Source organism: Oncorhynchus mykiss, chromosome 22 (assembly GCF_013265735.2).
Source record: "Oncorhynchus mykiss isolate Arlee chromosome 22, USDA_OmykA_1.1, whole genome shotgun sequence".
Classification (NCBI taxonomy): Eukaryota; Metazoa; Chordata; class Actinopteri; order Salmoniformes; family Salmonidae; genus Oncorhynchus; species Oncorhynchus mykiss.
The window spans coordinates 12,402,561-12,474,649 of NC_048586.1; the positions used below are offsets into that span (position 1 = coordinate 12,402,561).

Below are 72,089 nucleotides of genomic sequence, written 5' to 3' on the forward strand. Positions count from 1 at the left end.
AACCCTTTTGGGTTCCATGTACTGTAGAACCCTTTCCACAGAGGGTTCGACATGGAACCCAAAATAGTTCTACTGGAACCCAAAAGGGTTCTACCTCAAACCAAAAAGGGTTCTCCTATGGGACAACCCCAAAAACTTTTTGGAACCCTGTTTTCTGAGAGTGTAGCCCAGGGGTCCCCAATTACATTCAGCCATGGGCCGATTTTTCCTTGAGCGGATGGTTGGCGGCTGGAACATAGTTATAAATAATTTGTACACTGCAAATTGACCACAAGAATCCCAAACAGAATCCCCAAAACCAAATAATTTCAACATTTATTACATTGGGAGATGATCACATACTGTATGCGTCTCTATTTATGTGTGGAAATACTTGGGAACAGGTTCCCAAATTAAAATCACTTGGAACTGATTTCCTAGTGATTTTACAGTGTTTTATGTCCAACAACCAAAATGACAAAAATACAAAATATATTGTTATCTTGCTCAGAAAACCTGTGGTGGGGGGCAAATATAAAAATCCCCTGTGGGCCACCTATTAAGGAACCCTGCCGTGGCCTCTCAAGACGGACACTTGTTTCAATCACAAAGATCATCATAGGATTCACACACTGGCACAAATACTGGGTCCCTGAAAGCCTTTTATCATTTCTGTTTTTGAAATGGGATTTATAATGGTAGAACCATAGAATTAGAAATGAAAATGCTATTTTAAAAGGATCTCTATGGGTAGAACCCCCATTGGATTTAGAGCACAGCTCTATCCTGTGTGGAGTGTGATCTAAGCCGAGGACAAGATTTCAGTGTATGAGGAGTAATTGTGGTGACAGATTGATGACTAACCTTGCCAATAAAATTTTGGTCTAAAAAACCTTCATCTGCCTTAGCTGTGTGAGTTAGGCCACAGACTGCTGCTTGTTTAGGCTACAATTGGCTGTCTGATTGTGGAGAACAATTTGATGCTGGATTGATTAGTAAACTGACATATTTCAATGTTATCTATATTTTCACAGACAATCATTCATGCTTCTTGTTGCAATCAAATAGACTTCATACCAATTTGATTTGTTTTTGGTATCTCTCCAGGTTCTAATGTGTCAAGTAATGGTTTACATTCTCATTTGCAGATTGCTGCCTGAGGATAAATTGCCGGTCTTTTTGAAGAAATCATCTACAGTGGAAATTGTAGCTTTGTAGTTCTGTCTCTGCTGCTCGTCAATGGAATGGTTTTAATAATCAGTGCAGCGACCAAAGATCAGAATCCACAACCAGCTCCTACTATTCAACTCTTTGAAACATCCTCTCCACAAATCCAATAGCTTCATTCCCTTATTCAAAATGCCAGGACAAAACACCCCACCCCATCATATGTGCTTAGTGTCAACTGGAATCAGAGACACATTCAAATACATCAATACTGTGATGTCTGCTCTTGTATTCATCATTGGAATAGTTGGTAATTCAGCACTGTTGAGAATCAAATATGAAAACAAAAGGACCTAACATTCTTCTTATCTTCTTATTGCCAGTTGCTTTGGGGGACATGCTGCATAGCATGATAGACTTTCCAATCAACGCTTACAGGGTGAGTTATTTGCAATTTGGTGTACAGTTACTGTCTATCCTGACATAAAATATAGATTTCGATTTGATTATCAAAATCGTCAACATCTGATTGTTTTATAAAAGCGTTTTTTTTTGTGTTTGTGTTGATTACAAATTATTTTTCCTGACCTAAATGTTGACATGTCTTTGCAGCTCATGGCTGAGGACTGGTCATTTGGTTTGGTGCTCTGTAAACTAGTTCCCTTCGTCCAGAAAACATCTGTTGGAATTACAGTGCTGAGTTTATGTGCCTTGAGCATTGACAGGTAAGAGGATTGATTGCACATTCAAGTCACATTTCTGTTCCAAGTTACACTATATACGAGTATACAAAGGTATCTGGAAACCCGTTCAAATTAGTGGATTCGGCTAGTTCAGCCACACCCATTGCTGGCAGATGTATAAAATTGAGCACACAGCCATGTAATCTCCATAGACAAACATTGGCAGTAGAATGCCGTTACTGAAGATCTCAGTGACTTTCAACGTGGCACAGACATAGGATGCCACCTTTCTAACAAGTCAGTTCGTCAAATTTCTGCCCTGCTAGAGCTGCCCTGATCAACTGTAAGTGTTATTGTGAAGTGGAAACTTCTCGGAGTAACAACGGCTCAGCCGCAAAGTGGTAGGCCACACAAGCTCATAGAACTGGACCGCCAAGTGCTGAAGCACGTAACGCGTAAAAATCGCCTGTCCTCGGTTGCAACACACACTACTGATTTCCAAACTGCCTCTGGAAGCAACGTCAGCACAATAACTGTTCGTGCCAACTGTAAAGTTTGGTGGAGGAGGAATAATGGTCTGGGGCTATTTTTCAGGGTTCGGGCTAGGCCCCTTAGTTCCAGTGAAGTGAAATCACAGCATACAATGACATTCTAGACAATTCTGTGCTTCCGACTTTGTGGCAACAGTTTGGGGAAGGTATTTCCTGTTTCAGCATCCTGTTTTTGCACAAAGCAATGTCCATACAGAAATGGTTTGTCGAGATCGGTGGGCAAAAACTTCACGGCACAGAGCCGTGACCACAACTCCATCAAACACCTTTGGGATGAATTGGAATGCCGACTTCGAGCCAGGTCTAATCGCCCAACAGTGTCGTAAGTAACAAGAACATTTTCTAGGATATAAACATATCTGATATTGGCAGAAAGTTTAAATTCTTGTTAATCTAACTGCACTGTCCAAGTTACAGTAGCTAATACAGTGAAAGAATACCATGTGATTGTTTGAGGAGAGTGCACAGTTATGAACTTGAAAATGTATTAATAAATCAATTAGGCACATTTGGGCAGTCTCGATACAAAAGTTTGAACAGAAATGCAATGGTTCATTGGATCAGTCTAAAACTTTGCATTATGGCCTTTCTCTTGCATTTCAAAGATAAATTTGTATTTAAAAAAACAAACAACTAAACACTTGTTTTGTATCACATTTTACTAGATCCAATGTTATCCTAATTTTCTCCAACATTAATTTAACATTTCCACAAACTTCAAAGTGTTTCAGTTCAAATGGTATCAAGAATATGCATAGCCTTGCTTCAGGCATTTTTTAGGCAAAAAATTATAAAAGGGGCAGATCATGATTTTGGAATGAGATGTTCGACTAGCAGGCGTCCACATACTTTTGGTCATGTAGTGTAGTTGGAAATAACTGTATTACTTCCATTTAACATGCCAAAACCAGAGAATGAATACAATTGTTATATGAAGAGTAATATTGTGAAAGTTGGCTGATATCTACATGTCAAAAGTTAATTATCTTCGTAGTAGGCCTTGAAATTCCCTTTCGTTGTAATATGTTCTTTAATTGTTCTTTAGTTTACAATTGGCTCATTCATCCCCCTCCTCTCCCCTGTAACTATTCCCCAGGTCGTTGCTGTAAATGAGAACGTGTTCTCAGTCAACTTACCTGGTAAAACAACGAATAAATAAAAAATACAAAAAAAATGAACAAAACACTCCCCAGCCACATCATTTCCCTATTGATTTCCTAGGTATCGAGCTGTTGCATCCTGGAATCGAATCAAAGACATTGGGGTTTCAACGTGCACAGCAGTAGAAATAACTTTGATATGGGTGATATCAACAATCCTGGCTGTGCCTGAAGTTGTCGGCTTTGATACAATAATAATGGACCATAGAGGACAGCATCTGACAATATGCCTCCTTCATCCCAACAACAAAAATCAGTTCTTGCAGGTAATTTGTGAATCCAGACAAAATTGAGTAATATAGAAAATAAGGTCAATAATATGTTTGATCTTGTTTTCTTTTGATAATAAATGAAAATGACACTGATTATATAATGAAGCCAGTGATGTGTGCTTATCGTCACATTCCAGTAGTTAGATCAAATCTGAAACAGCAACACTAATACTGTTCTTTATTGTGTTTTCATAACAGTTTTATAAATCAGCAAAAGACTGGTGGCTTTTCCGGCTTCTACTTCAGCATGCCGCTGGCTTGCACGGCTGTCTTCTACACTCTGATGACCTGGAAGATTCTGAGGAGGAATGAGAATGCACTGAGCACCTACACCGAACAGGTGAGTACAGACCAGAAATCTCCAGCTCTAGAACTGGAGTGCTATTAGATGTGTAGTTTTCTGCTTGGGCGACGTGCTCGACAACTAAACAAATGGCACGCCCAAATAAACCGGGTCACAGGCTAGGTGAGCAATTATTACAAGAAGGAAAGGAGCACAATCTGATGAGTAAAGTATTTTGCTAAACTATTTTGCTAACCAATGTTTGTATCTGTTTGGCAACGATTATTCGGCTCCATCCAGGCTCAGTCTCTTATTGAACAGTGCAAACTGTGCTCTTCTTCAGACCAAAGTCCTGACAAAGTTCACTTGAGCACCCCTCCTCTTCTGCCGATGCCAAAATAGTCCTAATCACCCGCACACAAGTCTTCAGCCGAGGCCAGAAACACAGTCTGTGTGAAATGATTATGTTGCTCCTAATCTTCAGCCGAATGCCAAACGCTGTCATCCCTCGCACACTCCCATCTTCGGGATAAGTCAGGCTAAGCTATGTTAGCTCGATACTCTTCGGCCTAATGCCCAACACTCAGTCTCTGCATCTATACACCCATTGTTCTTCAGGCTCTGTCCAAGCTACATTCTAAGAAAAAAAAGTGGTAAGTAGAACCATACAGGATTCTTCGGATTGTCACATTAGGGGGAACTATTTTTGTTGCTGGGTAAAACCCCGTATCTAGGGTTCCTCAAAGAAAAGAGTGTATATGGTTCTACCTAGAACCCTCTAGGAAGGGTTCTACAAATAACTATTTATCATCTAAAGGTACTTCCTAGAACTTCCTATGAGAACCCTTCTACTGAGAATACTTTTATCTTTGCAGGGTTCTTCCTAGAACCCCCTATGAACTGTTCCACCAGCCTTATTAGAATTTAAAATGGCATTATTTATGACAATACAATACTTAAATCACAAGGCCTTTCTTTGAGGGCCTAGTTATACACTAACACAGTGGTGTTAGGAATTGCCTGGTTTACAGGCCACATCAGGCCTGAAAATTACATTATGCTGGCTGGCAAAGTGATGTGTATTGGAATCCAGCCAGAGTTAGGATAGACAACAAGTGGGATTATTAATCACCCTCAACCTGCATTCAGAATGACTGCCAGGGTAGGGAACGTTGACTACTGAGACAACCTGGAACAACCTCTAAGTAGCGGGTGCAATATATCCAACAGATTGGATTAGTTTAGAAAAATGTGTTATTTATTTTCGTGTAGCATAAAATGTAGTGACCAATCAAAGTAAATGCAAAACCACAGATATTACATTAAAACAAACAATTCTGAAAATCTCACTGCAATAGAGCATTCTGGGAAATATTATATGTGGTTCTAAGAATCATCAAATAACTCTTTCTTCCAAAAACGGTTTTTAGGATGTTAAATGTTCTAGGTAGAAGAACCCTTTGATTTACAAAGAACGCTTTTCTTACAAAAATGATTATTCTGATCAAAACAGTTCTTGGTAGAAACCTATCCCTAGGCAAAGAACCAACTCATGCCATAGCTTTACCAAAACAAAGGAGTTCTCACCGCCATTCCTCGCCTGGCGAACTCATGCCGTATCCTCAACGCAATTGCTCCCCAACACCAGAGAATGGGGTTTCCTACCCAGTCCTCAATACAGAGTCCTTGCACACAGGCGAATTAATCAATGTGTGGCCATACAGTATGTCTACAAACTCCATTTATCACAGTACAAAACTCGCAACCCCCCCCCACGCACACACATGCACGCTGTGCAAATGTAGCCTGTCATTACAGCCATAAACGATGATGCATTTTCAAAAACAAGATAGGCTACAGAAATAAACTGCGGTTTGCACCTTCATTTGAAGCTGAAAGTAATTCATGTTAACAGCCAATATAAACTAGGCAGACAGTGCATTCAGAAAGTATTTAGTATTTTTCCACATTTTGTTACATTACAGCCTTATTATAAAATTGACTCAATAGTTTTTTTCCCTCATCAATTTACACAAAATAGCCCATAATGACAAAGCTAAAACAGGTTTTTACAAATGTATTGACATTCGTATTCAGACCCTTTGCTATGATACTCAATGTATATGAAATGCTTCAGTCTGGTTTTAGACCCCATCATAGCACTGAGACTGCACTTGTGAAGGTGGTAAATGACCTTTTAATATATATATACATATATATTGTTATCAAAAGCAATCACTTCTGCATGGGAAACCTTAATACTGCAAATTACTACATGTGCTTAATTACATCACTTTTGTTTTGAGCCGACTTCGCCATCTGACAGAGCAGGGCAGGCACCTGGCTCACGCCTGGAAGGTAGCCCAGTTCCAAAACAAATGCAATCAATTTACACCCGGTGCAAAAGGCTAGATTAATCAAATCCCCTCATAGAGTCTGGATCTGAGTACCTCCCCAACGATTTCTGAAAGCCAAAATACATTCTAACTGTGCCGATTGGTCCAAGAAACCGATGGGATGGCCCAGAGCCAGAACACGTGGGTAAGTGGCGCTTTGAAAATTCGTCATTGGCTTTAATATTCTGATTGGTTAGAGATGATCCAATCGCTGATGACTTTGTTTGGTACAACACCCCTCATATTGATGTCACAACAAATGATTTCAATGACGGCAGTCCCACAGATGATTTTAACAACGGCAGTCCCACAGATGATTTTAACAACAGCAGTCTCAGACTGAAGTATTTAGAGAACATAGAGCAGCAGAATAATTACATTTGAGTCATCAGGCAAAGGTAGCCCTGTTCTTCCTGACAAATATTTGTATAAATTCGCTAGAGTGATATTGAAACCACTACGATGTTACTGTTGCTTATCTTTAGATGGCTCCCAAACTAGGCCTGAAATATGAAAATTATGAATCAGAGATGAGTCAGTTGTAGATTGCTGAAGTGTATTTTATATGGATGATAAACGTAGGCCTACTCTGTTTTTGGCAAAATTGGAGGAAATTAAACAAGTTGTTTATGGCTTTAATCGATGTGCGCGCGCCTTTGCGTGCCAATGCTGATGACTGGTCATTGATCAATAATCAAGACTTGCAACTTTTTGGTTCTGAAGCATAGATGAGAAGTTAATGAAATGGGAACTGTAGTACTACTGAAATGGGAACTTTGGAGACTGGAAGGGCAAATGGGCACGTGTTCTGCACATGTAGAGCCGTATCTGTGCATGTGCCTGCCAGAAGTAACACACCTGGTTCAACTAATCCATTGTCCAGCCCATGATTAGTTGATTATTTGAAGCAGGTGTCTTAGTGCTGGGGTGGAATAAAAGCCTGCACATCCAGTAGCTCTCCAAGACAGGATTTAGCGACCCATGGTGTAGACAAGTGCGCTACCTCCATAATATATTTATTTATATGATGACATTAAAATGTCTGACATAAATCTCATCTGTTTTCACAGAGACGAGAAGTGGCCAAGGCAGTGTTTTGCTTAGTGCTTGTGTTTGCCCTCTGGTGGTTACCGCTGTACCTGAGCAGAGTCTTAAAACTCACCATTTATGATGAGAAGGATCCCAAAAGGTGTCAGCTACTGAGGTAAGGTAAAAGGATACATACGATTGTCACTGCTGTTTTTAATTGTGGTATGTGTTACTTACTTGATCCACTCATCCTTTTTAGTGTATTTCTTGTCCTGTACTATTGGCATTAATATAGCATAGCTGAACTCCTGTATCAACCCTATTGCTCTGTACATGGTCAGCAAACTATTGGAAACCTGTTTTTAAGGTAAGATACAATATAATGTTCCTCATTATTTGCTATTTCAGTTCTTACATATGAGACAGAAGAGGTATAGGCTGACAGTGGGACGGATGCTGTATGGACTCTGTTCAAGGTCATTCCTCCCTTACTGACTGACACCACTACATTTGTGAGGGCAATGACTTGAGGAGGTGATAGTTGAAGAATACAGTCCTGGAAAACAGTGACCAAAGCTGAACTAGATATTAGACAGTTGAACAGGTCAATGCGGAATCATCGTACACTCATAGCAAAGGTTTAATCTAAGGGCATTCACAGTGCTAGTTTGCATGTTAATAAGAACATTTACAGCAAAGTAAATCTTGGAAATGTGAGTCTGTTGATAGTAATTTCTGCAACCCAGAACCCAAATCTCCAGCCAGCTATATTAAGTCTGTCCACAACATATTAATTGATAGTTTGGTGGTTGACTGTATGTCTTTTTGTCTATGTCCCTTAGAAATGCCTATGTTGTTGGTGCATACAGAGTTCTGTCTTACTATCCAGGTCTGTACCAAAACATTTCAAGCTTCTACTTTTAAAAATCCACCTTTCCAGAAACAAGACTCTGAACATTGTCGCTTGCTATAGACCACCCTCTGCCCCCAGCTGTGACCTGGACACCATATGTGAATTGATTACACCCCATCTATCTTCAGAACTCGTGCTGCTAGGTGACCTAAACTGTGACATGCTTAACACCCCGGTCATCCTACAATCTAAGCTTGATAACCTCAATCTCACACAAATTATCAATGAACCTACCAGGTACAACCCCAAATCCGTAAACATGGGCACCCTCATAGATATCATCCTAACCTACTTGCCCTCCAAATACAACTCTGCTGTCTTCAACCAAGATCTCAGCAATCACTGCCTCATTGCCTGCATCCGTAATGGGTCTGCGGTCAAATGACCACCCCTCATCACTGTCAAACACTCCCTAAAACACTTCAGCGAGCAAGCCTTTCTAATCGACCTGGCCCGGGTATCCTGGAAGGATATTGACCTCAGCCTGTCAGTAGAGGATGCCAGGTTATTCTTTAAAAGTGCCTTCCTCACCATCTTAAAAAAGCATGCCCCATTCAAAAAAAATGGAACCAGAAACAGATATAGCCCTTGGTTCACTCCAGACCTGACGCACTAGACCAGCACAAAAACATCCTGTGGCATACTGCATTAGCATCCAATAGCACCCATGATATGCAACTTTTCAGGGAAGTTAAGAACCAATACACACAGGCAGTTAGGAAAACTAAGACTAGCTTTTTCAAACATAAATTTGCATCCTGTAGCACAAACTCAAAAATGTTCTGTAAAGTCCACGGAGAATAAGAGCACCTCCTGCCAGCTGCCCACTGCACTGAGGCTAGGAAACACTGTCACCACCGATAAATCCACTATAATTGAACATTTCATATTGCATTTTTCCACGGCAGGCCATGCTTTTCACCTGGCTACCCCTACCCCGGTCAACAGCCCTGCACCCCCCACAGCAACTTGCCCAAGCCCCCCCATTTCTCCTTCACCCAAATCCAGATAGCTGATGTTCTGAAAGAGCTGCAAAATCTGGACCCCTACAAATCAGCCGGGCTAAACAATCTGGACCCTCTCTTTCTAAAATTATCTGCCGAAATTGTTGCAACCCCTATTACTAGCCTGTTCAACCTCTCTTTCGTATCATCTGAGATTCACAAAGATTGGAAAGCTTCCACGGTCATCCCCCTCTTCAAAGGGGAACCACTCAAGACCCAAACTGCTACAGCCCTATATCTATCCAACCCTGCCTTTCTAAGGTCTTCGAAAGCCAAGTTAGCAATCAGATTACCGACCATTTCGAATCCCACCTGTGCAATGTAATCTGGTTTCAGAGCTGGTCATGGGTGCACCTCAGCCACGCTCAAGGTCCTAAACGATATCATAACCGCCATCGATAAGAGACAATACTGTGCAGCCGTATTCATCAACCTGCCAAGGCTTTCGACTCTGTCAATCACCACATTCTTATCGGCAGACTCGACAGCCTTGGTTTCTCAAATGACTGCCTCGCCTGGTTCACCAACTACTTCTCAGATAGAGTTCAGTGTGTCAAATCGAAGGGTCTGTTGTCCGGACCTCTGGCAGTCTCTATCGGGGTGCCACAGGGTTCAATTCTCGGGCCGACTCTTCTCTGTATACATCAATGATGTTGCTCTTGCTGCTGGTCATTCTCTGATCCACCTCTACGCAGACGACACCATTCTGTATACTTCTGGCCCTTCTATGGACACTGTGTTAACTAACCTCCAAACAAGCTTCAATGCCATACAACTATCCTTAGTGGCCTCCAACTGCTCTTAAATGCAAGTGAAACTAAATGCATGCTCTTCAACCGATCGCTGCCTACACCTGCCTGCCTGTCCAGCATCACTACTCTGGAAGGTTCTGACTTAGAATATGTGGATAACTACAAATACCTAGGTGTCTGGTTAGACTGCAAACTCTCCTTCCAGACTCACATTAAGCATCTGCAATCCAGAATTAAATCTAGAATTGGCTTCCTATTTCACAACAAAGCATCCTTCACTCATGCTGCCAAACATACCCTCGTAAAACTGACCATCCTACCGATCCTCGACTTCGGCGATGTCCTTTACAAAATAGCCTCCAACACTCTACTCAGCAAATTAGATGTAGTCTATCACAGTGCCATCCGTTTTGTCACCAAAGCACCATTATACTACCCACCACTGTGACCTGTACTCTCTCGTTGGCTGGGCCTCGCTTCGTACTCGTCGCCCCCAAAGATGATTCCAGGTCATCTACTAGTCTTTGCTAGGTAAAGCCCCACCTTATCTCAGTTTACTGGTCACCATAGCAGCACCCACCCGTAGCACGCGCTCCAGCAGGTATATTTCACTGTTCACCCCCAAAGCCAATTCCTCCTTTGGCCGCCTTTCCTTCCAGTTCTCTGCTGCCAATGACTGGAACAGACTGCAAAAATCACTGAAGCTGTAGAATCATATCTCCCTCACTAACTTTAAGCACCAGCTTTCAGAGCAGCTCACGGATCACTGCACCTGTACATATCCCATCTGTAAATAGCCCATCCAACTACCTCATCCCCATACTGTATTTATTTATTTATCTTGCTCCTTTGCACCCCAGTGTCTCTACTTGCACAATCATCTTCTGCACATCTATCACTCCAGTGTTTAATTGCTATATTGTAATTACTTCGCCACCATGGCCTAATTATTGCCTTACCTCCCCCTTTGCACACACTGCATATAGACTTTTTCTACTGTATTATTGACTGTATGCTTTTTTATTCCATGTGTAACTCTGTTGCATGTGTCAAACTGCTTTATCTTGGCCAGGTCGCAGTTGTAAATGAGAACTTGTTCTCAACTAGCCTACCTGGTTAAATAAAGGTGAAATTAAAAAAATTCTGCCTCAAGTATTGCCACTTTAAGAGGTGCAGACTATATTGAATCAAAGTTACAGGAGCAAGCTGAGCAACATTAGAGCTGAAAGCCCACCTCCACTTGAGTAAGAGGACACTTGGCAACTTAACACAATAAATTACTTTGACAAATTACTTTGACACATGTACGTTTTTTTCTTGCGTTGTATTTTGTTATGTTCTTGTTTTTCTGTCTCTCTGTCTATGGACGTTTGCCTGTAATTACAGTGCCTTGTAAAAGTATTCATCCCCATTGGCGTTTTGCCTATTTTGTTGCATTACAACCTGTAATTTAAATTTATGTTTATGTGGATTTCATGTAATGGACATATACAAAATAGTGAAAAAAATAACTTGTTTCAAAAAATTCAAAATGGAAAATTGGTGTGTGCATATGTATTCACCCCCTTTGCTATGGAGCCCAAAAATAAGATCTGGTGCAACCAATTACCTTCAAAAGTCACATAATTAGTTAGACTGCACACTGGTAGACTTTAAGTGTCACGTGATCTCAGTATCTCTACACCTGTTCTGAAAGGCCCCAGAGTCTGCAACACCACTAAGCAAGGGGCACCACCAAGCAAGTGGCACCATGGAGACCAAGGAGTTCTCCAAACAGGTCAGGGACAAAGTTGTGGAGAAGTACAGATCAGGATTGGGTTATAAAAAATATCTGAATCTTTGAACATCCCACAGAGCACCATTAAATCCATTATTAAAAATGGAAAGAATATGGCACCACAACAAACCTGCCAAGAGATGGCCGCCCACCAAAACTCACAGACCAGGCAAGGAGTGCATTAATTAGAGAGGCAAAGAAGAGGCCAAAGATAACCCCGACAGAGCTGCAAAGCTCCACAGCGGAGATTGGAGTATCTGTCCATAGGACCACTTTAAGCCGTACACTCCACAGAGCTGGGCTTTACGGAAGAGTGGCCAGAAAATGTTACAAAAAATAAGCTAACACGTTTGGTGTTCGCCAAAAAGCATGTGGGAGACTCACCAAACATATGGAAGAAGGTACTCTGGCCAGATGAGATTAAAATTTAGCTTTTTGGCCATCAAGGCAGGGACTGGGAAACTGGTCAGAATTGAAGGAATGATGGTGCTAAATACAGGGAAATTATTGAGGGAAACCTGTTTCAGTCTTCCAGAGATTTGAGACTGGGACAAAGGTACACCTTCCAGCAATGACCCTAAGCATACTGTTAAAGCGTCATTTGAGTGGTTTAAGGGGAAACATTTAAATGTCTTGGAATGGCCTAGTCAAAGCCCAGACCTCAATCCAATTGAGAATCTATGGTATGACTTAAATATTGCTGTTCACCAGCGAAAACCCATCCAACTTGAAGGAGCTGGAGCAGTTTTGCCTTGAAGAATGGGCAAAAATCCCAGTGGCTAGATGTGCCAAGCTTATAGAGACATACCCCAAGAGACTTGCAGCTGTAATTGCTGCAAAAGGTGGCTCTACAAAGTATTGACTTTGGGAGGGTGAATAGTTATGCACGCTCAAGTTTTCATTTTTTTTTTGTCTTATTTCTTGTTTGTTTCACAATAAATATTTTGCATCTTCCAAGTGCATGTTGTGTAAATCAAATGATACAACACCCCAGAATAGGGAAAATGCCAAAGGGGGTGAATACTTTCGCAAGCTGCTGTGTTGCCAAGATGTCCGATTCAGTGTTGTTCTATGAATGTAATTCCAAGACTGATTTATTTTGATCTGTGATGAAATGCCTTTTACAGTAACAAGAGGTCCTCTTTTTATCTTATTTTTGATGATGACTAGAGTTATGTCTGCGTTTCTGTAAATGACAAATAGCTTATGGCTGTTCCTCATTGACTTTATTGGTTCTGCACGCTCAGTCTCACGTCTGACTCTAGGCGTCACATTTACTGTTGTTAGTGGTATACTGCTGTTTTAGTAACAAAACCTGTGGCACTGTCTGTTGTGAGATGGTCATCAGTTGAACATCTTCTTTTTGGCACGTGACACTCCGACAGAGAGAGTGAGACCTCAGACCTTGGCTCACTCCCGACCATCACACCATGTTTCACCGACAACCTACATCATACACACTATAGGTTGATATGCCTAAGCCCGTAAAATGACTGTATTGTTTCAGATGTTTACCTGGAAAACCTGGCCTTAAGGCAGTTAGTGTTGGCACATATCCAGCATTACACGCTCTTACCACCAGGAAAGAGATTACCCAGATACATAGAGAATAGTGCTCAGTTTCTACAAATGCTGCTGTACCTCAGCAATGTACTGAGGATTTAATGACAATTTTGAAAGAGCTTATAGCCAAATTAGTTCTCCTATTTAATATCAAGACTGTGTCAGAGAGGGCATGACAAATTATTAGGACACAAATGTATATTTCCGTCGCTCAGAGAGTCTGAGAGAAAGCCTTCCTCTCACATCGACTTAAACGTTTGTGTTGCTCCTTTTACATCCCAATCCTAGAGAAACCTATCAAATCTGAGACACCGGTGGGTTCTGCCTTCCCTGCTGAATGACTGATGGTGGCCTATTTTTAATGCATTGTTAAATGTGTAATGCATGGAGACACTTATAAAAGACCTGCGAGTGGAAAAGAAGGAAAACGGAGGTGGCAGAATGGGGTCAGAAAGGGGGAGGGGGGTTGAACACCTGATGGGTCCACAGGACAAGGCAAGCGCAGATAGGAAGGATTTCTTCTATTCAATACCTTATCAATCTACTGAACTATTTCAGTAGGAATGCTATTGCTTCCCATAGTGTATGGAAAGTTTCACTTCTGGAGCGAGAAGCTGACTTTCAACCTGTTGTGAAAAGATCGTAATTAGCTGTCAGGGCCAGATCATTTTAATGCAATATAATAATGTTCTGAACGAGAGTTTCTGTACTCCAACGTTACATCCTGTACCTGGCAGACTGCAAAGTATGTGTGTGTTATTTATAAAGATGTCAATAGTTGCATTTTTTTTATGTTTTGGGAGATACAATGATTTATGCCCAGACATATTAAATAGCATCCATGAATCAAATCATGGATAAAATTGTGATTTGTGTAAGATATTGCTCAAAGTCACTCTTATGGCCCCATGTAGGTTCTTGGTTTTTCTTTTGATCTTCAATTCATGTAAATGTCAAACACATTCCTGTTTATGTATGATTGTAATCCCCTTTTCCTTTTCCAGTGTCAGAATACAACATTGTTTACCTCCTTTGTCTGCTTCTCTGCCCATTTCACATTTCACCAGTAGGCTGCGCTAAAGATTTAACGGAATCAATCTCAAAGGAGTGACTTTCAAGTGCCAAAATGAAATGGACCAGATATATTCTCCTCCAACGTTAGTACGAACTCATAATCATAATCCCCTAAATGATATAATCACGACGCATGTACAGACAAACGCTATCATAATCATGCAATTACAGGCTCATTTGAACAACCATCCTATTCAATCTGTGCATGATATTTCTTCTAAAATATGTTCCTTCATAGTGAATATAGGGCGGAGGGGTGGGGGGGAAAGCGTGCTTTCCAACCCACACTGCTTTGATACCTGCTGTGTTACAGACACTCATGCACTTCATCTTCCGGAGCTGCTCTAGTGCTTTGACAGCCTGGCACACACAGTGATGCTGTGGCACAGACACTGGGGTCATGGAACACTCCTTTACAACACAACCAATTTGTGTTGTTTTGATCTAGGAGACGATCTGGTATAGCAACTCATCCGAGCGGAATATCACAGGGAACATCTCAAATAACCGGCTATACTTAGACAATGCACAGTGTGAAATGGTTCGTCTTTCTATACCTTTTTTAGAATCATCACCTCTTTTTTTTTTTAGCTAAGAAATCTTCCTTGTCTTGTTAACTTTGTGTTTTCTTTCTGATCCCCACTTTTCTCTCATATTCTCTTATTGTCAATTATTGCTGGACCTTTTCCTGTCACAGCAAATGAATGCCAATTCACACAGAAACAAATTGTGTGTGCTGTCCTGTTTCCCTGCAGTTGTGCCATGACTGGCAGATGACATTGAGACAATCATGGTCTTACGTCCCCAGAGACTGTGACGTCGGTGTCAACTTCTGCGAGAGAGGGAGAGAGAGAAGTTGTCTGAGACCTTCCCGAAGTAATCTCTGTGCACACAAGACCCAGATACGGTTTCCCATGGTGGCACCGAGACTCCCCAGACTGTGGATTTAATTAAACAGTGTGAAGTGAATTAAACAGTGGGGCGGCAGGTAAAGGGACTTCTCACTGGAACTGCTCACACAACCCAGACAAGCATTTCATGTGTACTGACAGTTATTAATTTGCTGTATGTTTTATTATAGTGTGTGAATATATATATATATATGGAGATCCGAAGAAAAGCAGGGGAGATTAAAAATACATGAAATAAAGTATATCAAAATAACAACTCTCCAAAAATCAAAGTATGAACCTTTGTTTGATCTGTTCTATAAATTAATGTAAAAAAAAATACTTCTGTATAATAATTTGCTGCAAATTAGATGGAAATTAGATTTAAAAAAAATATAATTTAGTCATCTGGGGAATCTGCCTGGAGAGCTTTTTATTCTTCCGTCTGGCTCAAAATGCTGTCCATATGGTAATTATGTACAGTAGTGTTGCAGGAGTATTGGTCTGATGCCTACTGGCAGAAGGAGTCTGCCTGTGACAAACTGCTGCTAGGATCTGATGTGAGTGGAGGGAGATAATGAGGCTGTTGTAAGCCTTAAGTATAGAGCCTGCCCCAGGGATGGCATATCTAAGCGCTCAGGCTCTCATTGTTGCACGTGCTGCAGAGGATTAAAAACACATTTACTTTCTTCTTCATAAACTTTGTCAGTACTCCCAGCAACACTTTTGGACAACTTGCTCTTTCATGTTGTAAGCCTCTTGACATTTGTGCGGAGGAGCTACTAACTTTACAATTTGCAAATGTGAAGTCTTGATTTGTGCCTTGAGGTATCTATAGCTCTGCTAAAGCCCGTCTAGAATAGGAGTACAAAACCAGTGGAAAGGTTTCTGCAAAACACATCGGGAAAGCCTGGGAAACAATCCCGTTGTATTACATAGACTTTAGTACTGCCTTAATCTCAAAGCATTTACTAACAAGGTAAAAGTACAGTAGGTGGTCTGGAAGCAGAATGTCTTAGTCCTTAGGGGTAGTAAACCTTTCTCAAAGCAAGTCTATACAATCCCTCTCTGTACTATAAAGATAACCCACCTCCATCATTGTGGCTTTCTCTGTAGTCAGATGCAATATGGAAACGCCCACCATACTAACCATCTCTTTTGAACCAAGAACCAATCATACAGTCCCTTATAATGGCCAGTTTACACCTACACTCCACCTACACACAGGTTTGAAATTCAAGTAAAAGAAGGCAACTGTGTGCAATACATGGAGAGGCAAAGTAGACAGTGAACACTGCATGTAGAGAGATGCTGGTGCCTAGGAGAATTTCAACATTTCATTAAGTACTAGCGTTTCGTTAGATGCAAACAGATCTAAATAAGCAATTTACAGTTTGAACGTACTGGAATAAACAGGGCAAGCCTTTTTGTACAGAACCAGCAGGCATTTAATTAATGGGCATTTGGGGCTTGCATACTAAATAAGTGAGAGGGAAGGCTGCCACTACAGCCTAAGGCAGTATAACTTCAGAGAGACCTGCTAACAGAAGGGGGGAGTCAGACCACTGGGCTAGTGGTCACTCAACCATGGGATTAAAAAGCTTTTAATCCATGTTCCAAAATCATTCTCACCATACAAGGGGAAAATAAAAGAAACATGTTGGTGGCTGTGTTGATATTTCCATGGGAGAAAAAAATCAAGTCATGTTACGCGCTCTTTTCTGAAAATGCCACTAACAATGAAAGCATTTCAGTGTTCTCTTGCGGAAAAACATAATGAGCAGGTCTAAAAGGTTTTCTGTGTACTGGGTTAGATGCAAAACGGACTGTCACTACCGCTTATTCTATTAATGTCTGAATGTAATGGAAAACATGCAATCAAATGCAGGGAATGCCTGCCAGTGTGGCTCGCACTACTAATGTGTTAGAGGCAACAACAAGCCTTTTCCAACAGACCAACTCATGTATTCACGGCATATTCCAGAAAGTGCAAAAGCTTGATTAGTAAGCCCCCATGTATCAAATAAAATCGTTACTAGTTACAAGTGTCTACATTGTATTACATTGAGGTATGCAGGTGCCTGTGAAAGAAAGAAAATAACCTTTTGAGCTTGCGTTCTTGCAGTTTCACACAGCTGCAGTCAGAACCCTGCCAGCCTGTCCTTGTTTTGATGGACGATGATGAAAAGCCTGGCACTCCCCCGCCCTGGGCTGTAGTGGGCTGAGTTGGACTCTGTGTCTATGGTTTCCCATTAGCAAGGGAGTTCAGGTTTGCAGTCTGGCTGCTGGGCACAGCGGGTCAGTGCTCACAAAGGCCTGTTTGTTCCCTGGCCTGAAGGGCTCCCTGGGTAAGCATGGCTCCAGAGGGGAGACAAACACACTGGGGCTGCTGCTCCTCCAACACATTTGTCTCTTCCACCCTCTACAGGGGAACATTTCTCTTCTAGGGAGGGATGGCGAAAGGAAACACATTTTTTAGAATGTGGCCCGGGGATACGATAACTTCTGTTGTTCTGGGCAATGGAATTCTCTCAGTGTAAATAGTTTTTTTTGGCTTTGCTTTGTGGTGATTGAGATTTTTTTCTTGGCTTTGAGTTTTTCCCTCTTTCCTGGTTGTCTGTAGAGTCAGAATGTTTTCCTTAGTTGTTTCTTTAACCATGATATATCCACGCTGTGCAAAAAGGATGACGTAGTGGCCTTCACTATACTCTATCTTCTTAATTGACCTTCAATTACATAAATGACATATAGTGTCTGACTTAGTTAAACTGAAGTTCATACTACTTCTGAAACCCAATGGGGTCAATATGATCAATTAATTATTTTATGCTACCTCTCATATTCACACGCACTGTCAGGCTGTCATTTCTAAGAGACAAAATAAATGGCAGCCTAGTCTACTCTTGCTCTTACTGCTGTCAGGTCAGAGATACAATACAGCGCTGCAATCTACAGTCCAAGTATAACTCCATTATTGAGAGGACTTTAAATTGGGAGCTATGTGACACACTGCGGGTTGATTTAGTTTAATGACCATGACAGTGACAGCGCAGTGATGGAAATTGGACTCCCCCCTGCAAATTTACATCACTTCAGGGTACTTGGGGCTCTTTTAGCGGTTGCACTTCAGAGCACGAGCCATCAGGAGGTCCTGGATATGTCATGCTTGTCACCTTCCTTTAAGTGCATCTGTAGACGTGGGAGGGGGATTAATATTATATAGCCTACGGAGGCAAACGTACTGTCTTATCAGCACTGCAGATGTGATAAGCACCTCGACCCCGTGAAAAACCAGGAAAGATCTCTGCATCAACACAAGCATCTCTTTGTGTTTCGCCATTCACACTGCTACATGCTTTCAATGGCGCTTCACAGACAAAACGGGTGCAATTTCACATTTGTTGTAATTTGACGAGCAGGGATCATTCCATGTGAAATCGACTCGATCTCAGCGTGACCCTTTTCAATGATTTAGGAAGTTGCAATATGGCTTTAGATATGCTGATCTGATTTCCTTTGACTTGTAGATGGGGGGGGGGGGGGATTTACACTTAAACTCCAATCTAGGTTTTGGTGGAAAATGGGTTGGCAGGACATTGTGATCATGTTATGTGGCTGCTTAACCTCCCTCCACACCTGTCTCATTGCTTTTTACTGAAGTGTCACTTTTACTGAAATGAAATGTCAGTTTCCCTGACACTCATTTCACATTAGATCACATTAGTTCACCTCAAGGAAGATGTGATTAGCACTGTCATTAGTTTCAGGGGAAACCTACACCATACCGTCATAGAAACTGTACATTATCTTTATTAAGCATTTATAATGATCACTGTATACATTTCCATACATTCCATCAAAGACAGCGTAGTGCAAATAAAGCATTGGTAGGCTATAGTATGTTTACTGAAAAGATATGTTGAAAAGAAAAGACAGATATTAGGTTATGTTTATTCCCTAAATCAAAAGCTACTGCTGTGCTTCATTTGTTTTGGCCTTTTTTGTTTTTTCAAGTGTTGCCTGCAGAGAAGGTGTACGTGCTGTATATGCTAAATGTTGCCACGAGGGTCCAGGTGGAAATGTGTCTTGCCTGGCCTTTTCTTACTAAATCATGCGGCTGAGGTCCCTGTTTCATCCTAGCAAGCATCGCTCACCTGCTGCGATCAGGTATTTACAACCAAATTAAAAGTTACAAAATAAATATCTGCATAGAAATGACAATATTGCTTACAGAACATGACCTTTCAGACGTTTGGTGTATTTGGCATAATTGGTATATTTGGCTTGAGAAAATGGGTGTCCTACTTACACTATACCTAATATGCGGGCCACCCACCAGCGGCAAGGCAGAATCACTCGACAAGCTACCTGACAGCCTCTGTAGTTGTAGGGCCAAGGCCAGTGGCCGCCCAACGGTTCGCAAATCCTCTGACAGTGGGTGTAGCTGCGTCGGCACTCTGAGCAGCAGATCCCCTGGTGGTCTAGCATTGGGTCAAAGGTCATGGTGCCCTCCTCTCCCTCCTGATTGCGCTGTGGAGTGGGAGGTAAATGATTCATGTTTCTGTTCAATGTTTTCAAATTAACTTCATATGCAGCACACCATTTCTTTTCAGTTTTCCAACTGTCCCCCTTTCGGCAGAGCCTACGGTTCTAACAAGCTGAATCAACGTGCAGTGGCAAAGGCGGTAATGATTTTCACTTCCGTTTGTGAAACGCAGGGCCATAAACACGGGGTGTAAAGTTATCACCTACTGCTAGTGACCTTAGATGGCAGCTGTTCATCTAACACCTACCCACCCATGGCACTTTCCAACTAATCTAGTGAGCATTGAGTGTGGGTTTGCACAGATCCCCCCCCCCCCCCCCCCACTGTAGAACTCCTTGTCAAGGATGTTATGACATGTTTTGCCCTAACACAGACTTGGAAGCTCACCGTTCAGTGAAGTATCTTACAAAGGAATCCTGGGGTGCCAAAATAAAATCAAAGCTTGAAGAAAACAACTCCTCTTTAAAGTGTACCGACTTCTCAGTACTCACATGGTAGGGGTTTTCTGGGTTGTAGGCAGAGCCGGTGGCTGCTGAGCCCGTGGCCTCCGCCTCCTCCTCTGTGGCTCTCTTGGAGGTGCTATTCTCTGCACGGCTCACTGTGTTCCTCTCCTCAGCAGCTGCCTCAAACTCCTCCATGTCAAACTGACGCTTGGCTCTCTGGGTGTCTCTCTTTCTCCTCTCTCCATCTGTTCCATGAAGCCACAGGAGGCATAGGTATTGGGTCAATAACCACAAGGCACACCACAAATGTCCTCCGAGCGAAATTCTTACATCTACTCGGTCTCTCTGTCGTGTTGAATAATTTAATTAGTTACAGTGATATCAAGGATTCCTTGCATATTTCAAGATCATTCTTTTTTAATGTAAGACAATAGGGGACTCTTGTTTAAGTCTCCAAATAATGTACATCCTGAGAATGTTCAGGTTGTCTTGCTCACTTTTGAAAGACAAATCAGAATGGTTAAAGCATGTAAATTACGTTTACAGATGAAGGGCCACTGACTGGTCTGTGTTTATTATTGGGTGGAGGACAGTTCTACTGTAAATTGGGAAAACCAGTTCTACGTCTCCTGTTTTATGGTTTACAGTCTATCACTTATCATTCTATAACAACTTTATCTATTTTGCAATCTATAATCTCGTTCTATAACAATGACATATCTCATTATAGAACAGCCAATACCTATTCTACACTTAACTTTGTGTTTCTCATTCTATCACCAAGCCATGTGATAAGCAAGAGCCATGACAGAGGAACCTTTAGGATAGGTGGGGTGGAGCCAGAAGATGGGCAGGTCTCCACAGAGGTCCAGGATCTTGGTGCTGAGGAAGCTGCTGTCCTTCAGGGGCTGGTCAGCAGCCACCCACATCAGAGACTCCTCATCAAACTTCACTGGCATGATCTCATCTTCCTGACAGGGTGAAAGACACCTCATGAGGCCATTATTAATAAAAGTATGTCCACAGGCTTATCACCATTTATAATGCATTTTACATCCATGTCACTCCATTAAAAAAATGTATGTAAACAAATTAATTTGTTCATGTAAAGCTGTAATGAATCATTGACATATCTTTGAGTAATATAAATGAAAATCTAGAACAGAAGGGGGTGTCTATATTTTCACATAAAGTTAGTGTAATACGGTCAGTTATAGCATTATGGCTAGTTATGTTTAGTATATAAACTCTTAGAAAAAAAGGTTTCCAAAATGGTTCTTCTTACGCTGTCCCCATAGGAGAACCCTTTTTGGTTTCAGGGAGAACCCTTTCCGGTTCTACATAGAACCCTTTTGGGTTCCATGTAGAACCGTCTGTGGAAAGGGTCCTACATGGAACCCAAAAGGGTTCGACCTGCAACCAAAAGGGTTCTTCAAAGAATTATCCTATGGGGACAGCCGGAGAACCCTTTTAGGTTCTAGATAGCACCTTTTTTTTTCTAAGAGTGTAGCTTACTGTACCAGATCAAACATCAATGACTCCTTGTTGAGTGTCTCCACCTCTGGAAGGTTGGCCTTGATTTGCGATTTAATATAACACTTCTCCCCTCCAGAGAACCGGATTCCTGTAATTCCCTGAAGCAGGAGTCACAGGGATGGGATATTTACACTCACATCTTTGCTACTTTCCTAAGCACCTGCCAACTCTCCTTGGAACTACTTCGGAGAGAAAATAAGTACAACTCACAATGTGAAAGTCATGAATCTCCAACGCCTCGTCATTTCCACTCCCAGTTCGGAACATTTCCAGATTATTATCGGAATCGATTTCCATGGAACCCTCCTCCACCTTTCCATTGATGCTCATACTGTAGTGTACATTGTACACCTAATGAGATTTTAAAATGTAAAGTTTAAAGATATTCAAGGTCATGCATAATACATACAGTAAACAATCATAATAATTGTTGAAATATTTAACTTGCCAGCTATGAGCTACAAGTGCTCATTAGAATGTTATAAAGCTCTATGTGTAGTACCCAAACCTACAATTATAATAGCCAGAGATAGGCCAGCAAGCTTTCTAACAATAGCCTTTACTGCAAAATCCTACCATGACACAATGCTTCAAAATACCTCCCCTCCTTGGATTCTCATGTGCAACACTTAAAATACTGTGTGATGTGTCGTCCAATCACACAGCTGATTTGAATATAATGTCTCAGAGGAGGGCAGCAGGGCCTTGACATGGATCTATCTTGAGATGTTTGCCCTATAGGTGAGCCCATTATAACACAAATAAATATTGAAGTATCTCTAATGAGACAGTCACCACCACCAAGCCTTAGTTACATGCCCAAAATATTCACATGAACGCTATGTGATTCTAATGTGAAATTGGAAAGGTTGATATAGAATTAATTACATTATTTAACAGACATTTAATAAGATTTCGACCAGCAAATCCAAATGCCGTTTTCAATGCCCACCATCCACTGGTAATATAGTAGATGGTTGTTTTATGATGAATGATTGATTATGTGCAGAGATTTGTTTACCAAAATAACACATTTTTTCATTTAACAAATGTGACATGGTTAAGGGTGGCAGACGATTCAGCCTACATTTCTCGTTCCCAGGGTTACAGGTAGACCATCTCCCACAAGTTGAAGGTAGATTTACCTGTCTCGTCCACATTAAGTTACATCATGACCCATATGGAATCAAACGACAAATGAAGGCTTACATTTTTGTCACTGGCTTTCCAGAGGTAGAAAGCTCCAATAGATCCGCAAAGCATCAGCACTGCCCCGGCAATGAGAGCCGCAGCCCCAAATCTCAAGAGTCGACCAACAGCAACGGGGGTCTTCGTGGCCGACGTACTGTATGCCTTTAGAAAGGTCAGAATGCTAAGTGAGCAGCAATGCACACAGTCAATGTCAAAGCATAGCGCCACGAGGAAGCCATATTTCATTTGCAATTCAAACGTTGCACACTAAAGACAATATAATAGGCTAGGCCTACAGCTCCCGAGAATATGCATTTGAATTATTGAATTTAGGCTACTTACAGGTGGTAGGCATTGTTCAAAGTCCTCTGCAATTGGGACTTTCTCCGAAGTCTCTCCCATGATGGCGCACGTCTGTATGGTGATGGCGCACGTCTGTATGGCCACCGGTGTGGATTCTTTTGGTCGAAATGTCCAGTTTCAGTACTTCAGTGTGAATGACGTGCCACTGACGGAGGGCACACGGAATTCCAGTGGTCGCCAAAATGGAATTTAGCATGTTTTTTTTAAGACTGGTTTTAGTCCATTTTTACCATTATAACATTTATTTACACTCCATAGTTCCACGTTGGAGGTTGGTGAAAATGGAGCATGTCTAAAATAGCTAGGCTATAGGCTACTAAACTAGTTTCATATTTTGTTTGTTAAGGTTGGAATGTACATTTTAATTGGTTTTCTGCACTAACTAATTTCTCAGTGAGAAATTTGGATTTTGTTACTTTTACAGGTGTTCATGGAATAGATTCACAAGAAGTCCAGGTTCATTGGTTGAACACAGGAGGTAATAACTTTGCTTTGTTACAACCAGATAGCTGGTTCAAGCAGCCCTAGCTGGCCTCTCATCATTACATTGTAGTTAAATGATTGGGGTTACCGAAATGCTGTCAGAGATTGGTCTTCATTTGGCCTTCTAATCAGACATGGCTTATTGTGATTCAGAAGAATGTGTCAGTCTCCAAAATCGTAGATTGGAAGTTCATGTGATTAGATGACTGGCCAGTCCCTATGGCCATTCTGCTCCCTCGGAGGTGATAACTAGAGCCATCATCTCCTTGTCTGTGTGCTCCTAATCATGACTAAGTGAGAAAGTGGACCTGAGACCTCGAGGGATTTGGATGTGAACGGCCACAGTTGCTTAGAAACAGGTAGTGGCTGGCTCACGCAATCTCTTATAGGACGATTGGTAAGCCAATAGCCAATCAGAGAGGTGAAGTGATTTTGACTGTCCCATTAGCAATGCATAATGGATATGCAAATATGATGTAGTCTTGTACATGATTTACTTGCTTGAAACACTATTTGGCCTATGTCACTGTTTCAAGTATGATCCTGGGCTGAGCGTATGCATTAGCCCTCAAGGGTAACTTTAGGGAAGCACTGAGCTGGCTAATTGAGGTTATTCTGTGTGCTTTATAAATATTTTCTGACGAGGATAGGCTACACAATGCCTCTGAGACTTATAAAGCAAGGTGCAATACCATGCAGCAGGCATGTCATGTTGGAAATTTAGCTTTTCATGTAGCCACCTCTGATGAAATCCTGCCTTTTCTATTTTGGATAAAGTTAAGCAACATAATATAGTTATAAAAAATTAGTAAATGTTTCTAAAATGTTGCTATCAGGCATGATGTTGCCTTTTGTGCTAGGCTATATGAGCAAAGTTCTCGCTCAATAAAAAAAAGGATGTATGGAACCACACTGTATTTAAGTTTGTTCTGTATGTGGAAAAAAAACACATCATTTGATTTTTAATATTTATTTCTGCAACGTAGTGACAAAATCTACTACAAACATGGTCATATTTGATACGGATTGTTTTCCACTTGATCAAGGGCCTGTTTAGCCAAAAGGTCCAATGGTCATGCCCCTTTAAATATTAAAATGTCAAACATGCTCTTCAAAGTTCATAATAAAATTGTAGTTTACATTGAATCATTATGAAAAATATATTCTTAATGTACAAAATCTTGCATATTACACATAATACAATAAACAGTCATACAGCATATAAGGAGACTGAAGACACTAAACACTTACTTTAACACTCTAACATCGCAACATTTGGCTATACAGTATATAAAGATGCATAATACTCATTAGATGGGTCGTTCCACGAAATGTGTGTCTTTTGTGTCCCTCTGATATTTTAAGTAGAAATTGTGTCAATTTTAAAAGCCTGGTTATATTAAAATGAAGTGCACTTTAATTTAGTCCACATGGAAAATCAAATAAATCAGATTTTTTTTTATATGAAAAAAAATCTGCATTTTGACATGTCCCTCTAAGCATCCTCTGTGACTTCTAGTGAAATTTTAACCAACTTAACACCAACATTTCTCCAGGTTTTCACCATCATTGTAAAGCCCTAGTTATTTTGTTGCTTATACAAAGTCATTTCTGAAGATTATTATTTATTTCATGTGAATAGCGATTCATTTTAAGATTTAAAAAAAAAAGTCAACCCTGTTACGTGATTTTGTTTTAAGTATATTGAACATCTTATAGTCAAATGAAAGTGTAAAGGCAGGTGAGCTGGTTTTACTCTTTTTGGCAATTTTCTGGTGTTTTGTGGTGGAAAACTGAGCGGGTCGAGCATAACACGTCAACCCTGTTACCCATAGATAGATAGGCTAGCCATTTTTTTATAATTACATTTTGTTTGTGAAGCTTGCATTCAATTGCCCCTTCTGTTGCACACAACAAGCATCCATTCCCCATCACAAGGGGATTTATAGCTAATTTAAGATGAAATTGTCAACCATTTTACAGTCAACCCTGTTAATTTATTTGGCACTTAATAGGCACTTACTGTAGTATTTTTTTTATAATTCAATCTCTTGAGACGGGTAAATGTGTTTTTTTAAATTAAGTTAAACATGTGCTCTTTATGACAGAATGTAAGAATAAGGTGAAATCAAAAGTTTTCCACAACTCAAAAGGCACCTAAATGGTGGAACGACCCAGATGAGCTTTGATTATTGTTCATTGTCCAGATCTTTTAGGACTGTCCATACTCTGGGAGGGATATCTCATCAGTCTCTAGTATCCTGGCTGGTGTTGGTGGACATACCAGAATATAATCCAATTCTTGGTGCTGGACTTTTTCATAGACACTTTGCAGACCATTGATTTTGGGTAGGTGAGCCTGTTGGTAGTAGGAGTCTCTTTGCAGAGTGTTTCGCGGCAGAGAGGCTGTCTTGGAGAAGGTTGAGAGGTGTGGTCCATGGGAGAGGCTGGTATTGGCTCTAGTGGCAGAGGGGCTCCAGCATCGGTCTGAGTGGCCTAGGATTTTACACTCACTGGTGCAGGCCCAGAGACCTGTGGAAACAACACACCAGCCAAAACAGTTAGACCTTGATGAACCATGCTGCAAATGTTGGGGGTATTATAGCCTTCATTTTATGATACACCATTATCATTTAATATCTTGCCATAAAGACCTTGAGAACATCACAGAGAATAATGCCTTTCATTGAATTTTTAATAATGTGTCATCATTGTGACATATCATTGTGTCTGAAATCACATTAACATCCTGTGATTGATTAGTAGTCCTTACTGTTTATCGGTGGGGAGTCTTTTTTGTGGCCATCTCCACTGATGTCAGAGTCGCTGTCGTTAAAGTCACTGTCTCCTTTCCCACTGTCCTTTCCACTGAACTGAGGATCTCGCGCGGAGATGGTTGTGAATGAATTACCCTTCCATATGGTTATGGGTCTGAGGGTTTCTTTCCTATAGCCAGGCAGTGTCGAATAACCCTGTGAAGAAGCAAACACAATACACACACACACATATTAGTTGTGATGGAAAAGCCAACAGCAAAACAATTGACAGCCATTCCATACAGCGAGCCAAAATGACTTACCTCCGAATGACCCTCCATTATTCTGTTGTCAAAGACACACTCTTTTACTTGTCTTCCATCATCAGGGGCTGTTTTTATTGTGTTGCTTGAGGCCAACGGTGCTTTCTCAGGGAAAGGGTGCACATCAAACACATTGCTTTTGTGGTTGGTGATCAATGAATCAATTTGTCTGCTCTCCCCCTTCTCCACATGTGGCATGTCTTCATTTTCACTGTATCCCGCCTCTCTCTTAACCCGTTTGCGTCGACTGCAGGTGGTAGTGATTAAGATGATTGCTAGCAAGAGGAGGGAGCAGCTCCCTGATAGGACTATGATAATGGCTATGTCCCATTCAAAGACCTCAACACTGCCGTTTTGGACCCTACCAGGAACACTGGGAGGAGTGCCTTCGATGAGAGTGAGGTGTATAGTGGCTGTGGAGGTCAGAGAAGGTGTCCCATTGTCATTGACAGCCACTAGGACTCTCAGTGTTTCAGACGGATCATAGTTCAGCTCATGAGTCACATGTATCTTCCCAGTAACCTTATTGATAGAGAAACCCAAGTGTCCCCCCTCCGTGATTTTGTAGGACATCTGCGCGTTAATGCCTTCTTCGGCATCTGTGGCCTTTATCTGGGTGACAACATAGCCTGCAGGTGCGTCTTTGGGCAGGAAAATCTCAGCTGATCCCTTATTAAGGATGGGCTCTATGATAGACGGAGCGTTGTCATTCTGATCCAATATTTTTAGATTGATGATGGCACTGCTCTGAAGCTGGGGTGACCCCTCATCGCTTGCCTGGATGTGTACCTCCAGATGTTTCATGACTTCATAGTTGAAGCTTCTCAGTGCATATATTGAACCAGAGATTGCATTCAGAGATACAAACGTGTTGACAGGTGATCCCATTATAACACTGTCTAAAAGTCTGTATGTAATTTTGCCATTAGTCCCCAAGTCTGCATCTCTGGCTTCAACCGTGGTTATATATGCCCCAGGTGCATTATTTTCCACCACAGAAACTTCATAGATAGGCTTAGTAAAGTGCGGGGCGTTGTCATTCTCGTCGCTTAGCCTGATGGTGTATTGTGTGATTTTTCTCAATGGAGGTGACCCAAAATCTTCAGCCATCACTGTTAAATTGTACTCACTAATCTTCTCCCTGTCTAGGAATGCGGCGGTGACAATCATGTAGCTGTCCTCATAAGCCTGTTGAAGTTTGAAATGATCGTGCCCATATAAAGTACAGTGGACCTGGCTATTGACGCCCGAGTCCCTGTCCGAGGTGCTGATCAGCGCCACTAGGCTGTCCTTGTCTGCTGTCTCGCTGATATATGCGATGCCTGTTGAGATGGAGGTCATTGGCGTAATACTGATTTCTGGGGCATTGTCATTAACGTCTTTGATATGAATTATTATTTTACAGACGGCGGGGGTCGGGTTGGATCCTAGATCAGTCGCCTGAACGTCTAATTCATATGTTTTCTTGGTCTCAAAATCCACTGGGTTCTTAAGTCTCACGCGCCCGGATTTACTGTCCACTTCGAAAAGTTCTCTGATTTCTGCAGAAACCTGTTTTCCGAACCCATAGCCCACCTCTCCATTTAAACCCTCATCTGGATCAACTGCATTTAAGTTCAATAAAACGAATCCAACCTGTGCGTTCTCGGGCAAAGTTACCGAGAAATTATTCTGGTCAAAAACAGGACGGTTGTCATTAAAGTCTGTCACTTTTATTGTTATTTTCGTTGAACCCGACCTATAAGGGTTTCCTCCGTCTGTGGCAATAAGCTCCACCGCATAAGATGACTGAGTCTCCCTGTCTAGCTCTTTCATTAGCACCAACTCCGCATATTTAACCCCATCTGCTCTCAAAAGCACATCAATTGAAAAATGACTGTTGACAGAAATCTGATAGCTTTGGATGTAGTTTGAACCGACATCTGCGTCCTCGGCTGGGTCCAAATGAATACGGAACCCCACGTCGGCATTTTCAGAGATCTCAACTGTAGATTCCTTGTTTGGAAACTCCGGAGAGTTATCATTGATGTCTTTTACCTCCACCTCGACATGGATCAATTTGTACCTCTCTTTTGAAAAACTGACAACATCAAAAGTGATGAGACACTGTAAAGTGTGCCTACATATTCTCTCTCTGTCAATCCTCTCCCCGACAGAAAGCTCCCCGTCGCTTTCTCTCACCCGGATAAAAGAATCGTTGAATTGTTTCATCATCCTGAAATTAGTATTGGAGCCGAAAGAGGGACTCAAGGACATGTCCTTGGCCAGGTTACCGATCACTGTTCCTGGACTTCCCTCTTCATTGGTCTGGTATTTCAGAGTATTTCCCTCAGACTCGGCTAGTGAAAAAAATAACATTTGTAATCCAAAAATCCACCCATGCCAACCTGTTAAAATGCCACACATCATGTTCAAGGCCGCGGTGGGTTTGTTAGTTAACAGAGCCAAGCCGTTTCACTTTCACTCAACCGATTTGACCACTTCACCTGGTGAAAATGCCTGCCGTCTACAGCAACAACAGCACCTTCTCTGAACTGTGCTGAAAGTCCGTTGTTCATTGCGCGCTGCAGCCAGTCAAGCAGGCGCGCTTGTTGCCTGCCGCCTTCCACACAGCTCCAAATCCTGCAGTGGCGAGGAGGTTTATACAGCTACGCATGCTAATGAGACGAAGTGTGACCAATCCTCCGCTTTAGAATTAAAAATAGCCCTCATGAAAGACCTCTAAGCCTGTTTTCAATGTACATAGCGCTAAAGCAGCAAAATAAAAAGGATATGCTCTGCTTGGAGTCAAGCCTCATGCATGGGTTTGTATCATCTGATTGCAACTGTCTTTGGTTGATATTGTGTTTGTTTGTTATATGTTTATTACGATAAAATTGCATTGCTAATGATTTATGTTGTTGTTGTCATCTATTGTACACGTTCCTCTAATAGGTTTTGTAGGTAAAAACAAAAGGTTAAATAAAAGTAGACGAGAGATGAAGACTGGCTTTGGGGTATTCAGCTAGACTGCGGGTCACTATGGGTGTGTGAGAAGGAAGATATAGGTCAGGATGGATCAGTTTCCATAGGCCAGGTTATGAGTGTGTGTGTGACTATCTAAGCAACACAAAGCAATAAAGTAACATACATGCTTGTTTTTCTGCTGTATGGTAACCTGGTGAATTACATCCGTCTTATGGCACCCGGACTGTACTGCTGACTTGCAACTTGTATCTCTTGTAGATAGCAAATGATACACAGCGAGAACAAAGGGTGAAAACAAAGAACACCCATTCTCATATGTTTACAATGCACTTATTCAACAGAGAAGTTAAACTTTTGTCCTAATTGATCAGTTCACTCAAACATTCTTTTTTTTGGGGGGGGGGGGGGGGGGGGGGGGGGTCCTCATTAAAACAAAACACCATCTTGAAACCTTTAAGTAGCAGCAAGTTATTCAACTTCAGTTCTCAGTTAGTTCCAACGTTTGAATTCTATGCTGTCTGCCATCCACTGCATGACATTTTTCCATAAAACTACAGAGAATACTTTCTGAGTTGTGAGATAACGGCATGGCATGGGCTCCATTGGCCCATGATAACATTTTATGCTTAATGCTGTGATTTATATGTATGAAAGTGTTATTTCTGTGAAAGTTTGGGGGCAAATCTTTCATGGCCTTGAATGGATTCCACAAGACAGAGAAAAGAGGTAAAGCAGTGGAGGACTGTTTCCGGGAAGATATGGATTTAACATTTACAGTTGGCCCACAGACACAATTCCATTTTTAATGGGATTGTAAACTCATTCAGTTTCAGGGGATGCCTTTGCTTTAAGTTTGCTAATTACTTTGGTCCATAACATGCCTGAAGACATACCATGATAGTCTGCGTTTGTGGAAGGCACTTAGCTTCTCAGTCTTTTACAAGGGTTAGAAATCAGAGGCAAATTACACAGCGTTGGAGCTCAACTGGACTGATTAATGCTCCAGTAGTCCAGCGTATAGGTGAAATAATTGTTCCATTTTATTATAGAAGTAGAGATCTCCCATTTTAGTCCAGTGTAAAGTAACCAAATATACCCAAGATTGTTCCATTTTATGATACAAGTATTAAACATGGTACACTAATACTAGAGAACGTAAGAAACATTTAACAAATTGGAGGCAGGCTGGGAAGCATGTTTTAATATTCCAAATGAACATCTGAGCGATCCTTTTTGCAGGTGCATGGTAACAGTTGAATAAGACGAGATAAAAGAAGAAACCCGCCCACTGCTCTTGATAGTATCACTGCTCCTTAATAAGCATTACGTATCGGCCTCAAGGCCTACGTCAGAGATTTTGTGCGGATTTCGTTTTTTTTCTCTCTTTTAATAAAATGTCTGCCATTCAGATTTCCTGTTTGAAAACAAAATAGTAAAATCATTCCAAACAATATCAAAATGACTTTGTAGTGTTACCTACAGTTGAAGTCGGAGTTTACATACACCTTAGCCAAATACATTTAAACTCAGTTTTTCACATTTCCTGACATTTAATCATAGTAAAAATTCCCTGTATTAGGTCAGTTGGGATGAACACTTTATTTTAAGAATGTGAAATGTCAGAATAATAGTAAAGATAATTATATATTTCAGATTTTATTTATTTCATCACATTCTCAATGACTCAGAAGTTTACATACTTTACACTCAATTAGTATTTGGTAGCATTGCCTTTAAATTGTTTAACTTGGGTCAAACGTTTCGGGTAGCCTTCCACAAGCTTCCCACAATAGGTTTGGTGAATGTTGGCCCATTCCTCCTAACAGAGCTGGTGTAACTGAATCAGGTTTGTAGGCCTCTTTCCTCACCCAAGCGTTTTCAGTTCTGCCCACAAATTTCTATAGGATTGAGGTCAGGGCTTTGTGATGGCCAATCCAATACCTTGACTTTGTTGTCCTTAAGCCATTTTGCCATTGTTCATTTGGAAGACCATTTGCGACCAAGCTTTAACTTCCTGATTGATGTCTTGAGATGTTGCTTCAATATATTCACCTCATTTTCCTCCCTCATGATGCCATCTATTTTGTGAAGTGCACCAGTCCCTCCTGCAGCAAAGCACCCCACAACATGATGCTGCCACCCCCGTGCTTCACGGTTGGGATGGTGTTCTTCGGCTTGCAAGCCTCCCCCTTTTCCTCGAAACATAACGAGGGTCATTATGGCCAAACAGTTCTATTTTTGTTTCATCAGACCAGAGGACATTTCTCCAAAAAGTATGATATTTGTCCCCATGTGCAGTTGCAAACCGTAGTCTGGCTTTTTTATGGTGGTTTTGGAGCAGTGGCTTCTTCCTTGCTGAGCGGCCTTTCAGGTCATGTTGATATAGGACTCGTCTTACTGTGGATATAGATACTTTTGTACCTGTTTCCTCCAGCATCTTCACAAGGTCCTTTGCTATTGTTCTGGGATTGTTTTGCACTTTTCGCACCAAAGTATGTTCATCTCTAGGAGACAGAACGTGTCTCCTTCCTGAGTGGTATTATGGCTGCGTGGTCCCATGGTGTTTATACTTGCGTATTATTTCATGCGTTCATGCGTTTGGAAATTGCTCCCAAGGATGAGCCAGACTTGTGGAGGTCTACAATTTGATTTCTGAGGTCTTGGCTGATTTCTTTTGATTTGCCCATAATGTCAAGCAAAGAGGCACTGAGTTTGAAGGTAGGCCTTGAAATACATCCACAGGTACACCTCCAATTGACTCAAATTATGTCAATAAGCCTATCAGAAGCTTCTAAAGCCATGAAATCATTTTCTGGAATTTTCCAAGCTGTTTAAAGGTGCAACTTAGTGTATATAAAATTCTGACTCACTAGAATTGTGATACAGTGAATTATAAGTGAAATAATACATTGGTAAACAATTTTAGAAATAACTACTTGTGTCATACACAAAGTAGATGTCCTAACCGACATGCCAAAACAACAGTTTGTTAACAAGAAATTTGTGGAGTTGTTGAAAAACTAGTTTTAATGACTCCAACCTAAGTGTATGCAAACTTTCGACTTCAACTGTATAATGTGATATTCTGTTTTGTGTCAATTTTAAGAAATGTGACAGCAAACCTACCCTGTACACGTCACTTTAGGTAAAATCCCATAGGAATATATTATGTCCAGCACATAGATAGGTAACCCTTGATGATGAGACCTTTGAATAAATACACATTGAGTAAACTACTACATAAAGATGTAGGGCTATAGTGTCATTGCAGAATTAATAAGATATTATACTCTGAAAGACCAGTTTTCCAAAATGAACGCCAACAAGCTACATTGGGTCTAATTGGACAGGAATCATATTGGTACATGCAGCCCAATGATGGCTTAAAATGTTTGTGGAGGGGCTCTTGAGTGTCTCAGCTGCCTAAGGCACTGCATCACAGTGTTACGGCATCACTTCAGCCTGGGGATCAATCCCAGGCTGTGTCATTACCGGCCGTGACCGGGAGTCCCATAGGTCAGTGCACAATTGGCCCAGTGTCATTCTGGGTTAGGGGAGAACTTGGCTGGAGGGGGCTTTACTTGGGTCATTGCGCTCTAGCAACTGCAGGCTGACTTCGGTCATCAGTTGAATGGTGTTTCCTCCGACACATTGGTGCAGCTGGCTTCCGGATTAAGTGGGCATGTGTTAAGAAGCGGGGTTTGTCTGGTCATGTTTTTGAGGATGCATGACTCGACCTTAGCCTCTCCTGAGCCCGTTGGGGAGTTTCAGCAATGAGACAAGATTTTGCTTTTTTAGGGGTACTAAGCTGACTTTAACTTTTAAAAGTCTAAGGCATGGGCAGGGGGGTGGGGGAGTACTAAGCTAGCATATGGAATTGTTTTAAGATGGTCATACCATGGATCATTTTAGATATTTTATTTTAAAAAATGTAACCTTTTGAACCTTTACCTTCAGACGAGTCCAGTGACACTTGTGGAGGTCATAGAGCAAGGCCATCATAGAATAACACTGTGGGGTCATAGTGGGGTCATATTAGTTTGTAGTCCAAATGGTTTGGACGCTACTGACAGAAATTGGCACATCAGCGTTACAGACTTCAGACGAGTCACGTGGGGCTTGTGGGGGTCATAGAGAAAAACGAGAGTGGTCATATTAGTTTGTAGGCCAAACTTTTTGGATGCTACAGACGTTTTCATGAGGAGAACGATTTTTGGGACGTCTCTTAGTCTGACAAACACCGCTGTAGCTCGGCCACCTTCCACCGCAGATGCAGAAGGCCGATTGAGGCACAACCCATTTATATCTCTAGTTTAAACTAACATATTGCGATGGGGATGGGGTTACTTAGATTGGCAGTATTTAACATTAAGGAACATCTATTTGACACTTTTAAGTGTTAAATGGAAAATATGGAAAATGAGGATGAAAGTATGTTCAAGAATCAGTCATTTTGGGAATTTCTTTTGCACTTTTTCACCACTTTTCGACAAAATATTTAAAGGATTCATATGGCATACTTGGGCCAAACATTTTAAGCCATCATTGGGCTGTATGTACCAATTATTTATGGAGATATGACCATGTCAAGCCTGTCCAACATGGCCCTGTGGAGCTGTTTTGATGGTAATTTTGAAAAACGGAGTATAATCACGGATGTAGTGCTGCCGGAGCGCACAAGAGTGACCAATCAATGTCTCGTAAGATTACTTAATTAATTATTAATTACTATTCTGCATTCAGCTTGCATACAATAGCAAAAACACCATGTCATTTCTTATGAAGACACTCCAGAAGATATAAATGCATAATCTCATGAAAATGAGTGAGAATGGTTATGGTCGGCATTCAGATGCTCCTTGGACGTTTCACCCGTAAAAAAAACGAAAATAATTATCATTCACAATTGACATTGATGATGGCCTATTTTGAAATTAGGTAGGCCTAATTTGGTGTTTGTGGGTATTACAAAAATACATTCATTCAAGTCAATGTGTGTGGGCATTGGCAGACATTGCATTTGGTTGATGTGTTTTATGCATGTGATATTATTCAACAGGCTACAGTGCAAACGTTGATTGAGAAATTGTCATTTATTTACTTTTGATATCCGGCATCTAAAAAAAGTAGCACTACATGACTGAGTATAATAGGTTAAATCTGCAATGGCACTATAGCTAGACATCATAGTTTAGACTTTCGCATACTTTGTTTAGAGGCTGAAAGGTCTCATCATGAAAGTATTTTGTTAAAATGAGTTGCATGTCTCCCTGTTGGACATAATACATTCCTTTGTACAGGGCAGGTTTCCTGGGATTATTATTATGATAAAGGATATGTATAATTTTTTTTTGCCATTTTATTGTGTTTTCTAGACACCCTCAATCATTTTAAGCCGTCATTGGGCTGTACGTACCAATTATTTATGGAGATAAGGCCAAGTGAATCTAGTCCAATATGGCCCCCATGCAGCTGGTTGGCAGCCATATTGGAAATGGCAGCCAGGGGGATACAAAATCTGCAACGGCACTATAGCCAAAAATACTTATTTAGAGATGCCCCAGCTGTGTGTGAAATGTGGTGGCTCTATCGCAGTCCACCCTTCATTTCCCGTGGCCACTGGACTATGTTCAGAAGGACCTCAATAAAAACCTCATGGAGGTCTTTTAAGAGTATTTTATGATTGTAATTGTTGTCTATATTGTCAATGGGATTTATTTAGTGGGCCGGTGACATTACAAAGTCATTTTGAAAATAGTGAAAATAAAGAAAAAACATTGAATGAGTAGGTGTGCCCAAACTTTTGACTGGTACTGTATATATTTTTCTTAAGGGAAAAAAGTCTGAAATTTCTAAGTGGAAATTACAAACTTCAGAAGCCTTTTTATCCCTCAAATACACTAGAAGTTTCAAATGTCCTGCATTGCAGGAAAGTTATACTGCAACAGGGGATCAAATCTGTAAACCGATTACCTTGTTACCATAAAGTGCAGTGCTAATAATAGTAAGGTGCGTTGCCATAAATAAACTTAAAGAGCAACAAAAGAGTAATTGCTGCATTATTCTGAAGAACATGTGTGACTACTTGGGACATATTTTACATATATTTACATTACTGCAAATACATAACATCTGGTAAAATGTTATGGGATGAGGCTCTGACATGGTGGGGGCAGTGCCAGTGAAGAAAAGACAATTCGGATATTGACATTCTTGCTTTAAAAAGTGTAAATAATTGACTTCTGAATTCTTTAACGCAAGAAAAGATCTCCCATTGTAGAACAGCAGATAAGAACCAAATATGCCCAAGATCGTATAAAAGTATAAAACGTGGTACACTAATACTAGATACATTGAGGAACATTTTTAAACATTGGAGACAGACAGGGAAGCATGTCAGTCAACCATGGGTCAGTCATTCAGTTTCAGCGGATGCCTTTGCATTTTAAGTTCACTAATCACTTTGGTCCATAACATACTTGAAGAAATACCATGATTGTCTGCATTTGTGGAAGGAACTTAGCTTCTCAATCTTTTACAAAGATTAGAAATCAAAGGCAAATCACATGGCGTTGGAGCTCAACTGGACTGATTAAAGCTCCAACAGTCCAGTGGATAAGTGAAATAACTGTTCCATTTTATGATACAAATGTAGTAAACTATTACTAGATACCATAAACATTTGAAAGATTAGAGACGGTCTGGGAAGCCTGTCAGTCAACCATTGTAATAAAATGGCCGCCATAAGGATTTCCTGTTAGGAGAAAAAGCTGTCATCAAGGCAAAGGGTGGCTACTTTGAAGAATCTCAAATAAATGTTGATTTGTTTAATACTTTTTGGACACTACATAATTCCATATGTGTTATTTCATATTTTTAATGTCTTCACTATTATTCTACAATGTAGAATATAGTAAGAATAAAGAAAAACCCTTGAATGAGTAGGTGTGTCCAAACTTTTGACTGGAACTGTACATCAAATGTGAATTATTACATCACATAATAATTCACATTTCCTGTTGCTGTGGGATTATTTTCCTGTTGTAGCAAACTGGCTCAAATTAAGATTCAACATAATAACATTAAGCCATTTCATCTCAGATGAAGTATAGGGCCCAACAGGGATCTTTATGGTCTTATTGAAAGATCATAATAATGGGATCATGCTACCCTTCCTCTCAGCTGTGTCCTTATTTTTCCCCAAGTAAACATCAACATCTCTTGATCCGTCTGCATAATTGCCTATTGTCATCATTCTGGCAGCATTTAGACACATTTCTAAGAGGGTTACAACAATTAGGTCATGTTATGGTTTTAAATGTATGTACTTGAACAGATGATAGGTTTAGTGTTTTCATTTTTCTCTGTGTTACTTTTTGAAGAGAGTGTTAGGCTATTCTCTACAGGGTGAGATTTAACTAATGAGAATATGTAGTAGAGCAATACAATGCGATTAGCTGGGTTTTGTACTCCACATATATAAGAGGGTCCCTAGATTGTGTGACTCTCTACGTGCTTATTATAAGTGTTGAAATGCATTAACCAAAAACTTTTAAACACTTGCCATCAATTCCCGAATGGCTACAGATCCCATAGGCAACATCAGTATTTTTTGTTCAGAAATAACTCTCAACTGATTAATTCAAACATCAAAATGAAACTCTGGTGGTGTTTTTGTGTTTGGTGCGAGAATAGAAGGTTGTGCCATCACGAGGGGTTCAAACCCCACTGAAAACCACAAATTCAGAAAGGAGCCAGTATGATGTTTTATTGATTCTTCTCCAAGACCCAGGAGACAATAAAGTGCTTGAATATTTCATTTCTCTCTCTCTCTTTATGTTTGCACTGAGAGCTATCTCCCAATGTTCAAGGTGTCTGTTAGAGGTGTCCCTCGGCAGCTTTAAACAAAGTGATTATTATATATGAGTGAGATGACGATTCAGAGGGAAAACCATAGTGTTACAGATGCGAAGGAACTCTGACACTACGGTCTGTATTTACAGCATAAACACGAAGAATATACTGTACATCTGGGTCATGTTCCAAGCCATACAGCTTTCTGATAACATATTTACATACTGGTAACCAAATTAGCTGAAATATGAATAAGAGATAAAGCAACACACCCATGATTTGAATAATATTTGATCCACATTTATCTTGTAGGCGTACTTCCATCTAAGTAAACCATCTTAATACTTCCATCTTAGTAAACCATCTTAATACTTCCATCTTAGTAAACCATCTTAATACTTCCATCTTAGTAAACCATCTTGCCATAAATATGGTACCGATGGGAGAAGTGTTCTCATCAAGTTTTTTTCTGCCACAGGGGTTTATTTGTAACATGCTTTGTAAATAACAGGTGTAAGGGACCTCCCGAATGGTGCAGCGGCACTGCATCTCAGTGCTTGCGGTGTCATTACAGATCCGGGTTCGATCCCAGGCCAGGCCGTGACCGGGAGACCCATGAGGTAACACACAATTGGTCCAGTGCCATCCAGGTTAGGGGAGGATTTGGTTGGCCGGCATGTCCTTGTCCAATTGCCCTCTGGCGGGTAAGGTGCTGACACGGGGACCAGACGTTGTTTCCTCTGACACATTGGTGCAGCTGGCTTCCGGGTTTAGCGAGCGATGTGTCAAGAAGCAGTGCGGCTTGTCAGGGTTTTGTTTTGGACTCTCCCAAGTCCGTGCGGGAGTTGCAGCGATGGGACATTTCTCCCAACTGGGGAGAAAAAGCGGTCAAAAGTAATACAAAATAAACAAACAGGTGTAGTAGACTAACAGTGAAATGTTCCCAACAATGCAGAGAGAAAAATAATAACACAAGGAATAAATACACAATGAGTAACAATAACTTGGCTAAATACACAGGGTATCGAGTTAATGTGCAGGGGTATGAGGTGACTAGGCAACATGATAGAGAGATAATAAAGAGTAGCAGCAGAGTATATAATGAGTCAAAATAGTTAGTGCAAAAAGGTTCAATATATATAGTCAGTAGTCAGTACAGATAAATGTTTGGATTTCTCCCTTTTTCTTTGCTAAAAACAATGCAGGATTAGAGGCATGCGCATCAGAAGGCAGGAAGAGGTACAATTATGCAAATTGGAGTCAAAAGAATCTGTAATAGCTCATGTGGAATGAATGTGTCAACAAGGTGTTCACAATCACTGGCAGATTCAGTTAATTACACATGACACCATTTCTTCCCTAGCAAATGGGAAGTGCCCAACTGCTGGGCAGTATACAGTCTCACACTCTGGGATAAAACTACTGAAGAGGACATTGTATTGCCAGACTCCAGAACTGGAAGATAATCTGCTCTGAAAAAATAGGCTTTGATTGTGCTACTGTATTTCAGTTACTGTAGTAAAGGGATAGTTTACCCAAATTACAAAATTACATATTGGTTTCCTTACCCTGTAAGCAGTCTATGGACAAGGTATGACAGCAATTCATGCTTTGGTATAGTTTCTCAAGGCACTGTTTCCAAATGCATTTGTGGCACAAATCACATTCAAGTCATGGGACCAATATTAGCATTTTCTGTGCGTCATGTTCAAATAATCCATATGTGACTTTGATGCGCTTCAGAATCTATTTTAGATTATTTTGGACGATATGGACATGATGCACAAAACCAAATAAAATCGGTCCAGTGACCTGGGATTTGGGCCACAAATGTTAGCATTTGGAAACAGTGCCAGGGAAATAAAATCTAAAGCATGGATTTCTGTCATACCTTGTCCATAGACGTCTTACAGGGTAAGTAAACCAATGTGTCATTTTGTAATTTGGGTGAACTATCCCTTTAAGGAAGAGAAACTGGTCTTCAGTTCCCTTACTGAAAAGCAACACACAGCAAATTCCCCAGTGTTAAAATAACACTGGAAGTGTGGACCGTATAGACACTGAACAGTGTGGAATTAAATAAAGCTTTATTTGGATGTTTTGCAGTGCCTTGCCTTTCGAGTGAATTGTCAAGTTACTATCCATGAATGCATTTGTTAGTGACAGATAGATGCTTGTTGCATTCATCCATTTTCAGTCCTATGGACTTCACCGAGTGAGATCCTAAGTGAATATGTCATAATTCAAATGTTATTATTGAACACATTACAATGTATTTCACAAGGCCTTATTTTGAAGTGTTTTTCTATAAAAACAAAATGGGTTGTTTGGATGACCCAACTGCTGGGTTGCAGGTATTTGGTCACTTAGTTGTTGTTTTGTTTTTTTGAACCGCAAAGTCGTTTTTTTGATTCTGGGTTATTGAGATATTAACCAGCCGGTCAGATCAGAAGACTGGAGGTTTAGCATAGTAGGGGTGTGGCTTTCAGGAAGTTATTTTTGCCCACCAGTGAGAGTAAATGTCATTCAGATTAATCTGTCCTGTTGAATTGTTATCTCCTAACAGTTGAACACCAACCATTTTGTTGCTTTAATGAAGCTTACAGAATTGTAGGAGTTCCTTAAAAGCCTATGCAAATCCCAATGTGATATCCCCAATGGGTTAATAACCACTTTGTTGCAATATGTAAATAGCAACTTGAATATGTGTCACAACTTCCACCGAAGGTGGCTCCTCTCCCTGTTCGGGCGGTGCTCGGCGGTCGTCGTTGCCGGCCTACTAGCTGCCACCAATCCCTTTTTCCTTTTCGTTTGTGTCTGTCTGTTTTTGTTATCAACTGTGTCTGATTAGTTCATTTCGGTGGGTTTATTAACCTCCGCTGCCTGCTAGTCTTCGTGCGGAATTATTTTGCTGTGTTAGCTCTGTTAGGGGTGCGTGTTTGCGCCACAGGTTTTTTTTCCCCTCACAGTCGTTGTACCGTTGGTACTGTGTTAGGAGTAGAGGTTTCTCCTCCGTGTGTTTCGTGATTTTCCCCGCCTGTTGTTGGTGGGTTGAGACTTATAATAAACGACTGTGCAAACTGGAATTTCTTGCTCTCCTGCTCCTGACTCCTGCAACAACCTCTTCTTAGGAGGCACCTAACAATGTGTTTGTATTAGAATATATAATGTGTAACAATATTCAAGTCAAATGTTGCATTGAGGTGTACAAACTTAACATGACCAACAGGAATTACATTTGTGACCTGATTCAGGAACATAGGTGTGTGTCGCAAGTCATGACTTCACAGGAGAGCCATTTGAACGTAAAATAAATGTTTTATCAAAATGTGTTTTTTGGCAGAAATGCCTTCTCGAACATGTGAACTTTCATCTTCCTTAATAACAAATGTGTATGCCATCTGTAAAATGAATACAATTGTTAAATTACAAGCCTTGTTGGTTAAGCAACAGAATAAGTGAGCAACCTTACCACTAGCCATGATTGGCTGAGATAATGAGTGTGCTTGCCAAGCCGAGCAATGAGTTCAGATTGGTCTGCCATATATAAGGATTTTGTCTATTGAGCTCGTCAGTCTGTGTTGGTAATCCTGTAAAACGCGGCTTTTTAAAAATGTATTGTGGAGCTGCATAAGTGTTGCTCTCTACCTTCTGAAATCAGTTGAATTAGAGTATGATAGCTAAAGAGACGGAGACAACTGTCTCTGGATTACACCTTCAAACTAAGGGCAACGATGGTATGGCATTCCTGACAGGAAGACGCGTCCATCATGCATGATTATGTATAAGATAGTCTAACATTAGCCAGCTACTTTTTCAGATATTACACGTTTCTAATTTTGACAGAAAGTGGTTCCATTTCAAGCTAAAGTGTACTGTTAGCTAGCTAGCTAACGTTAGCTGGCTGGCTTGTAAGCTAACATTACATGACATATGTGATCTTACACTTTGTTTACCTAGCTAGGTTCATTGTTTACCTAGCTAGATAGCTACATGTCTTAAGCTAAAGTGTACTGGCTGGCTCCCTAACTGACATTAATATTTGTGTGTTCAACACCTGTTGAATATGGCCAGTGTCAGTAAATGTCTGCAAAAAAACGTAATGAAATTGTTGCCAGCACACAATTTCTTTACACTTTTTTGCAGACATTTACTGACGCCGGCCATATTCCACGGGTGTTGAACACTGTGTTTTCATGTTATCCATAGGTAAACAAGTCATCGGCCAGAGCGTCAAGTGTGTGCCCCAAGAGCGAAATGGTGGTAAGTCACATTTACTCTCATGGTTGGCCAGAAATAACTATTGTAATACCCACGTCCCTAATAAACCACCCCTTCTGAAAATAACCTATGAATAGTTATTTTTTTAAATACCCAGCTGCTTGGTCAAGCCAGCATGAAGGTGATTGAAAACCCAATTGATGGTTAACCTTTTACTGCAGTGGGCTAAATCAGGGTCACACAGTGTTTCTTGGTAGTCTTAAACACATCTATCTACCTCAAACAAACGTATACACCTCACACACATAGTTATGGTTTCAAAAAAAGAAGACACCTGTACCATGTCAGATGAAATGTATTCCATTTTTAGTTTGCATCCCAATATTACACTTTATATACATCCCAATATTACACATTATATACATCCCAATATTACACTGTATATACATCCCAGAAGACTGAAATATATCAAAACCTTTTGACATAGAAACACCGGATTTCCGGAGTATTATTATTTTTTGCTTATTAATTATGAAATTATGAAAACATATGAACATTCCACCCATGAGGACACTAGAGGGTGAATTGGTCATTTGACTGCAGGAAAGTGTCGTAATTGCATGTTCAATAACACATGCGTTTGCTGGTTTCTGAGAGAATCTTTAAAACAGAGCTTACAGTGAAGACATTATCTCCTGTGGTTCAAGGGCTTTGGAGGGGGAGAAGAGAGGATTGATGTTAGCGCTTCAAACCCTGAGCGTAACTGGCCCTGGGTCTAATCAGAGACCAACACCCCCATCCCCCCCCCACCCCACTTAGACACAGCAATATGATTTTCTCCCACTATTCAGCATTGATAGATGAGCCTCTCTTTGTATTTCAACCATGCGCTTTCTTAAATCTGAAAAGCCCATTCATCTTGGGAAAACGCAAGAAGAGAAAAAAACGTATAGTCTTTCCCTCTCTTTTGCCAGAGCTCAAGTGTCTCTCACAAGCTCTCTAAGCACTTTGTCTCGCGCCTATTAATTGTCTCAGCATTCAGCCTCTCTCACATGCCCTGACTACAATTGACAACTACTGGCGACGACTCTCCTCGGCCTCGTTCTCCATGGCGATAAGTATGTGCACCATGTCTAAGAGACAATCTCTTTTCTATAACTGGATACAGACCACTTCTGCAATTTTAGCAGTGTGAGATACACTGGAAAAAAAGGCAATTTTTGTTGTCTAGTATATTGAATTCATCTTATCTACAGTATGCTATGCTCTCTAGGAAAATCAGTTTATTCAAGCCTTTAAAGTGGAACTGACAGTGTTTTAACAACATGAAATCTTATTAATATCTGTTCATAGACACCCCCAGGAAGAATTCACCGAGTGCATCAGGCTGTAATTTTATAAAGTAGATGCTTCAACTGTTTACTCATTTATACACTTGTGTGTCCTATTCAGCCGCGGGCATTGTGTTTGACACGTGCGCTAGCCTATTAGCCACGTTATGACTGACTTGTGATCATTGCCCTTGCTAGATGTATTGCATTGACATTCCCAGCCTTAGTTACAGTCGTCCGTTTTTGTTCAAAATATTGAGTCATTTAAACTGAAACAGTACATGGCGAATGAGAGGAGGCAACAAACAATGTACCAGGCTATTTTGACTATTAAATGAACTATTAATTAAAACAGGCATCAAGATCACACATTCTGCTTCTGTAAACAGTAATATCTAGAGCAATGTAAACATTATCTTTATGGTATGAAGATCCTTTAGTGTACCCTCACTGGAAAAAAACATGATTTCACATTTGGAAAATCACATGATTTCACACATGAAATGTCACATGTGAAGTGTTCCAAAACCACAGGATGCCAGCAATCTCAATTTCCTGCTACGCCACCAGGCTATGAGATCGGCCACAGATTTATTGGCAAGAATACATTTCTGCACTGCTAAAAGTTGGCCAGAATCAATTCAATGATTGTGTGATTTTTATCTGACAACAGCAACGATAAAGTAACAGTGCCCAGGGACAATGACATTTAGTGTGCGGAAATGCTCTCAGAATTTGAACCTTTTGATTTGGAGTAGGGATGTTGCGGTGACCGTATTACCGTGGTCACGAGTCATGAAGGCAGTCAAATTCCATATGACCCTTTAGTCACGGTAATTAGGCTTCTCCAAGCTATTATGCTGCTGATGGTCATTAGTAGCTTACCAAACTTGCTAACTGCCCGGTACTCAACACTCTATTGTCCCGCCAATCACTCTGACATTAATGCAAATGTATCCTAAAATCTAATCAAACACTTCATGAGCTCATGTTGCGCAACATTTTAGGCAATAGGCAATTGCGCGAGAAAACAGAGTGATGACCTCTACTAAAAAGAGGAGGATCAGCTTTCTATAGATTATGCCTACTATATTTATTTCTCAACTTTCCTAATATTAAGAACATTGCTCATATTTACAACAGGAGTATATAGCCTACCTGGCTGGCATGAAAATTAACCACGGGGAAAAGCGTCCTCCATTCGCTATTTAAGTGCATAGATGACATGTATTTTTCCCTGCTGCCCCTGTTTCGATACAGGTGCATGATAATGGTAAATTTCACACACATATATTATTTAGCATATGTAAAGATTAAATCAAGAGTAGTCTGATGAGTAACAATATTAGCCTATCACTTGTGAATTTATATATTATCACTTGTGAATGATGCCCAGCATAACAAACATCGCCTTTTTTTGTGACTTTTTCGAATCATAGTCGCACACCTCATGTAGCCTGGCCCATAGGCCTATATGTTTTAATAAGGTTTGTATCACAACGAAAGTGGCTAAATAACTTCTTAAAATTAAGCACATTAATCCGCTTTACAAGGGGTTTATTGCCTAAGGTGCGTGTGAATTTCAAGTTTGGGGGAGATAATTTTTACCATAAAAACGCACCTTTATAATAAAAGCATTACATGCACGCTGTAATTGCATTTGCAGTCACTTTTGATAATGGTGTTTTCCACTAATGGAACATTCACGCGTATAGCCCACTACCATGTGTGCATTGTTGCACTTAAAATGTGAAGAAATAGCCTAATAGTTTATCAACATTTAAAGCTAAATGTTCTGATCTGTTGCGTCAGCTACATTATGTAAAAAATATTATTTTTTTTTGCTGCTAGTGGTTGTATTTATTTCTCGCACAGAATAGAATAGGTCAACCTTGTACTACAGGGGATAGTAGATTGACAGTAGATTGATTGATTGATTGATAGTAGATTGACATAGGCTAGTGCTTTTGCTGTTCGTTAGGTGTTTGCTGATGAAAAGTTCAATATGCACCTCGAAATTGGCCCCTCTAAATCTTCACTTGTAGCCTGTGAGGAAGACCCGATCGAGTGGAAAAGGGCACAACGGCCAACGGCTGCAAAAAGCATGGATTTTTTTAGGGTGCGTTACGGCCACACAAGGGGATGCCACCGTGAATTTCTAGGCATTATCAAGTGCTTGTCAAATTGTGAATGAGTTATTGTTGTAGTGTGTACAGCCTGCACAAATAAGAGAGCTCATGCCTTTCAAGTGACTTTCTTTCACATCATCATTAGAGTCACATCATGCAGCCTTACAATGTATTCAAAATCAAAACACAACTAAAGTTGCATTAATAACTCTAAATGAAGCATATAACAATACCTATTTCTTTGTTAACCGCTCAACACAGAAAAGCCACATGTTCCTACTTCCTCCCATCATTTGGAGAAAATATCCTTCCAATTCTATTCAGCTGTTCAATTGTAGTCTTCATACTATAAAATAATAATAATGCCACGGAATTCTAAGCAAATGTTGTCTGCTAAATGAACTAGTGTAGCCCACAGTCATTTGACGTAGCCACATCAGGACCTAACAGAATGATAACTCAGAGTATGCTATTCTGTTCTTCTGAAATAGACTACATTTTCTTCATGTCATGCTTCTTAAGACCTGCCTGAAATAAATAATGGATTTATTGAGAAGGTGTAGGCTTTATTACATGGCTTCATTAAGACTTTTTAAAATGTAGATGTTTCAAAGGTCAGCGTCAGTGGCTTGTGGTTTTTGCCTTTATTTACAGTCCCAGTCAAAAGTTTGGACACCTGCTCATTCTAGGGTTTACAGTGCCTTGCGAAAGTATTCGGCCCCCTTGAACTTTGCGACCTTTTGCCACATTTCAGGCTTCAAACATAAAGATATAAAACTGTATTTTTTTGTGAAGAATCAACAACAAGTGGGACACAATCATGAAGTGGAACGACATTTATTGGATATTTCAAACTTTTTTAACAAATCAAAAACTGAAAAATTGGGTGTGCATAATTATTCAGCCCCCTTAAGTTAATACTTAAGTTAATACTTAATACTTGCTGCGATTACAGCTGTAAGTCACTTGGGGTATGTCTCTATATGTTTTGCACATCGAGAGACTGACATTTTTTTCCCATTCCTCCTTGCAAAACAGCTCGAGCTCAGTGAGGTTGGATGGAGAGCATTTGTGAACAGCAGTTTTCAGTTCTTTCCACAGATTATTGATTGGATTCAGGTCTGGACTTTGACTTGGCCATTCTAACACCTGGATATGTTTATTTTTGAACCATTCCATTGTAGATTTTGCTTTATGTTTTGGATCATTGTCTTGTTGAAAGACAAATCTCCGTCTCAGTCTCAGGTCTTTTGCAGACTCCATCAGGTTTTCTTCCAGAATGGTCCTGTATTTGGCTCCATCCATATTCCCATCAATTTTAACCATCTTCCCTGTCCCTGCTGAAGAAAAGCAGGCCCAAACCATGATGCTGCCACCACCATGTTTGACAGTGGGGATGGTGTGTTCAGCTGTGTTGCTTTTACGCCAAACATAACGTTTTGCATTGTTGCCAAAAAGTTCAATTTTGGTTTCATCTGACCAGAGCACCTTCTTCCACATGTTTGGTGTGTCTCCCAGGTGGCTTGTGGCAAACTTTAAACAACACTTTTTATGGATATCTTTAAGAAATGGCTTTCTTCTTGCCACTCTTCCATAAAGGCCAGATTTGTGCAATATACGACTGATTGTTGTCCTATGGACAGAGTCTCCCACCTCAGCTGTAGATCTCTGCAGTTCATCCAGAGTGATCATGGGCCTCTTGGCTGCATCTCTGATCAGTCTTCTCCTTGTATGAGCTGAAAGTTTAGAGGGACGGCCAGGTCTTGGTAGATTTGCAGTGGTCTGATACTCCTTCATTTCAATATTATCGCTTGCACAGTGCTCCTTGGGATGTTTAAAGCTTGGGAAATCTTTTTGTATCCAAATCCGGCTTTAAACTTCTTCACAACAGTATCTCGGACCTGCCTGGTGTGTTCCTTGTTCTTCATGATGCTCTCTGCGCTTTTAACGGACCTCTGAGACTATCACAGTGCAGGTGCATATATACGGAGACTTGATTACACACAGGTGGATTGTATTTATCATCATTAGTCATTTAGGTCAACATTGGATCATTCAGAGATCCTCACTGAACTTCTGGAGAGAGTTTGCTGCACTGAAAGTAAAGGGGCTGAATAATTTTGCACGCCCAATTTTTCATTTTTTGATTTGTTAAAAAAGTTTGAAATATCCAATAAATGTCGTTCCACTTCATGATTGTGTCCCACTTGTTGTTGATTCTTCACAAAAAAATACAGTTTTATATCTTTATGTTTGAAGCCTGAAATGTGGCAAAAGGTTGCAAAGTTGCGAACAGATTATCTCCGCATGTATGGTTCCCACCTTGAAGCATGGAGGATGAGGTGTGATGGCGTGGGGGAGCTTTGCTAATGATACTGTCTGTGATTTATTTAGAATTCAAGGCATACTTAATTTTAACCAGCATGGTTAGCGCAGCATTCTGCAGCGATACGCCATCCCATCTGGTTTGCGCTTAGTGGGACTATCATTTATTTTTCAACAGGACAATGACCCAAAACACACCTCCATGCTGTGCAACGTCTATTTGACCAAGGAGGGATGGAGTGCTGCATCAGATGACCTGGCCTCCAAAATCACCACGACCTCAACCCAATTGAGATTCCATATGTGTTATTTCATAGTTTTGAGGTCTTCACTATTATTCTACAATGTAGAAAATAGTAAAAATAAAGAAAAACCTTTGAATGAGTATGTTTGTCCAAACTTTTGACTGGTACTGTAGATTCCAACTTCTCATTTCCGACAAATTGAAAATCAATCTTTGTTGAAAGTATCACTCTTTCTTAAACAAGCCATACAAAGCTGCTTACTATATCAATTTTTCATCCAGAAAATATATAACAAATAGGGAGAAAGAGGGAGAAGGTAGAGAACTTGTTTGTCTGCCATGCTGTATATTAATGAAAAATAATGGCTGAAAAGAATTGGCATACACTGCATTCGGAAAGTATTCAGACCCCTTGACATATCCCACATGTTGTTACATTACAGCCTTATTAAAAAATGTATTAAATAAAGAAATGTCCTCATTAATCTACACACAATACCCCATAATGACAAAGAGAAAAAACATATTTTTTCGAAATGTTTGTAAAAAAAAAATACAAAACAGAAAACAGAAACACCTATTTACGTAAGTATTCAGACTCTTTGCTATGAGACTCGAAATTGAGTGCAAGTGCATCCTGTTTACATTGACCATCCTTGAGATGTTTCTACTACTTAATTGGAGTCCACCTGTGGTAAATTCAATTGATTGGACATTATTTGGAAAGGCACACACCTGCCTATATAAGGTCCCACTGTTGACAGTGCATGTCAGAGCAAAAACCTATCCGTGAGGTCGAAGGAATTGTCCGTAGAGCTCTGAGACAGAATTGTGTTGAGACACAGATCTAGGAAGGGTACTAAAAACTGTCTGAAGCGTTGAAGGTCCTCAAGAACACAGTGGCCTCCATCATTGTTAAATGGAAGAAGTTTGGAACCACCAAGACTCTTCCTAGAGCTGGCCGCCCAGCCAAATTGAGCAATCAGGGGAGAAGGGTCTTGGTCAGGAAAGAATAAGCGTTACACCAAGGCCTGTACTCTGGAGCGGGATCGATTTGAAGGTGGAGGGTCCGTCATGGTCTGGGGCGGTATGTCACTGCATCATCGGACTGAGCTTATTGTCATAGGCAATCTCAATGCTGTGCGTTACAGGGAAGACATCCTCCCTCATGTGGTACCCTTCCCGCAGGCTCATCCTGACATGACCCTCAAGCATGACAATGCCACCAGCCATACTGCTCATTCTGTGTGTGATTTCCTGCAAGACAGGAATGTCAGTGTTCTGCCATGGCCAGAGAAGAGCCCAGATTTCAATCCCATTGAGCACGTCTGGGACCTGTTGGATCGGAGGGTGAGTGCTAGGGCCATTTCCCCCAGAAATGTCCGGGAACTTGCAGGTGCCTTGGTGAAAGAGCAGGGTAACATCTCACAGCAAGAACTGGAGATGTCTGGTGCAGTCCATGAGGAGGAGATGCACTGCAGTATTTAATGCAGCTGGTGGCCACACCAGATACTGACTGTTACTTTTGATTTTGACACCCCCTTTGTTCAGGGACACGTTATGCCATTCCTGTTAGTCACATGTTTGTGTAACTTGTTCAGTTTATGTCTCAGTTGTTGAATCTTGTTATGTTCATACAAATATTTACACGTTACGTTTGTTGAAAATTAACGCAGTTGACAGTTGACAGTTGACAGTTTTTTTGCTGAGTTTAGGACCAAGCTCATGTAATATTTTGTAGGTTAACAGTAAACCTTGAAATCAGCCCTAGCCTTAACAGGAAGCCAGTGTAGAGGCTAGCACTGGAGAAATATGATACATTTTTGGGGTTCTAGTCAAGATTCTAGCAGCCGTGTTTAGCACTAACTGAAGTTAATTTAGTGCTTTATCTGTGTAGCTGGAAAGTAGAGCATTGCAGTAGTCTAATCTAGAAGTGACAAAGGCATGTATACATATTTCTGCATCATTTTTGGACAGAAAGTTTCTGATTTTTCCAATGTTACGTGGATGGAAAAAATCTGTCCTTGAAACAGTCTTGATATTTTCGTCAAAAGAGAGAATGGGGTCCAGAGTAACGCAGAAGACCTTCACAGTTTTATTTGAGACGACTGTACAACCATCAATATTAATTGTCAGATCCAACAGAAGATCTCTTTGTTTCTTGGGACCTGGAACTAGAATCTCTGTTTGTTCCGAGTTTAAAAGTAAAACATTTGCCACCATCCACTTCCTTATGTCTGAAACACAGGCTTCCAGGGAGGGCAATTTTGGGGTTTCATCAAGTTTCATCATGTTTCATTGTATCAAAATGTGATATTTTTTAAATATTTTCTAGGTCAAGGTTTGGCTTTTTCAGGAGAGGCTTTATTACTGCCACTATTAGTGAGTTTGGTCCACATCCCGTGGATAGAGAGACGTTTATTATATTCAACATAGGAGGGCCAAGCACAGGAAGCAGCTCTTTCAGTAGTTTAGTTGGAATAGGGTCCAGTATGCAGCTTGGAGGTTTAGAGGCCATGACTATTTTCATCAATGTGTCAAGAGATATAGTGTTAAAAAAACTTGAGTGTTCTCCCTTGATCCTAGATCCTGGTAGTGTTGTGCAGACTCAGGACAACTGTGCTTTGAAGATATACACGTATTTAAAGAGGATTCCGTCATTTGCTTTCTAATGATCATAATCTTTTCGTCAAAGACGTTCATGATTTTATCACTGCTGAAGTAAAAGCCATCCTCTCTTGGGGAATGATCCTTTTTAGTTAGCTTTGCGACAGTATCAAAAATACATTTAGGATTGTTCTTATTCTCCTCAATTAAGTCTTCGATACCGCACGGTACTGTCTTTCCAAGCTAATCGGAAGACTTCCAGTTTGGTGTAGCTCCATTTACGTTCCAATTTTCTGGACGCTTGCTTCAGGGCTCGGGTATTTTCTGTATACCAGGGAGTTAGTTTCTTATGACAAATGTTTTTTGTTTTTAGGGGTGCGACTGCATCTAGGGTATTACGCAAGATTAAATTAAGTTCCTCAGTTAGGTGGTTAATTTACTGTTACCTTTATAGTGTCTGACTTGCAGCTAGTTGACAGTAAGTGATTAAAAATTAAACATGTATTGTGTGAAGATTAATGAGGAAAATAATAAATTGAATCCATTGTAGAATAAGGCTGTACAGAAACAAAATGTGGAAAAAGTCAAGGGGTCTGAATACTTTCTGAATGCACTTTAAATAGAGATATATATATATATATATATATATATATATACCAGTTCAGTTTGAGTACAACAATCTTGACAGGTTGCAAAATAAATGGGAAGAGATTTTCAATGTACCAATTCCATGGCACAGTAGCTTAATGGCAGCTGGTTCACAGAAAGTTAATATTTAATTATCAATAACTTGCTGTCAACTAGCTGCAAGTCAGACACTGTAAATGTAACAGTAAATTACTGTGGTGATGGGGAAATTAAGGTTCCTGAAGCATTGAGCATTTCTAGCCGGTTGAAAATAGGTTCACACCAGCACCTGGCACAATTCCCAAAACAGCTGGTATCAAAGTAGGTTTTCATCATCATAACAATCAAGTACTTGTACTACTACACACTTCAACTGGCGGTTAGCACAACTACACAGATAATTGACCACAGCCCCAAATATGCTAATGACCCCCACCAGTACATTGGCCCCACCTAGCAAAGTACACTGATGAGCAAACCTTATATTCAAAATAATGGGTAGAAAAATGTCCCATGATACCCACAAGGTAGCAAACAGTACAATGGGAATTCATATATATACCTGCGAAGGGTACCTTTGACCTTTTTGAACCCCAGGGAACAGCACTATGTTTTGAGTGTGTTAATATCAATGCACTTTACCAAGAGGTTGCAAGTTTAAATCCCCAAAGCATTCATGTATACTCTATGTCAAGTGTTCTTGAGCACTGCTAGTTGTGACCTGTGAAATTCATGCATAGCAAATTCTCCAGTGTTAAATCAACACCGTGTTAAATGAACACTGAAAATGTTGGCCAGTGTTAAGTTAACACACTGCTTGGTGTAGAGCCTTATTTCCAAGAGTGCCTTGCTTATCAAGTGAATAGTAAAGTTAACACCCATGAATGTATTTGCTAGTGACTGAGATATGGTTGTTGCATTCATCCAGATTCAGTCCTATGGACTTCACCCAGTGAGGTCCTGAGCAAAAACATTATCATTAAAATGCAGTTATTTAATGCAACTTGATGTTTTTTTCTCATGGCAGATTTGATCAGATGAAAAACAAACTTTTAGCATCAACAATGCCAGTTACATTTCACTACACCCGCAATAACATCTGCTACATATTGTGACCAATAAAATTTGATTTGATAAATATGACAACATCCAGGTAGACAGCAGATCCATTGCTCAAACATGAGCTGTCAACAGAGATGTCAGAGAGTGAGTGAATATGTGGATTGAGCTGAGAGGGAAATAAAATATAAAAAACAATCCTCGGGAGAGAGAAAATCACTCCACACAGAAAATATAGAAAATAGCGATTCATTTTATTGGGGCAGCAGGTAGCATAGTGGTTGGTAACTGAAAGGTTGCTGGATTGAATCCCCGATCTGATATAGTAAAAATCTGTGGTTCTGCCCCTGAACAAGCAGTTAACCCACTGCTCCCCAGTGGACCATCATTGTAATTAAGAATTTGTTCTTAAAACCTCTCTGGGATATGTGGGACGTTAGCGTCCCACTTGGCCAAAAGCCAGAGAAAATGCAGAGCGCCAAATTCAAATAAATTCCTATAAAAATCAAACTTTCATGAAATCACACATGTAAGATAACAAATTAAAGCTACACGTGTTGTGAATCCAGCCAACTTGTCAGATTTCAAAAAGGCTTTTCGGCGAAAGCAAAGGATGCTATTATCTGAGGATAGCACCTCCATAAACAAAAGAGAGAAAACATATTTCAACCCTGCAGGCGCGACACAAAATGCAGAAATAAAAATATAAATCATGCCTTACCTTTGACGAGCTTCTTCTGTTGGCATTCCAATATGTCCCATAAACATCACAAATGGTCCTTTTGTTCGATTAATTCCGTCGATATATATCCAAAATGTCCATTTATTTGGCGCGTTTGATCGTTTCCAACTTGCGCAACGTGACGACAAAATATCTCAAAAGTTACCTGTAAACTTTGCCAAAACATTTCAAACTACTTTTGTAATACAACTTTAGGTATTTTGTAAAGTAAATAATTGATCAAATTTAAGACGGGATGATCTGTGTTCAATACAGGAAGAAAACAAACTCAAGCATGCTTTCTGGTCATGCGCCTCTATCAAACAGTACACATGAAGTGACCCTTGTTCAAGATGGCCGTACTTCTTCATTACACAAAGGAATAATCTCAACCAATTTCTAAAGACTGGTGACATCCAGTGGAAGCGGTAGGAACTGCAAGCAAGTCCCTTAGAAATCTGGATTCCCAATGAAACCCCATTGAAAAGAGGGTGACCTAAAAAAAAAAAAAATCTGAATGGTTTGTCCTCGGGGTTTCGCCTGCTACATAAGTTCTGTTATACTCACAGACATGATTCAAACAGTTTTAGAAACTTCAGAGTGTTTTCTATCTACTATTAATATGCATATCTTGTCTTCTGGGGATGAGTAGCAGGCAGTTGAATTTGGGCATGCTTTTCATCCAAAATTCCAAATACTGACCCCTATCCTAGAGACGTTTTTAACTGACTTGCCTAGTCACATTTACATAAATGTTTTAATTTTACATTTTCAGATTGTCTGTGGTCTGCTAAACATAAAGTTGAAAAGAAAGTAATCGGTTAAGCACTTGAAAGAGAGATACATGGAAAGCTTTTAAAATATTTTTCAAGGTGCCAGGATCTTAATTTTTGATGCAGTTTTATGTGTAAGAGGTAAACACCAAAGTCCAATAACTGTCAGGCGAACAATAAATCAAACTGACATCTATCTTAAAAGGTAGGGCCATGAAAACAGTACAAGCTGATTTTGAGGAGCCTTGGAAGTTAAATGTGTTTTTTCCCCTTTCTATGCTGGTGTAATTTGCATGCAGTACATTTTTTATATATTTATTTTTTATTTTTTTACCTTTATTTAACTAGGCAAGTCAGTTAAGAACAGATTCTTATTTTCAATGACGGACTAGGAACAGTGGGTTAACTGCCTGTTCTTGGTTTGAAACCCCAAGTATTAAAACTGATCACTTAATGTATATAACCAAGTCTGGAGAGATTCCTGGAGCAACCAAGTTCTTATTTGGTTGTTCCAGGAATGATTGACTTTTGTTTCTTTCTGACCTGGACTTAAACAACCCACCCTGAGATGCTGTCCTTTACTTTGACTCTTCTTTCTGGAGGAGGAAAGAAGACTTTGACTAAACATGGTCTCTTCTGTGACCCATGAAAGAGGGTTAAAAAGTTTCTGTGGGCTCAGTGGGTCACAACAAAAACGTTGGGCTTACATAAATTGATGGAGTCAGAGGAAGGAGAGTAGAAGGGTAGAGAAGAGGAAGAAAACAAGAGTAGGCGGAAAAAAGAAGAGAAAGAGAGGTGTTGAACAGGCTGAGACCCTCTGGGAATTATTAGCTGTGTGAGTAGGTAAAGATATGGAGATTGGGCTCCCATTAGAGAGACATGGGAGAGAGACTGTTTCTCAGTTCACGGTTCTTTAATCTTGATTGCGGGTTAACATGAAGTTCAGTTTTCTGTGATCATTTAGCTGTGATTGTCCAATAAAGTTATAATTATCCATAGGAATGTCTGGTCTGAACGTTCAACAATGAAATAGAAAAAGATCAATACTATGGCTTGACATGATATAAGGCTAATATTAATTAGCAATAACAAACAACAGCGCTGAGCATTTCCCATCTGCAATGACAATACAATGACTCAAAACGAGGTACAAATGGCTAACAACACTTAGCCAGCTAGCCAGCCAATATAACAGGAAAAATGTGGCTAACAGTAGTTACTTAGCTAGCATAAAAACAAGTGCATAAGTTCTACTATAATAACGGAACATGACATAAAGTCGTCACAAAAACATAAGGAAACAAATACTGTACTCACAGTTCTTGCATTCACAAATAGTGAATGATTAAACAGTAGGAAATAAATGTTTGAAACATGAGATTTAGCCACAGTCGCAGGTGGCGAGCTGAACTTGGGAATGCGTGAACACTCTGCGAGCTCGTGCAAGCTGTGACGTCGTCAGGCACTCTTAAAGGGACAGGCTTTCTTACCCAGTCGCCTGAAGACATTCTAAACAAGGAGAAAGTTTGTTCTAGGTGGCAGGATTACCTGCGTCTTCATCGCGGAAACTTGGGAGGTGCGCGAGCCGGGCTACTGGCCGAATCTAAGTCTGACCTTTGACCTGGATGGCAGCGGTCTTGATGCGTCCATCAGCGAACGCATGTCCTCAGAAGGTTGGTTTCTTCAGTTCGCTGTTGCCAGAATCCGGTTCAGCAGAAATCATTTTAGGCCACTGATCTTTTTATTTTTGCTCGAACTCCACATTTCTCAATAGCTCAGGAGAAGGCGAGACACTAATAGGAAGGGACCAGCCAAGTCTTCTAAGGACGGAGATTGGTCCACCTGACTGGCCTTTACATACTGGCTGTAGGGGTATCATGAGGTGAGGCATGTGAGAGTGTCATTCTAGTTTATAGAATTGGTTGTGTTTTTCTATTGCATGTCATGTATGTCTATGGCTAGTGATGATGTCTTAGAAAAGACTCATGTCTTTTCCCTGTGACAATAGAGTATGGTTGCCTTAGTCAGTAGTTCTTGATTCTCTCATCGGGGATCCCCAGCCATTGCAGAGCAGGCACACCTGATTGTGACAACTGAATACATTTTTTTATAAAGACAATAATAAAACATATGGAATTTGAACAATATAATATGGCTATTAAACCAGAATAAAAATTAGTGTATGGTTCTTCAAATAACCTTTGAGATTGAGAAAGGTTCTTTATAGAACCATTCTCTATAAAGGTTCTTTAAAGAACCATAAAAAGTGTTATATATAGCCCCGAAAGGGGTTGTGACCATAGCGGAACCCTTTTCTGTTGCTACAGTACATTCGGAAAGTTTTCAGACCCTTTCCTTTTTCTAAATGTTGTTACGTTACAGCCTTATTCTACATTTGATTCAATTAAAAATGTTCCTCATCAATCTATACACAATACCCCATAATGACAAAGCAAAAACAGGTTTTTAGACATTATTGGAAATCTATTACAAATTTAAAAAAAACAGAAATACCTTATTTACATAAGTATTCAGACCCTTTGCTATGAGACTAGAAATTGAGCTCAGGTGCATCCTGTTTCCATTGATCATCCTTGAGATGTTTCAACAACTTGATTGGAGTCCACCTGTGGTAAATTCAATTAATTGGACATGATTTGGAAAGGCACACACCTGTCTATATAAGGTCCCACATTTGACAGTGCATGTCAGAGCAAAAAATAATAATAATAAATTGATGATGGAATTAAAAATAATAATAATTTTAGAATAAGGTTGTAATGTAACAACGTGGAAAAAGTCAAGGGGTCTGAATACCGAATGCAGTGTATGTAGAACCTTTTTTAATGGTTCGTAATAGAACCTTAGGAAAGGGATATATCACCACACAGGTTACATTTAGACCCGTATGAGTGTGGTTCTTTATAGGACCATCAAAAAAGGTTCCCCTATGGTTAAAAGCCAAATAACTCTTAATTGGCACTATATAGAACCCTTTGATTTTACTGTGTAGTGAGGTTCAGGTGTTGCACAGCTTGTGGCAGGACGATGCTCTGGAAATGCAATGCCCCATTGATGTTAAAGGCTCCTTTGCAATACATTTTTCAAACAGTCCAGCCAGAGTCAGTTGAAGAACAGGAAGATACCAAACCACAGAAGAAGATGAATATGTGTTTTTGGTGATGCCTTTATGGGATAGCTAACAACTTGAAAACAAAATATACACAGGCAGTTAGGAAAGCAAAGGCTAGCTTTTTCAAACATAAATTTGCATCCTGTAGCACAAACTCCAAAAAGTTCTGGGACACTGTAAAGTTCATGGAGAGCACCTCCTCCCAGCTGCCCACTGCACTGAGGCTAGGAAACACTGTCACCACCGATAAATCTACAATTATCGAGGATTTCAAGAAGCATTTTTCTACGGCTGGCCATGCTTTCCACCTGGCTACCCCTACCCCGGCCAACAGCTCTGCACCCACCACAGCAACTTGCCCAAGCCTCTCCCATTTCTCCTTCACCCAAATCCAGATAGCTGATGTTCTGAAAGAGCTGCAAAATCTGGACCCTACAAATCAGCTGGGCTAGACAATCTGGAACCTCTCCTTCTAAAATTATCCGCCGCAATTGTTGCAGCCCCTATTACTAGCTTGTTCAACCTCCTCTTTCTTATCATCTGAGAACAGTAAAGATTGGAAAGCTGCCACGGTCATCCCCCTTTTCAAAGGGGGTGACAGACCTATATCCATCCTACCCTGCCTTTCTAAAGTCTTTGAAAGCCAAATTAACAAACAGATCACCAAGCATTTCGAATCCCATCTTACCTTCTCCGATATGCAATCTGGTTTCCGTGCTGGTCATGGGTGCACCTCAGCCACGATCAATGTCCTAAACGATATCATAACCGCCATCAATAAGGGACAATACTGTGCAGCCGTATTCATCGACCTGGCCAAGGCTTTCGACTCTGTCAATCACTGCATTCTTATCGGCAGACTCAACAGCCTTGGTTTCTCAAATGACTGCCTCGCCTGGTTCACCAACTACTTCTCAGATAGAGTTCAGTGTGTCAAACCGGAGGGCCTGTTGTCCGGACCTCTGGCAGTCTCTATGGGGGTGCCACAGGGTTCAATTCTTGGGCAGATTATTTTCTCTGTATACATCAATGATGTTGCTCTTGCTGCTGGTGATTCTCTGATCCACCTCTACGCAGACGACACCATTCTGTATACTTCTGGCACTTCGTTGGACACTGTGTTAACAAACCTCCAGATGAGCTTCAATGCCATACAACACTCCTTCCGTGGCCTCCAACTGCTCTTAAATGCAAGCAAAACTAAATGCATTCTCTTCAACCGATCGCTGACCAGACCTGCCCGCCCATCTAGCATCACTACTCTGGACAGTTCTGGCTTAGAATATGTGGACAACTACAAATACCTAGGTTTCTGGTTAGACTGTAAACTTTCCTTCCAGACTCACATTAAGCATCTCCAATCCAAAATAAAATCTCATTCACTCAGGGTTCCAAACATACCCTCGTAAAACTGACTATCCACCAATCCTTGACTTCGGCGATGTCCTTTACAAAGCCTCCAACACACTACTCAGCAAATTGTATCTAGTCTATCACAGTGCCATCTGTTTTGTCACCAAAGCCCAATATACTACCCACCACTGCGACCTGTATGCTCTCGTTGGCTGGCCCTCGCTTCATATTCGTCGCCAAGCCCACTGGATCCAGGTCATCTGTAAGTCTTTGCTAGGTAAAGCCCCGCCTTATCTCAGCTCAATGGTAACCATAGCAGCACCCACCCGTAGCACGCACTCCAGCAGGTATATTTCACTGGTCACCCCCAAAGCCAACTTCTCCTTTGGCTGCCTTTCCTTCCAGGTCTCTGCCTCCAATGACTGGAACGAATTGCAAAAATCACTGAAGCTGGAGACTTACCTCCCTCACTAACTTTAAGCATCAGCTGTCGGAGCAGCTTACCGATCATTGCACCTGTACGTAGCCCATCTGTAAATAGCCCACCCAACTACCTCATCCCCATATTGTTTTTTGTTTTTTTTTGCTCCTTTGCACCCCAGTATCTCTACTTGCACATTAATCTTCTGCCAATCTATCACTCCAGAGTTTAATTGCTAAATTGTAGTTATTTTGCCACTTTGGCCTATTTATTGCCTTACCTCCCTAATCTTACTACATTTGCACACACTGTATACAGACTTTTCTATTGTGTTATAGACTGTACATTTGTTTATCCCATGTGTAACTCTGTACTGTGTGTGTCGCACTGCTTTGCTCTATCTTGGCCAGGTCACAGTTGTAAATGAGAACTTGTTCTCAACTGGCCTAACTGGTTAAATAAAGGTGAAATAAATAAATAAAATAAATAAAAATTACCCATTCCTATACATGAGTACTATTTAAATAGTAATGGTAAGTAATACACATTGGCTCTTAAGCCAATTATATTATATGACTGTTGCCTCCCATTTAAGTTTGGTAATAATGTTTGTTTTTGATTATAATTATTATGTGGAGGTTGCTAGCTATAATGGTATCTTCAACCTAGCCTATTGTTTAGCTAGCTTGCTAGCTGCTCTGCAGTGCAAGGAAGTTTGCTATAAAGTTAAAGAAGCAAGTCGAGGAAAAAGTAGCTAAACAAAACAAGCTTTATTATCACCTGAGACAACATATTTCAATGAAAAGGCAATATTTTGCAATCTCCCAAAATGAATGTGATCTCTGGTGATAGACAGGCTCTCCTCCATCTTGCGTTACAAACACTCCACTTGTCTATTCAGTAGTGGGGCAAGACTCCGTGAAGATGATGTACGACATAATTAAATATGTCATGATATAAACGGGGCCATTAGCCTGGGACTTTCTGTACAACCATGCTGCCAGGTCAGGTAAGGTGTATGTTTGGTCCGTGCCTGTTTTGAGAATGAGGTGAGTAAAGCAATACTCTGTGAAGTCATCCCAGTAGTCCTGAGAAGAGTAGAGAGTAGAGTAGAGAGTCCTCGGAGATTACAGGTGTAATAACCCAAAAGTCAAGTCTGAGTAAAGTATCCTTTTGGTTCTGTTGTGTTCTGTCTTTACATCTGCAACTTTCCAGTAGATGCAGATTAGATAGGGAGGAGTCCAACCAATAGAAGATAAGCATCAGCCCAGACATCACATGAGATTGTTATAGAATTGTCTCCCATGATCAACTCATCAGAATATTCATACTTCAAAGTTAGGACATTAGTGCTTTAATCATTGGTCTTGCTTAAACCAATGGACATAACCTCATGGTTGCCAGGGAAACATCATCCAGATACTGAGCAAAGGTATGGCGAACCTAAACATGTCAGACAGTTTTAGACACGTGAAGCAACTGAGTGCATCAACAGTGCTGGCGGCCCATTGCTCCGGGCCTTTGGCTGTCTGAAAGAGGAATTCACAGTTCAGAGCGCTCTCCCGGAGATGGAGCTGGAGAAATCCTTCATGCCCCGCACAATGAGGCCATTTCATAGTGGATCACGAGAGTCTCTTACTGGTGTTGATGGGAGTGGAAAGGCATTATGACAGGCCAATGAAGAATTTATTTGAAATGTCTCTGGGTGTTGAGAAGATTCACGAGCTCCCTGAAAAGCGACAAGGACAATGTTAGAATACAGTGCACAAAGAAGAGAACTCTTCCATACAAAACCATCCTCCACATAGAACAAAGTGACTATGCAATTACATTTATACATAATCATCAGTTACTGTGGTGATCTATTATAGTCTAGTGGGGGGTGTCTATTACAGGTTGAAATTTGGCATTTATTGAAGCGTGTATAATGACTTTAAAAAGGGTAATGCTACTAAATCAAGTGTATCTGATGTTTCTTTCATATAACTGGGTCCATTGTCCACCCTGGCGAGTTACAACAATGTCCTTAGTAGTTTGTGGTGAGTATTTGCAGAAATTGAAAAAAAAAAAAACCCGGAAAGATAGAGGAGAACGCTAAACCAACACAACAAGAGAAAGAGCGTGTGAGTGTAGGAAAAAGGAGTGATGTGGCCTGACAGAAAAGCCCTTACTGAGTTTGCTTTTGACAGCCTGAACCATGGTGACACCAGCTCCCAGCGACAACAGAACGAGAGGAACCAAAGTCGCTCAGAAACAACTCTCAGCTAGCCTCCAAAGCTCATGGAGGATAAATTAAGTAAATTAGTAACTGTTTGTCTCACTGCTTTAAAATGGTCCGGAAATATCTAGAGTACATATTCATAATACGTCAGAGAAAGCACGACTGCTTTGGGTCGACTAAAGTACTCTCAATAGTAACTGTTATTTTTGTTTTATTTACCGTGATACATATTTTTTGTCTTTGTAGGCCTACATCAGCAACCTTTCTTTTTACTAAAAGGAAACCCTTTGATAATTGAAAGAGAATGCTTGAGTGTAATATGTGAACCAATCAATAACATTTTCCCTCCGCTTCTATGTCTACCCAATTGATTGTCTGATTTAGCCTGGCAACAGATCCATCCTACAGGGGACCATTGCCCTGTTGGTTGAGATAAGAAGAAAAGTATAGCAAACTCACACTGAGAGCTGTACTCTACATTGTAGAGAGTGGGTTTAAATATTAAACTAAATGTCCTTCAGTGCTCAAAACATAAAACAGTTTTCCCACTGTTCCCCGTCTCAGTATGTTGTTGAATATATTCATACAGTCTGACTGTCTGATAGAGACTGCATGCACTGATAGCAGGTGCATACAAAATCCAGAGTTTATAAATGATAGATTGAAGTAGGGGGAATTGTTCAGGTTCCCAATCGCCCGACACGAGATGAATAGAAAACAGCTCTTACACTGATTACGCTTCTCATCTTTTGTACAGATATTGTAAGGACTGCAGTGACAGTCAAGGATGAAGCATCCAGGGACAGTCTATTCTTGAACTTTAATTAAATATTCATTGTGTTTGCAAGTTGGGTCATTTCAATTGTGTTCCTCCAGGCTTTCCCAGGCATTGTATTGCATGACTCACAATGGAAAGGCCAACAACAGTTCATTTGTTCTCCCGAAGCACCAAAACTTACTCTGCCGTTGGTTGGGTTTGACCATTAAACATGGTTTCATTGGTGCTGGCTGACCCCTACCCTCTGCTTCAGGGTATGATGTTACCTTTAACAAATAGTCAGTTCATCACGAGAGCATTGCATTTCACATCAGCCAGTATATAATTGAGGAATGAATGGTTCTGGGCCTCAATACCATTCTGTAGGATGTGATAATCAAAAAAAGCCCTCTAACTGAATTGTATTGTGCTCTTGCACTCTCTTTCTCTCCTCTGCAGAATGTATAGTACCAATTGTTTTCTGTGAGAAATGGGTATGTTTGGAGCTCTCAAACAAACAAATGAAAACCAACTGGGGCAGCAGGTTTTAAGAGCGTTGGGCCAGTAACCGGAAGGTAACCAGAAGGTTGCTGTTTCGAATCCCAGAGCCAACTAGGTTAAAAATCTGTCAAAGTACCCCTGAACAAGACACTTAACCTTAATTGTTCCAGGGTCACTGTCAATAATGGCTGATCGCTGGCTATGGCCCCACTCTCAGGGGGAGTGGGATATACATTTCCAAATGAAATGCGCGAAAAATAGGACTAATGTAAACACCCACCTAATTATTATAAACACTCTTATATATAAATGCACAAAACATCATCTGAACAATGAAATACTTAAAGATTTGTTAGACAGTGTATTTTTCCTCCACAGTGAACATGCTAATTAGTCCCGAGGAGAACCATTGAGCAGTTTGCAAATTTGCCCTGATTTTTAATCAGTCTAATTTCTCTCTCCAACACAAAGGCACATTTGCACAGCCATACACAGAAAAACAGTAAAATCCTCTGTTTGCATAATTTGTTCACTGTCTGTTCCTATGAGACTAAGAAAAGTGTGTGTGTGTGTGTGTGTGTGTGTGTGTGTGTGTGTGTGTGTGTGTGTGTGTGTGTGTGTGTGTGTGTGTGTGTGTGTGTGTGTGTGTGTGTGTGTGTGTGTGTGCGTGCGTGCGTGCGTGCGTGCGTGCGGTATTCTGGGGTAGGGGTTGATAGTTCACCCCCCCATCCGGATTGCTGCCCTCAGTGTGGCATGACCATGATCACTCTGACACTTGAACAGAAAAAAACACCTTCTGCCCGACTGTTTCCCCCATCCTGCTATGGAAATGAGATTTTCCATCTCACTTCATCTTCAGTGCTTAAATACCTCTTAGCAGTGAGGGGGATTGTCTGGGCTGTTAACAAATATCCTCCCTTATTACTATCCTGTTGTTCTCCAAGTTTAAGCAAATTTCATCTTCTGCTACCTTGGAAAACAGATTATCGGAATACAGTGCAAATTGCAATGCGCTGTGCAAGAAATGTGACATTATCATCTGAATCAGATTTACCTATGACTGAAATTAAGTCCGACTTGTATTTAGCTCAACAGCAACATTATCTATCTTCCTCACTTTCATTTCCTATTACTGCACTGACTTGGATTGGGACTCATTATGGCAATCTCAACTGCCAGAGAGGGAAAATGTGCCGTCTGTACAATATTCAACCTCCGTTTTGGAGGAGTGTGACTGAGGAAATAGTGTTAGTACTGTGACCAATTTGAAAAATCCCATTTCATTAAACCTCTATGTGAAATTAATTCTATACTTCAAATAATCTATTAAGCTCTGCTGCCCCTGACAGCAAACAAAGCAGACGTGGACATTTTTCACAGCTGAGTTGAAAAGAAAGAAGATCATTTCTTAATCTGAAACAATTCATAAGTGAGGTTTTATAAAGCACCCATTGGCTGTGCTCTGCAGGACTACAGAGCATCTCTTAAAATGTACACTGACTCCCTCATTTATCTGCGCTCGTTCCATGAAAGCACTAAGACGAGCTTCATTTTTACCCAAGCTTCTCCTATTCACAGAAGCCCTTTGAAATAACTGCCGTTCATAATGGAGTTGGGATCTGATTAACCTCTCTGCTTGCCGGCACAATGACAGGCTACCTTGAGATTCAGCGCCGTAATGGAGTCCGCTATCACCAAGCACACTACAAACATTCCTCGCACCGCAGGACTCGGCCAGATTGGAATCAGTTAACTCCTCTCTGCGCTGTGTGCACACTGGGGAGACTAACAATTCTGGGAGTTGCTGTTGCCCCTCAACATTAATGGTCCAATGCAGCCATTTTTATCTCAATATCAAATAATTTATGAGTAACAATTAAAGGTCCAATGCAGCCATTTTTTATCTCAATATCAAATTATTTCTGGGTAGCAATTAAGTACCTTACTGTGATTGTTTCAATTAAAATGGTCCCAAAAAACATATAGCTTCTTAGCAATGAGCAGTTTCTCAAGCAATACTTTTTATAGGACTGTCTGGGAGTGGTCTGAGAGGGGAAGGGAAAACTGAAAACTAACTTGTATTGGCAGAGAGCTTTGGAACTCTCATTCTTATTGGTCTATTCACCAGGCAGGCCATAACTCCATTCCACCAAAACAGCCAGACATTTCAGGCTGTCTTTTAAAACGTCTCTTATAGCAGAAGTGCATTACAGTCATTTTCACAATTTCACAGTATTAAACCAACCTCATGGTGTAGTAATATATATAAAACACAGAAAAATCTAGTTTTTGCCTGGACTGGGCCTTTAATCTATACTTTCTGCTGTATGAGACCAGCTTTCTCTCTCTCTCTCTCTCTCTCTCGCTCTCTCTCTCTCTGCATTGCCTTCATTGCCATTTTCCTCCCTAATATACAGTAAGTGCATGTATGTATGCAGTGAGTTTTATAGAGGGGATTTAAGTGTGTGCACAGTAGCAGGTTTATATTTATTGTCACAAGTCTTATCCTGGAGGCAGAACTGAGCAATTTCCCCTTAGATGAAAATTCCCCTTAGATCAAAAGTCAAAATTGGCAATATTGTAAAAATTCATGAAAACAAAAATTAGCTTTTTGGTCTTAATTTGAGGTTAAGGGTTAGGCATTAGGGTTAGCAGTCAGTGTGGTTAAAGTTAGGTTTAAAGTTAGGGTTTTAATACTTTGTTGCTGTGCCAGCTAGTGACCACTCTCCAGAGCTGCCTCCAGAACAAGATTCATGACAAAAAATGCTAACCTCCTGCACAGTACCCAAACAAATTGCAATGGAAACATCTTTAGGGGGCTTATTTGGTCAGTAAAATAAATACATTCCAGGCAATTAACATTGTCATTATCAAGAATGATTCTGCAACATATACTGCAATACGTTTTCTGCGATGGGTCTATTTCTTGTGTCATACCTCTATTTTCATAAAACCTGAGTCCATCATCTTCTTTCTCACAACAAGACATCAAGCCCTTACAGTATTTCTCAATGGCTGAAAAACACAATTTCTGAAACCTTGCTCCATTTCCTGAAAACATTAAATACAAAACCTCATCTTCATGCACAATTTACATGACCTCTGACTCCTCTTGCAAAATGAAACATTCGCCTCAAAACAGTTTTACCTGTGTTCAAAATCAAACACTGCTCTCAAATATCATAAACAAAGTGATCAAAATGATATACACTCTCAAGCAGTCAGTAAACAATACACCCGAAAAATAGAAAACACATTGTTCAAAACATACAATTCTCAGGGAGAAGTAAATATTTAATTTAAAAAAAAATCATATTTTTCCGTCATTGTCCTTTGATGAATGAAAACATGTTCTAGCATAGTAGATCAAAATTGATCAGAAACTACTACTCTGCTTTGCTCTTTGCAATTTAGTTTTTTGTTCTTCCTCCTCCTTGTACCCCCATTTTTACAGTACTGTACCCTGCATCTCACAAACTTGTCCTTTGTCTCTGTGATACTGTAATTCTTGTTCTTTGTTGATATGAACCTGCAACCAGTCAAAATCTATTGAGCTGTCAGTACTGTTAATAAATGGAAAACACAATGTTCATGGCCATACAATTCATCCATTGTACAGTATACAGCCTACAATGCACTGTACTACAGTATCCATTCTCAGACTTTCTCCTTCCCACCTTCAACAACCTGTTTGCTCTCTGAACTGGCTTATATTGGTTGTGTCGCACCATTTGAAACAGGTTAAATCAATTTTGAGTGGTTGTGTTCAATCAATGACATATGTTCTCTATTTATATTTGATTGTTGCCACTTGTGTTTACCAGTATGAATGACATGTACATTAGAGTGCAGAATGTGTTTTGAGAATGAGAATGTGTTTATGAGTTTTGCTGAAAAGACTAAGTGAGATCTCCAAATTGTGTTTTACCATGTGAAATGGTTGAAGGTATTGACAACAGACTGCATAATAAGCTAAATGAGTCCAGGCAACTGAGAACTTTGTTCAGCCAATGGGTTTTAGTGTTTTAGCAATTGAGAAAAAACTGTAATAACAAGGTAGTATAAATGTTTCCAGTGTGGAACTCTCATCTCAATGTTGCCATCTCCTGGCGTGACGCTAGGTTGTTTTTACAAATCCCAAGCCTTGTGCCAAATATGTCAAAGGGACTGATTACAGCCCTCAGTGGCCAGTTGGCCCAGGAGTCCACCCCCGGTGGCCAGTCCGACAGGGACTGTCAGGCCCAGGCAGACTCTGGATTGGTGAAGAGCCAGGGAGGGGGCTCAGAGCCAAGTCCTACCCAGCCAGAGTGTCATGTGGCCCTGCCAATGAGAGGCTATTCACCAGTATCAGATAACACTAAGCAGGAAATTGCTTCAAGGAGAGGCAACATTTTTAGGAAAGTAATATCTAGCTATGGAATATATTCAGTGGGAAGGAGAATAATTCCTGGTCCTTGAAAGATCCAAATTAGCATGCATACACACACACACACATACACACATACAGACACACAGTCCCACTCACGTGCTCTACTGAAACTCTTACGCTGAATAATACAAGCATCTCACGAAGAATAAAATGTATTCACAGCCTGGACTGCCAAACAAATGGTGATTTACCCTGCCTGATATGGTAACTGACAGGGAATATAAATGTTAAAAATAAACATTGTAGCTTCAGATACAACACATTGCAATATAGAAATTTGGAATTTGACTAGGATTTATACAAGCTGACCATGCGAGTTTGGAAATGTGGAAAATCCTAATTAAAATGGCATTAGAATAGTCATCGGTCATGTAGAATATGTACTGAACAATGAGCAAAATATATTCCACGGAATATCATTGAGAGTGAAAAAGAAACAAATATGTACCAAGTACCTCTGATTTCCCAAGGTTCTCAGCCATGTACCTTGAGGTGGTGAAATTCAATGTGAACCATGAAATGTAAAGTGGTGAACCTAATTGGATTGCAACATTCAGCACAGAGCTCTACCAACACGGAGTGAAAGGCAACACGGCTAGGGCCCTACGCGTCACACTCACAACGTTTATCAAATAGACTTGACTGCTTATCACATGCTTTTGAGGTTCAGGGGCTCCAAACAAAATCCTATCTCTCTCGTTTTAATTAGCTTGTGGTTGGTGTTGCTATGATCTGCCAGGAGAAGATGTACTTTGAGACAGGTGCGTCACGCACTTGTTTATGATTCATTAGCCAGGCCGGATATTGATCAGAGGCTGCGTGATATTTATACTTTAGAAAGGGGGGCGGGTTGTGTGTGTGTGTGTGGGGGGGGGGGGGTTACTGGGAGTATTTTCTCTCCCTCTAAGCATGTCATTGGATGTCATAAGCCAGAATGGCTATGCAGCAGCAGGGAGACCTGTGGCCTGGAGATGGCGCTCTCTCCCCGGATTGTAAATACTGGCTTTAGGATTCTGACACCATTGCTCCTCTTGTGAATGCCCACAACTTAGAGTTTGTTTTTGTGGATTACTTGTACTACAATAATGTGTCTGGAAATAAACTAGTGATGGATAGTACAATGTTATAATATTTGACAGTGATTACTTGCTCATCGCAATTAAAAAGCCATTATTGTGGATGTGTCTGAGTTGATGATTGAATCTGTGGTATGAATCAATGCCCTTTCAACAAAGAAGATTCACATTTCAGTCATCTGAATGAACATCATTTCCCAAAGCAACAAAATACTAAGAACTGGGTTAAATCTAATTATGACTAGAATCATTCTTTGAAGAAGAATGTACAAGTTTTACAATGGGATGAGGTCGAGAAGGGGGTGGAGTGGTATGTGTACAATAAATTCTGCCAAGTGTGATTTGTTCTAGAATTCAAATTTTTCTTTTGATCTGTCTTTGTTTTCAGAGGATTTGAACAACAAATTGTGTCTCTCTAAATGTATTAAAAGATGGAGCCTTCGGTGGCCAACATGAAGAAAATCCTAGAAACATGTTTGCATCCAAATTAATGTGCGGCATTTGTTTCAAACTACAATCCGTAGACATCCAATTACTGAGATATTGAGCCCTAATAGACTCGTTCATTTTTCACTAAATAATACAATAACTCCATACTTGTACGTTATGCATTTTATTACTATAATTGATCTTTGTTTTACAAATATAAACATTGTGTGTAAATAACAAAGTAGATTCTTCCATTCCAGCTAACTTAACGTATTTACTGCGAGGAACCAAGCTACAGAGAAAATATGATGAGCTAAATCATTTGGCCAGTCCTAATGTGTTTGAGGGTGGCAGGGATGATGTGTGTTTTGGGATGCCACAGGATGTGCTAAGGCCACAGGGACCACCAGCCAGTCTGATCTTCTGGCACCTCCACATCTGTTGCTCCCTCACACCCGCCCATTTGTCCCACTGACTGCGAGGCTACAACACCCTGAGCTGGCTGAGGGATAAGCTTTATCTGGCTTTCAGACAGCCCAAATGGCTTACATTAAACATGGCCTTTGCACATAACATTTGACCCCCCATTGCCCGAAGAGTGACATGCCTACCCCCCACTTAATATACCACTTGAGGTGACAAGTCAAATGAAGAAAGTGATGAGATGGCTTGGCCTGTTTTAAGCCATTGGAGTAATTTGAGATGAATGAATTAACTGACTGTATATAATATATTATATATCAACATAATCAGAATAATCAATAATATAGAGTAATGTATGTTCCTGTTTCAAATCGCACAAATTTATATTTTTTGTGTGATTTTTTAAATTTTATTTAAATAAACAGTCCCCACAGAATCGTATTTCATACAAATCAGCGAACTGAGAACATGTCATTTTGCATACTGTCATGTCAGTATAATGTGCATAATCTCAAATACAGACAAGCATAATATAAAAACATTGTTTTATTCATTTTTAACCAAACCAAACCAGCACGGCAGGGAAACCTGAAAATGTTAAGCATGTCTCATTTTATATGATGTAGTAGTAGCTCTACATCACCTTGCCCTGGCGAGGACACCATTATAGCATGACACGTAGCTGACATGAATGTTATCCAAAAGGTTGTTATTTATGCTCTGTTGTGGGACATTTGCTCCCAGTGACATATGCTACAGGACTAAAGTCTACAGTGTCACCAAAAGCCTGATCCTGTGCCACGCCATCTTGGCTGTTTGGACATTGGAAAAAAAAAACATGTTACAAGGTGGAGGACGACAAGAGGTTTTCTCTTTGGGGCCCAAACTGTCCTCAAATGGTCCATATTAGTATCAGTATAAAAGGCATGTTATTAGAGAGAGCTTTCCTAAAAATTTGCTACTATGATTATTGTGTTATGGCCTGCCAAGAAGAAGATTAACATTATTCTTACCTTTAATTAAAATCTCCCCAGTCTAGAGCATATGGCCTAACCCATTAATATGCTCTAATGCTCTTACTGCCACCACACAGGTCCTAATCAAGCTGTGATCTGCCTTAATCACCAGTCTTAAGTGGCAAACAAGTATCACTCCTAGGCTAGCTATGCATCATTAGTGATGAGACTATTGCACTTACGCCACGGTCTGGTGTCGTGCTACATTGGGTCACAATAACAATAACGCAGACTGAAAAAACATGACCCTGCAGTATTTTCTTTATTACTATACTCAGAGAGAATGATGTGTATTTTGAAAGAATTGCAAGGTAAAATAGAGTCTTTCAACAATGACTGATCATATTATTCAGACACCAGTTGCCTTGTTTAGATTTTATAAGAAGAAACTACTTGTTCTCTGAGTGGTTTTGATGAAGCATTAGGTTGATTGTAGAATTTGCTGTTTGCCACCCGAAATGTCACGTGTGCGTGACATGTTGATAAGATTAACTCCTAAGCTTATTACTGACAAACAACTAATTTGGCCTAATTGTTTAGTATTATCTATCAAACTGACTCACATTAGCCATGAAATCCTGGATTTCCACACCCTGCCAGCCTGGGGGGCTAAAGAGAGTTCTGGGTAAAGGGCTCCTAGTCTCCCCAGTCTGCCTGGAGAGCCACCATCTGCAATCTGTTCCAATGCTCCTGAATCTCAAATATGTTTACTGAACATGTTTTCTTTGACTATCATTAATCATTCAGGACTTTAATTATTAATGAAAAGACATGCTTTAATTTACACTGTACATTCAATTAATACTGTAGAACTATGATATAACTTGCAATTGCACATTGCACAAGTAAACATAAATTGGGACCACTTTATCATATAATTTATACATTTCTTCACATGTTCATCAAAATATCTCCTGTCCTATTCATGAAATAGCTTCAGTGGTAGTGCGAGAACAATTCCCTTGAATCTGGTAAATTCGATATGTTCAATTAGCAAGTTAATACAGCCTTTTTGTTATTGCGTTCCTCTCCTCTCTGTTACTATGTGTGAACCCTCAGTAGTTGGACTACAGCGCAATACTACAACATCACTAATCACAGATAAGACTGTGCATTAACTTTTCTCAGAAGCTTACTGACAATCTTTCAGGGTATTATTTGATAATGGAGAATCAGGCACTGGGCTTAGCAGCTCCAGTTCAGTCCCATGTGATGGTTTGATGCCAGTATAAACACAACAGAGCATGTACCTCTTACGAGAAGATGCTGTTGGACTAAGACTGTGTGTTTAATGTAAGTAATAGATCAATATATATAATGGAAAGCTTTGTACAAGGCAGGTTGTAATATTGATGGATCATTTTTATGAACTTGTTGAAATAAGAGTGTTAAGACACCGGCATGCTTCCCATCCGAAACAGTTTGTGCATATATTATGATGACATTTTGTGACGTTTTAGTTCGTTTTGGTCTTTGGCAAGGTTTTTTCCAGCAGTTAGGTACACACAACCTTTTTTATCGAGGCAAGCCGAAGTTCGGTAGCCGAAGTCTACACCACCTCGTCAGTGATTGGTCAACAGTAGGGTTTCTTCAATGAAATGTGTGTTGTCATTCAACGAGAGATGACTCGTTTTCATCCACATTTTTGTACTTGTGAAATACTGCACCAACCATCTTAGTTAGATGTCAAATTTAGCCAATAAGATCTTCCCGACAAAAACGTCAAAATTAATGACAGATTTCTTGAGTTAATCTTAGATTAATTATGACTATTTTGAGGAAGTGTGTACTGGTGTACAGCGTCTCAAGATGGACATTGCTTGGATTGTTTTGCCAACTATTTGCTATGAGAGTGAACTGCCCCAATGAAATCGCAGGATTTCATAGCATAAATTATAACAGCACAGAGTAAATGGACCGTCCTGGTGTGCTCAAATGTGCATCCAGTCAGAACTTCTGAATCTGCTCTAGTCTCCCTCCCAATAAGTCTTTCACGCCAGACGGCTTATTTCCGCATGTGAGACAAGATCTGCTCTATCAGATACAGATGGCTCTAAAGCAAAAAGCTAATTGTAATTAACTTGTAAATAAATCATCATAATAGTAACGGGAGCCTGGGACCTGACAAACCGGACATCTACAAGCAACAAGAGTTGAAAGACAGAGGGATACACTAGCTAGGACCTTCTCGTCGTGGATCTGGTGGGACAAAAATGCATGACGGTGGCTGGCAAATTTGATTGTATCCCCCTATGCTGTTCATCAGGTTATACTGTAGGTGACAGGATTACATATTTGGACTAAAACAGCATAAAACCAGGTGTATCACAAAGCATGA

At 40.4% G+C, this 72,089-nt stretch overlaps 2 protein-coding genes and 1 pseudogene across 3 annotated transcripts; 1 reads left to right on the plus strand and 2 right to left on the minus strand.

The window, feature by feature from the left end:
* Positions 1-1,314: 1,314 nt before the first annotated feature.
* Positions 1,315-7,699, plus strand: LOC110502047 (annotated as a pseudogene).
* Positions 7,700-19,285: 11,586 nt separating this feature from the next.
* Positions 19,286-23,687, minus strand: cnmd (chondromodulin). 2 transcript variants are annotated; one of them, XM_021578952.2, is made up of 7 exons: positions 23,552-23,687; positions 23,228-23,371; positions 22,229-22,369; positions 22,003-22,116; positions 21,300-21,453; positions 20,531-20,727; positions 19,286-20,023 (listed from the first exon to the last, which is right to left on the minus strand). In XM_021578952.2, the coding sequence occupies exons 1-7, from the start codon at positions 23,609-23,611 to the stop codon at positions 19,799-19,801; spliced, it is 1,035 nt and encodes a 344-aa protein (XP_021434627.1). In that variant the 5' UTR covers positions 23,612-23,687; the 3' UTR covers positions 19,286-19,798. The 2 variants fall into 2 exon arrangements, with proteins under 2 accessions (XP_021434627.1, XP_036814642.1); XM_036958747.1 differs by lacking the exon at positions 22,229-22,369.
* A 1,322-nt stretch (positions 23,688-25,009) lies between these two features.
* Positions 25,010-30,401, minus strand: LOC110501405 (protocadherin-8). The gene is made up of 3 exons (XM_021578953.2): positions 27,135-30,401; positions 26,829-27,027; positions 25,010-26,587 (listed from the first exon to the last, which is right to left on the minus strand). The coding sequence occupies exons 1-3, from the start codon at positions 29,541-29,543 to the stop codon at positions 26,268-26,270; spliced, it is 2,928 nt and encodes a 975-aa protein (XP_021434628.1). The 5' UTR covers positions 29,544-30,401; the 3' UTR covers positions 25,010-26,267.
* Positions 30,402-72,089: the final 41,688 nt, after the last annotated feature.

Coding starts and splice junctions, on each gene's coding strand:
- cnmd (XM_021578952.2), bottom strand. CDS start 23,611: ATGGGAGAGACTTCGGAGAAAGTCCCAATTGCAGAGGACTTTGAACAA. Junction 22,117..22,228: donor AGATTCATGACTTTCACATT/GTGAGTTGTACT, acceptor CTCCTGCTTCAG/GGAATTACAGGAATCCGGTT. Junction 21,454..22,002: donor AGTCATTGATGTTTGATCTG/GTACAGTAAGCT, acceptor TCACCCTGTCAG/GAAGATGAGATCATGCCAGT.
- LOC110501405 (XM_021578953.2), bottom strand. CDS start 29,543: ATGATGTGTGGCATTTTAACAGGTTGGCATGGGTGGATTTTTGGATTA. Junction 27,028..27,134: donor TAATGGAGGGTCATTCGGAG/GTAAGTCATTTT, acceptor GCTTCTTCACAG/GGTTATTCGACACTGCCTGG. Junction 26,588..26,828: donor AGACTCCCCACCGATAAACA/GTAAGGACTACT, acceptor TTGTTTCCACAG/GTCTCTGGGCCTGCACCAGT.